The sequence below is a fragment of the Ctenopharyngodon idella genome, chromosome 19 (assembly GCF_019924925.1).
Source record: "Ctenopharyngodon idella isolate HZGC_01 chromosome 19, HZGC01, whole genome shotgun sequence".
NCBI classification, from domain to species: Eukaryota; Metazoa; Chordata; class Actinopteri; order Cypriniformes; family Xenocyprididae; genus Ctenopharyngodon; species Ctenopharyngodon idella.
Window position 1 is genome coordinate 5,382,982 of NC_067238.1, and position 72,089 is coordinate 5,455,070.

Consider the following 72,089-nt stretch of genomic DNA (forward strand, 5'->3'; position numbering starts at 1 on the left):
AATGGATGGTAGAACTCTTATGTCCACTGACAGATCTTGCAATGTGGCGAATGTGGCTGGGGGGTCCTACTACCACTTTGGAATCGAAAATGCTCTCATAGCTGAACTAACATCTTTAGGACATTTAGCGAATGTGACTGATACTCTCACACTTCGAATTAACATTGATGGATTGCCCTTATTCCGTAGCTCTAGCATGAGTCTATGGCCTATTCTGGGTAGGATTAAGGAAATTCCAGGGTGTAGTGTGTTTGTAATTGGAGTGTACTCAGGTGTGTCCAAACCCACAAATGTGCAAGAATATTTACAAGAATTCATTGTAGATATGAAAGCCGTTTCTCAGAGTGGTATTGTGTACAATGGTGTACATTTCAGGGTACCATTACCAGATGCTTTTATTTGTGATGCACCCGCTCGTGCCTTTCTTAAATGCTCCAAAGGACATACAGGCTATTATGGGTGTGAGAGGTGCAGTCAAAAAGGCCAGTACATTAATGGGAAGGTGGTTTATCCTGAAATATCAGCAGAGCTCAGGACAGATGAGCAATTTCGTAGGCAAGGCTATCAACAGCACCAACTGTCAGCATCCCCCCTAAATGATCTGGGTATAGGTTTAGTTACCAGTTTTGTGTTAGATTATATGCACCTTGTGTGCTTGGGGGCAATGCGCAAGTTAATATTTCTATGGTTGAAAGGGCCGCTGAAATGCAGGCAATCTATGAAGTTTTTTGTTGTAATGTCAGCATATTTGGTTTCTATCAGGCAATATTTACCTAGCAATTTTGCAAGGAAACCACGATCCTTGTTTGAATTCAGCACATGGAAAGCTACAGAGCTTCGGCAATTTTTACTTTACACTGGCCCTGTTGTTCTCCTCAATAATATACCCAGTAGAATGTACAGAAACTTTTTACTTCTGTCTGTATCTATGAGAATTCTTCTGAGTCCTGCCTTATGTTCTCCTGACAATTGTGACTATGCTGAGGAGATTTTGAAACTCTTTGTAACAGATTTTGCTGCAATTTATGGCACTGAATTTGTCAGCTATAACATGCATTCATTGATCCACCTAGCTCAAGATGCACGAAAATTCGGCCCATTGGATAGTGTTTCAGCTTTTCCCTTTGAGACATTTTTAGGTAAACTGAAAAAACTTGTCCGTCGGCCTCAAAACCCTGTCCAACAACTCGTCAGGCGGATCCATGAGAAACAGAAAGTGGCAAGCCAAAAGACCACATCAGTTTTCAGCCCACTTAAACAGCTCCACTATTCTGGACCAATGATTAATTCAATTGCAACATGGGAACAATACAGGCGTTACAATGATGGACAGACACTGATCTCCTCCTCTCGTGGCGATGACTGTTTTTCTGTAGAGAGAAGGATTCTTATTGTGCGGAACATTTTGTCACATTCTGGAACTGTTAAAGTCCTGTGTAATTTCTTTGAAACTGCCAAATCCTTTTTCACCTATCCAATGGACTCATCACATCTTGGAATCCTTTTTGTTTTCAATTTATCTGAACACTTGCAGCTGTTACCTGTGGAGGAGTTAAAAACAAAAATGGTGTTGTTGCCACTTAAGGCTGGATACGTGGCATTACCACTCCTGCACTAGTGCGGTGTGTTTTTTTTTATTTATTTATTTTTTTTTTTTTTATTTTGTTTGTTTTAGTTACGAATTTATGTATTTTTATGTATGTATTTTGTTTTTCTTTAAGCATGTTACCTTTCGCGATAGTTGAATTTATAAATGGTGGAGGATTGGCAGTTATACCGACCAAATGGTTTATCGGGCCTGAGGAGGATAAATGCTACTGGCCACCAGCAAGGATGAACATGGCAAAGGCGGTCATAGAGCAACAGGACCCTCACACTGACTGGGCGACATACAAGTTGACTGTCAAGAGAAAAATCGGTAATGTGTCCATGTATATGATATTATCTGACATGATGAGTTCACTGTTGATTCTGTTTAAATTTGCTCTGAATGAAACTAATTGCCACTCTGTCTCCTACAGCAACATATGAAATTGCCCGCACAAAATTAGTCGAGTATGAACAGAACACAGATGTACCAACCGAGTCCGATTCTACAGAGAATATGGGAAGGGGGAAGCGCAGAAAGAGGTGAGGCTATTTGAATTACTACTACTAAATGGATGAAAAATGGATGGTGAAAAATTTCCCAATGACACAGGAAGGACATGTTTTGTGGGAGTTTTGTTAAGTGTATTTGGCTCAAAGCTGTCAAAACGAGGGAGGTCGACAACAGATATACGATTAACAAATAAATAATATTAAATGTAATCAGTTAATAAAAGTAACAATCACATGTAATACAAAAGAGATGTATACAAATGTGATGTGTGCATGCCTGAAGGGAGCATGGGGTGTTGGAACAGATGTTAAGGATCAATGTGAGGGTCTCTCTGGTATCTAGAGTGTAGTCATACTGTATATAGATCATACATGGAAATTCTCTGGTGGAAATATGTACGAACCCTGTGTATAGTGTCACCTGTTGTCCAAAATGTATATATTTTTTAACCAACTGTTTTTAAAATACTTAAACTCATTGATTGTGCTTGTATATTATACATTTCTAGGCGAGTGATTTTGTCCAGTGAGGATGAGGATGATGACAATTGGTCCGGCAGCCCCATCAGGCCTACACCTCCATCCACCCTGAGGTCATCACCTCCACTGTAAAAAAAAAAAAAAATTGTACAACAAAAAAATTCTTAGTACTAATTTCCCCTAGTTTTTTATTGTTGACTTAACTTTTGTAAATAACAGTTAAACAAACTGAAAATAAGTTGTCTGTGACACAAACAACAAAAACGTTTAGTTGAGTCAACTTGACATTATTTGTTTTCTGGAGAAAACTATTCTGTAGCAAATCTTTTGTAGTTGAGCCAATTCAACATTTTGTGTCTATTGGATACAGAAGTACTTAAGAATTTAAATTATATATATATATATATATAAGATTTTTTTTGTTGTACAAGATTTTTACAGTGTGGATTTTTGCTGAACCAACACAACAAAATTAGTCATTTCAAAGTTTTTTGTTTTTTTTTTACAGCGCACCGGCTCCATCCACTCTCAGATCTGTGCTGACACTTCCGCCGGCTCCATCCACCCTCAGATCTGTGCTGACACCTCCACCGGCTCCATCCACCCTCAGATCTGTGCTATCACCTCCACGGCCTCCATCCAACCTCAGGTCTTCGCCTCCATCTGCTAGGCCTACACTTCCACCCCCTCTTCCACCCGATGTTTCAACCCATCACCACGTCACCAGAAACCCCTCAAAGACAAATCAGGGACATCATGTTTGTTCGCATCTTAACACTTCTTGAGGAGATGAAAGAGACACAAAAAATCCAAGGGAGGATGCTACAAATGCTTGTACAACAGCGTGGCAACATTAGCACCACCGTCTCTTCTACCCCAGAGGGTTTTCCCCTAAAGACAGTTAGGGATGTGGAAATCATGGAAGAAAAACTGGCAAACCCAAACTTCATGTCCGAACTGGTATGTATGTTAAGTCTAGGGTAGTGCAACTCAATTCAATTTTATTGGGGGGCTGGCAGTGAATTTGATCTGAAACTTCCCAGGTGTGCTCACACCCATGCTTCTGGAAGTTCTTTCATGTTTAGTGGTTTACTTCAGTGAGCAATATACTGTAGATAATTTTGCTTTGTATTGCCTTTGTTCCCCCTCAGGTTGCAGCTGTGACTGACATGGGGGGGCAACTGTTGACGAGGCCACAAGAAGGATGATGACCTTCCTCCTAGACCATGGCCTATCCAGGCAGTACAACTTTGTGGGCCGAAACGGGAAGAGAGAGTTCAAGGCCTTAAAACTGTATGAAGTAATATATGGTAGGTGTGCATGTGGATAATGTTTTAAGTTGTACCGATACTAGAAAGGTGGCACAATACCCCAACGTTATAAACATTATTTATTGTGTATGGAGCGTTTGTTGAGCAGTGTGTTCGCACATGTCTCTCAGTTGCCTAACTTGTGTGTTTAAGAGTATGTGTGTAGTTCTAATAATGGGCAATTCCAGCGTTATGGACGTGACATTTGGAGTCAAAACTTGAAATATAAACGCTCAAAGAATGCATTTAATAGCAACATATTAAACCGTCTATTTACAGTGGGTACGGAAAGTATTCAGACCCCCTTAAATTTTTCACTCTTTGTTATATTGCAGCCATTTGCTAAAACCATTTAAGTTCATTTTTTTTCCTCATTAATGTACACACAGCACCCCATATTGACAGAAAAACACAGAATTGTTGACATTTTTGCAGATTTATTAAAAAAGAAAAACTGAAATATCACATGGTCCTAAGTATTCAGACCCTTTGCTCAGTATTTAGCAGAAGCACCCTTTTGATCTAATACAGCCATGAGTCTTTTTGGGAAAGATGCAACAAGTTTTTCACACCTGGATTTGGGGATCCTCTGCCATTCCTCCTTGCAGATCCTCTCCAGTTCTGTCAGGTTGGATGGTAAACGTTGGTGGACAGCCATTTTTAGGTCTCTCCAGAGATGCTCAATTGGGTTTAAGTCAGGGCTCTGACTGGGCCATTCAAGAACAGTCACGGAGTTGTTGTGAAGCCACTCCTTCATTATTTTAGCTGTGTGCTTAGGGTCATTGTATTGTTGGAAGGTAAACCTTCGGCCCAGTCTGAGGTCCTGAGCACTCTGGAGAAGGTTTTCATCCAGGATATCCCTGTACTTGGCCGCATTCATCTTTCCCTTGATTGCAACCGGTCGTCCTGTCCCTGCAGCTGAAAAACACCCCCACAGCATGATGCTGCCACCACCATGCTTCACTGTTGGGACTGTATTGGACAGGTGATGAGCAATGCCTGGTTTTCTCCACACATACCGCTTAGAATTAAGGCCAAAAAGTTCTATCTTTGTCTCATCAGACCATAGACTCTTATTTCTCACCATCTTGGAGTCCTCCATGCGGGCTTTCATGTGTCTTGCACTGAGGAGAGGCTTCCGTCGGGCCACTCTGCCATAAAGCCCCGACTGGTGAAGGGCTGCAGTGATGGTTCACTTTCTACAACTTTCTCCCATCTCCCGACTGCATCTCTGGAGCTCAGCCACAGTGATCTTTGGGTTCTTCTTTACCTCTCTCACCAAGGCTCTTCTCCCCCCATAGCCCAGTTTGGCCGGACGGCCAGCTCTAGGAAGGGTTCTGGTCATCCCAAACGTCTTTCATTTAAGGATTATGGAGGCCACTGTGCTCTTAGGAACCTTAAGTGCAGCAGAAATTTTTTTTGTAACCTTGGCCAGATCTGTGCCTTGCCACAATTCTGTCTCTGAGCTCTTCAGGCAGTTCCTTTGACCTCATGATTCTCATTTGCTCTGACATGCACTGTGAGCTGTAAGGTCTTATATAAACAGGTGTGTGGCTTTCCTAATCAAGTCCAATCAGTATAATCAAACACAGCTGGACTCAAATGAAGGTGTAGAACCATCTCAAGGATGATCAGAAGAAATGGACAGCACCTGAGTTAAATATATGAGTGTCACAGCAAAGGGTCTGAATACTTAGGACCATGTGATATTTTTAGTTTTTCTTTTTTAACAAATCTGCAAAAATGTCAACAATTCTGTGTTTTTCTGTCAATATGGGGTGCTGTGTGTACATTAATGAGGAAAAAAAATGAACTTATAATAGGTAAAAACGCGACATCCGAGGGAAGTGTCCTATGAGACACAATGATCTTCTATAAGTTGTACTGTATCATATAGGCCTACCTTTTGATGTTCATATTTCGTTCTGTAACTTGCAAGAGGAAGAGAAGATCGGTTCATGTGCGCCTGATCCGCTTGATCTGAGGCACTGCAGTAGCTAATCTGTCACGCGCCGTAGGTATAGGCTATTAAAGAGCGACATCTATTGTTTAAATTTTGTTATAAAATCGACTGAATTTGAAAGTTGAACCTTTTTCATATTAAAACTAACAAAGCACAAAGAGTGTTGCGACTATTGGATATGTTCTGATATACGGTAAGCCTGAAACAGACCACAGCAATAAAGAAGCAAAGTCATAGGATTTAATATGAAGCGCCCGTAACGGTCACGTCCGTAACGCTTATTATGGTTGTTCAGAGCAACGTACTGAAATGATCCTAATAAGCATAAACATAATTTAGCTTTGCATATAAAGTTTCAAGTTATTTGCATTTATAATTGTTATATGACATAAACTTAATCGTTAAAACGTTACGGACGTGACAGAGCACTGCAGCGTCCTGCCCTCTTTATTCCCGCCCTTATAAATTCAACAGGCAGTGCTGTTATGACAAAATGAGTGTATTTATTTCTCAGGCATGCCTCTGTCTTTCTACACAATGCTTACTGTTAAAATAAAGTTTTAAAAAAGGGGGGTCTTTGATCCCTTTTTGAAAGCATGAAATATGGTTGGTTGAAAATTTAATTTAAGCATTGTTGCTTACCTCATATATTGTGGATAAACATGGCAATTTTCTTAAAATTTCTGTTAGAGCACATTAATATAGTATAATACAGACCTAAATGGACGATTTGAAAAGGGTTTTGTTCTTTTGGTAAACTTTTTTTTTTTTTTTTTTTTTTTTTTTTCATGGTAAAGATGACCTTTGCATGGAATTGCCCAATAATCTTAATTTATATAGCACTTTTCTTTACATAGTTGTCTTTACAATCCTGGCTGAGAGTTGTGTTGGCACATATAAAGTAAGTGACCGTTATATTTGTTTTTTGCAGGAGGCTTAAAGAAGAACGCCATGACCAGCCAAATCACCCGTAAAGAGGCAGAGAAGGCAGTCTCCAAGTGGCTCATTGGTGCTAGGGACCGGGGGGGGTAATAGACAGGCCCGACAGGCAACCCCTCAACATGGACTACAGGCTTCGGGTTAATTTGAGGTGGAAAGTAGCTAATCCTTAATGAGAGTTTTCTTAATGTTTTTGCTTAATTTTACTTAAATAAAAAGGTAATTAATTGTATTACTGGTCTTGTTGTTATTGTAGCTTGTTTAACCCAAGGTGTTTGGGTCTGTGGGACCTGTTTTAAAGGTTGCTAAAATAATATGCTATTTATTATTTCTTCTAACACAAACTCATTGGCCTTGGCTCATTTTCGGTGAAGAACATAAAAAAAATAACTTCTTTTCAATGACTGCACACAGTACACACACACACACACACACACACACAACTATTACGTATGAGGTGTTCGGGTCTACTGGACCTGAGTGTAATAATTGTAGGTGCTATGAAACTTAACTGTGTCCTCCTCCTAACTGGGCCTGCTGTGTGTGTGTGTATCCAAGTGTCTATGCATCTCTGTGTGTGTATGTGTGCGTGTCCGAGCGTAGGTGTCTGTGTGCGGGAATGTTGTCTTTCTGCACCTGCTATTCCAACACAAAGTTACAAAATTGTTACATTTCACCTATTCTGATTAAGTTCTTAAGAAATAATCACTAATAATGGTAAAATCTTTTCTATTTTTTTTTTTAATTGAATTTCCTTGGTTTCTTACAAAAAACAAAAACGATCATAAATGCAATCTCACAGGGGTAAATGGCGTATATGAACCATGATGTGTATATATCATTGGTAATTGAGCTAAAGTAAACATCTGTTAAGTATTTTTTATATGAATTGTTATGGCTGTATTGATTTAAAAGCCTAATAATGTGGTGGGTCCACCAGACCCGGTAATATTGGCTGTGTAAAAAAATATGAACACGGGTTAAAGAACTGTATGGGCTGACTGTAAAATAAGTCCCAAAAATGAATTTGTTAGCCCATAATAATAATGGTTATTATGGGTAGAATAGCAGGGGCCCATGATCAGCCCACATGGGGCCCAGGTAGTGTGGGCCCCAGATGGGAGAAACCTGGGTTGCCCGTGTGGGTTTTAGCTAGGGCCCATGTGAAGCCCAACTTCAGCCCATCTGGGCTTGCCCACATGGGGCCACCATGGAACCCCCGGACAAAATTAACTGGGCCCCATCTGGGCAGCTCAGATGGGGCCCACTCACCAGCCCATATCCAACCCTTATGGGCCCCACATGGGTGTGTTGGCAGGGTTAATTTCAATAATAACGTTAAAAACTCACCTCGAACAGACGCTGAAATCCATTACCTTCATCAGCGTGATTGGAGAGGGGAAACCCCGCGCGTTACCGGGACGACAGACCGCGCATGCGCAATAACAGAAAAGTTAAGCGGTCGAACTTAGAAATCAAAATATTACGTTTTCTCAACGTAATTGTTTATATTCAGTGGACAAAGTAGTATTCAACATGCAGTTAAATAGCTTTTATAAGTAAACTCAACACTGTGCTCAAAAATGTGTCCACTTGACTTACAATTTTAAACTGAGCCAACATTTTGCAAGTTTTTTACAGTGTGTGTTACAATGTGCCCCTATGGGAACTATGGGAACTATGCTATTCTATTCTATACTTTTATGAATTCTATTAATAAACCATGAGAAAATAAAGAATAATAAAGACAGAGTCAATGTTCAGAAATTATTTATTATTATTATGTTTTGAACTATGCTGTAGCTGTGTTTTGCGGTGTGTTTGTTGTCAAACGCAAAAATTAGTTTATTTTTAATTATTAAAAAATGCCATTATTTCATATGAAAAGGTTAATAATGGTATTTTATTGACAAAATATTTTAGTTTGTCTTGTATTTTTTTTTTTATTAGATCAGATAACATTATAAGCTGTTGTATGGTCATGTTACAATGTGCCCCTCCTATGGGGCATGTTGTCACATTTCACTTCCAGTCTTTCGGGGGAAATCAAGAAAAAAGTATACACTGTATTAATGAAATAAAATCACATATTTGTACTGGACATGTGTGAATACACTGGAATGTATTGTTTCAACTGTCAGTGAGATTGACCCAACGACTAACCCAATGGCTGGGAAAACACAAAAACTACCCAATCATGGAAAAATATAACCCCCCAAAATTACACAACAAGCCCAATACAGCGTTTGGGTACAACAAGCCCAACACAGCGTTTGGGTACAAAACATAACCTAGCGTAGGCTGCATTACAAGTCGGTTTGTGGCTTGATCATTTAGAATATTCCATCCAGATCCTTCTGCTTGAAGACCAGATACAGTGCCCTCCACTAATATTGGCACCCTTGGTAAATATGAGCAAAGGTGGCTGTGAAAATAAATCTGCATTGTTTATCCTTTTGATCTTTCATTAAAAAAAAAAAAAAAATCACACAATTCTAACCTTTCATTTAAGTAAAACAATTGAAAATGGGGGGGAAATCTCATTATGAAATAAATGTTTTTCTCTTTGTTCATGTTGGCCACAATTACTGCACAATTATTGTCTTTTTTCCCAAGGTAACAGCTCTGTGTCTTCTTCTATAATGCCTGATGAGTTTGGAGAACACCTGACAAAAAATCAGAGACCATTCCTTCATACAGAATCTCTTCAGATCTTTAAGATTCCCAGCTCCATGTTGGTGCTTCTTCTCTTCAATTCACCCCACTCATATTCTATAGGGTTTAGGTCAGGGAAATGGGTCGGCCATGGCAGAAGCTTCATTTTGTGCTCAGTGACACATTTTTGTGTTGATTTTGATGTTTGTTTTGGATCAATGTCCTGATGGAAGATCCAACCACGGCCCATTATTTTTTTATCTGATAGTATTTGATAGAATCCATGATGCCATGTACCTAAAGCAGTTTTTTTTACCTCCAACAAATAGGCCCTTAGCATTAAAGATCCAGCAGCATATTCAACTGTGGACATGGGGTACTTTTTATCCCCGTTTGCACCAAACCCATCTGGTGGGTTTGCTGCCAAAAAGTTTTTTTTTTTTTTTAGTTTCCTCTGACCATAGAACCAGGTCCCTTTTGAAGTTACAGTTGTGTCTGACAACTCGTTTCTTGAAACCCTCCCAAACAACTTTTGGTGATGTAGGTGCTGTTTGGAATTTTTTTTTAGGCTTTCTGACCCCAAGACTCAAATAATTTCTGCAATTCTCCAGCTGTGATCCTTGGAGAGTCTTTGGCCACTCAAACTCTCCTCCTTACTGTGCATTAGGACACTAGACACATGTCCTCTTCCAGGCAGATTTGTAACATCTTTAGTTGATTGGAACCTCTTAATTATTGCCCTGATGGTGGAAATGGGGATTTTCAATGCATTAGCTTTTTTCTTATAGCCATTTTCTATTTTGTGAAGCTCAAAAATCTTTTGCTGCACATCAGAACTATATTCCTTGGTTTTTCTCTTTGTGATGAATGATTAAGGGAATTTGGCCTTTGTGTTTACAAAGGAGTACAGGTGTTTGTACTCCTGTGGAACAGGAAGTCATGGCTGGACAATTTCATGCTCCATCAAAATAAAGTGCTAACAGATGTTAAGTAGTCAGCCTGCTAATATTCTAATGGCTGGTAGTTGACATGTAGTTGCAAAGTTACTTATACTGTAGTTAATAGAATGTCTAAAGTGGACTATGGAAATAAAATGTTACCAAAAACAAAAAAATATGTAATCTCCTATACTTACAATAATGGAAAGTAGCCTACCTGATCAGAGTATTGTTACAACATTAACAGCATTTTGACACTGTTCTTGTAAGAGCCTTTCAAATAAAGCAAGGTTTTATATTACAGGAGTGACTGACTGCTCAATTTTTCATTACTCTCATATTACCACTCATTAGCATTGTAACTGTCTTAGCCTTGTGCATTATTAGTGTGTTTGAGTGTGTGTGGCGTATGGTGATAGTCTCATCTTGGATGAATGCCTAAGTGTCTGCAGGCGACTGGAGAGTTTCCTGCCACTATGACATTTAGGTTCTATTAAACTGTAGGACCGCAAGACATACAAATATACTGCAGGTGGTCAGAAAATGGTGCCATGCATTCTCTAAAATTTTAGGAATTTAAAAGTGTTACTTTTTCCCATCTTCAGACCCAAGGGCCCATAGTCCCCCTGTGGCGGTGCTCCCATTATGATATTCAGATAAGTGGTTGACAAGTATGAATTTTGCAGTGGTCATGTCTTCGTTACTCCTAATCTTAAATATGTCTTGCAAAGTACCAATAGATAATAAAAATAACTGATTACTATAATTATTTCCCATGAGACTGACTAGGTTGTAAAAGTAACTTGTATTTGCACCATTTCACAGTAAAATGGGGTTAAAGAGCAAAGACAAATGACAGTTATATCAGATTTTAATTTAACACATTTAAACACACTAATTCAAACTAAACTCTCAAATAGTATGTCTATGAGGACATAAATTGAACACAAATTGCATTGATTCTGGATAATAACCCAGGTGTAAAACACGGAAGTTGGAGGAGAAAGATCAGAGCAGTGAGGCAAAGAAAGATTGAACACAATATAAGTACATAGTAAAACACTCTTACTGCTTTTTTAGGACTTAAATTAATTACAGCTGGGGATCTAATGTGGCAAATCTGAGGCATAACTAGTGCTGTATTTGTGAAATGACAGTGTTTGTGAAATGATTACTGTCACTGCTTGACATCCAGCTCAAATTAAGGTCAATATCTAGTGTAATGGAATTTTTTAATTGGGTATTTTGTTCTCTAAGCTAATGAGAATAGTGTTGTTTGTCACAGTAGTGGCTGTAATTATGTGCACGACTAAGGAGATAATTTAACAACATAGCCATTCAGTAAACAGGAGAACACAGTAGATATAGCAGTATCGGGCCCAAAATTGTGCTTGTGTACTTGGAACTCATTAAAATGTTCCAAAACCAACAACGTTACCACGCAGTGTGTACAGTACAGTGATTGTGACAAAGAAACACTGACATCAGAGCAAACAAAGCAGAATGGATATATCAGAGAAGGATGTTTATGAAGTAATTGTACTGAATTAATAGAATGTTAAACAAATTAAATATCTCCGCCTGTATAGCTGCTGAGCACAAGCTGATAAGCGAAATACATTGAGTGGATTAAGCGTGCAGCAGTACAGACCTGCGAGCTTGTTGAGCACATCCCTTTTTCACAGACATGGCTGGAAAGTTTGTAGTAGGGTTGGATATTTCAAAAGCAAATAAAGTAAAACAAGGCACATATTACTAACATTAACTGATAGTAAAGAAAGAGAGAGAGAGAGAGAGAGAGAGAGCACTTCTGTTGCTTGCTCTTGACTCCCGATCGTTCACTCAGCACATATGCGTCATCTGAATTAAAACGAAATCGTATATGTAAGTAAAAACTTTTAAACTGTTATGTGATGTATGTATAATGAGTAGTTCTACTACAAAGACCCGGTAGGCAGGTAAACATTTGATAATTTATTTATTTTATGGAAGAATTAAATAACTATATATAAATTTGTGTCCAGCTATAGTCCTAACACAAAGTTCTTTGGCGTAGGCCCCATCCTTAGTCCAGGTCTTGAGGTAAGCTGGCAGTTCCTGCCTGAAGATGAAGTCAGGGGTGGAGCTAAACCCTGGACAGGAGGAAAGGGCCAACCTGGTGGTGGTGGCGGGGAGGATAGAAGTGAATTTCGGCCATGTCACCTACGAGCAGCAAATGAGAGAGTAAGGTCAGACTTATATATTTGTTGTGTCAGATCATAATTGGCTCGATCTAATAATATCTTAATGAATGATGTGGCATTAGACTCTTCCTGGTAGAACCTACGCTGAAGTTTTCACTTCCCTACATTATTACAGGACAGAAAGTTTACTGTGTGCAAATATCCGAAACGCACGCCCAGAAAGCCGCATCTAGGCAGTGCTTCTTCGTGGTCAAAAGTGACCAAAGCCTTAAAACGTTAATCCAACAACTTTTGTTCCAAGCCATTTCAAATTTTATAAATCTTTAAAAATTTAAATACTCAAAATATTTAAAATTTGGTGCTGTCACAATCACCAGTGAGAGTGCCCGTCATTGCCACCAGAGGGCACTCCACCCTGGACTACACATATCATTTGGACTCCATTTCCCATCTACCCTCATACCTTGGACTGATCACCCTGCACCTGCTACCCATTATACGATCATTCACTCACACATAAAAGACACTTGCACCCACACCTCCATGCGAAGTCTTGTTTAGCCCCATCTGACATTTCTGAGTGTTTCCCCTGGATTCCGTATTCTTGTGTTTGACCTTGGACTGTTACTCGTTCTGATTCTCTACTGCCTGCCTTGACCCTTGCCTGTTCCTGGATTGTGTATGTTTGCTGCCTGCCCTGATCTCTGCCTGCCTTGGGACTCTGATTGTATGCTGTCTACCCTGATCACTGCCTGTCACTGTTTCTGCCACTGGCTCATCCTTGCTATTATTGTGTCTGTGAACCCAACTTCAATAAAAGCTGCAGATGGATCCTCACTCCGTTGACCCAATCCTTACAGGTGCCAGAAAGGCTGAATAATTGGACACTCCCAGATACAGTGAATAAAAGTACCTCTGTCCTTTTGACATTTCCAACAAACATTATTATTTTTTAGACCCATTCTATTAGGTCTAAGAGATATCAGATAGAACCTGTGTATGATTTTGTACTGTGTAAATTGCCCTCTGGCTTCTCTTACGTATTTACCTGTATTTGATAAAATTCTTTTCCACTCTTCGTCCCCAATTACAGCCCCAATGTCCTTTTCCCATACTGTCTTTAAATTTGTCCAGTCATTGCTGAGCACATGGTTGGTCATCCTGTAGAATACAGAGGCTTTTTGTAGGGAAAGAGATGTGGATCCAACTCGGGCCGGCCGTTATACAGCGCCGTCTGCCCCATCATCTGACCTAGTTTTGTAATTAGAGTTGTCTAATTAGTAATTTCCTTCACCTGTTTCCTGTTAATCACCTTGTTGAGATCCTTTGTTTGCTTCATGCATTTATACCGTGTTCTCCCTCAATGTTAAGATGTGTTTATGTGAGTTTCCTGTCTGTTCTACTGAGTTTGTACATTAAATATTATTGTTCTCCTTCACCATCGTGCTTCTCACTACACTACATTACGTGAAAATATTAGTATTTATTTATTATGCACTCATAATCTACACTTTGCCTCGGCAACACAAGATCCGTTGATATTACATCCCTCAAGAAGAAAAGTTAACAGGCACAAGGCTAAAACACCCGAAAGCGCACAGCTGTACGCGTCAAGACATTTCTGAATGAACACAGCCAGCCCCCTCAAGAGCTGACTGTGCATGCCCCACACCCAAATAGTAATGTACACTGATCGCGTGTCACCTCCCGTGTTCCTGTGGGAAGAATGAGCCAACATGTCCTCAATAAGATCTTGGGGCTCACGTGTCGATCTGGCTGATGAACAAGAGACAGGTCCGGCCCTTTCTCTTGCTCTTACACCAGATCGAGAGGTCCTTCAGTCCGCTTCTGAAGCGTGCTTTGGCGCTTCTTCAGACCGTGCTGAGGACGCTGGTTCTCTTGTAGATATGGATCTCGAGTGCACTGCCTCTGAGCGCAACTCTCATGACGATAGATCTTACGATGAGTTACTGGAGGTAATCACTCGTGCTGTGGACAGTCTTCAGTTAGACTGGCCACAGGAACAAGTCACTCCCAGACGATTCAAGTTAGATGACCAAAGGGAAACATCAGAAAGACAATCCCTTCCTTTCTTTCCAGATTTACATGACAAATTATCTAATTCTTGGAATAAGCCCTATTCTTCCCATGTCCTTTTGCCCACGATGTTGGTTTATTCGACTATCGTAGGTTTGAAGGCACAGGGTTACACGGTGATGCCCCAGGTTGAAGAGACACTCGCGAGCTATCTCTCCCTTGGCAGCGCATCATCACTTAAAAAGCTGTGCTTCCCTCTAGACCATGCAGAATCACATCCACACTGTTAGGGAAAGCTTTTCAGGCGGCGGGTCAGGCTGGTGCTGCCCTGCACACCATGGCGGTCTTGCAGGTGTATCAAGCTGACCTGCTTAAAGCGCTGGGCACAAGCAGAGGAAATGTCAGTGAGGAGTTTTTTTCTGAGCTGCGCCGTGCCACAGATTTGTCTCTGCGCGCGACCAAGCAAACGGCCACTGCTATCGGCCGTTCTATGAGTGCTATGGTTGCTACAGAGAGACATCTGTGGCTAAACCTCACTGGCATCATGGAGAAAGATAAAAATTTTCTCCTTGATGCTCCCGTGTCACCCCCAGGTCTATTTGGCGATTCAGTTAATTCTGTAGATTCAGGAAGGCTAAAAAAAGCACGAGGAAGCCTTTGATAACTTTTTCCCTCACCGTGCCCAAGGGTCGGGGTTGTCGGCCACCCAGCCCCAACCAGGTCCAGCTTCTCAAAAATGTGAAGCTCAGAAACAGAGCGTGGCGAGTCACGCTCCCCCTTGTAAGGACTGGGGACCGGTGCACCGCGCTCCACCAACTGTCTGAAGATTTTTGGGGCCCTGGAGAAGTTTTGACATGCCCTGACATTTGTGCTTTTTTCAGTTGTTCATAAACATATTAATGGAAAAAGTGTCATTACACTGTATTCAGCACGAACTTGACTACCATAATATGTGAGCAACATGTATGTACATGTTTGTATTTTTGAAGGAATAACGTTTATGCGTGGTTATTGAAAAAACAAAAAACTTAAGTCACTGAAATAAGGCCACAAAACTAATATTATATATGTGTTCACAAGACTTCCAAGACACAATGTATTGGAGGTTGTAGACTAGAGTTTTTGCTTCAAAATGATGTAAAAATGATCCTGACTACTCGTTCATATAAAACAATATATTGATTTAAATTTTGTAAGACACTTTTTGTCAAGAAACACAGTATGTGTGGAGGCGTGAATCTTCATGAATAATGCTGTGATTCACAACTGAGAAGACAAAGACCCGCATAATGAACTGCATAATGACCCGCATAATGAGCCCTTTCAGTCAGGTAGGCTATGTGAAAAAACCCTCTGATAATAGGATCATATCAGCTGTATTAACGTAAATAAAATGTCCAAAAAAACATGATTTTTGTGATCTCACGCATGCACATATTATTGCACGTGAAGAAAATTTTGTATAGGCCTATTATAGTTTAAATTACAGTACCAGTCAAAAGATTGGACGCATTACTATTATAATGTTTTTAAAAGAAGTCTCAAGTCTCTAACCAAATAATGGTTTTCTATTTTAATATACTTTAAAATATAATGTATTTCTGTGATGCAAAGCGCCTGAACATTCATGTTACCTCTATGGCATTCCATATATAGGCTATTATATTCGTTATATTATATAGCTTAAATGTTAGTGTGCAGTTGACAAACTATACATCATTAGAAAGATCTAAGACTCAAGCTTCACATTTTGACCTCTGTTTTACTCTTATAGTGACCGTAATTTGTTAATAGCCTATGCGCCAGGAGTTATGAATATGAAAAACGGAGTCGTTACCTTTGACAAAACAACATCCATCAGGGTTTTTAGCTTAAAAGCATGCACATTTGGAGAAATATTGATGGATTCTCAGAATTACAGAGGAGTAATATTTATTCAGTATTTAATGTCATTACTTTGAGCGCTGGATACTGTGTTTTCAATTCATACTTGCAGCCGGAGGGAGCTCCGTGCACATTTAGTCCACAAATGACTCGTTAGAAGAACAGGCATACCATGTGACATTCCAGGAACTAACAGAGGCTTCCAGAGATCGCTAACCATGGCTATAACATGCAGATAGACACTTTTGAAGATAATAAATACACGATTGCGACGATGTATACATGTATTGCCTCAGAATTTGCGTCTGAATAGCGCTCTCTCCGTGGGCGTGGCCGCATTAGCGGATAATGAGCTGACTCACGGACGTCTGACATGTCTCTCTTTTCATTCAGATTACATAAACAGAGAATTTTTGTTTTCGATTTGACTTACACTATTTAAAACCTGACATTTCAACGTTTCTTTAGACATAAGTCTCATTTTTTTGTGATTAGTATTCACTAAGTTACAGTTCATTTTCTGAGAACTATCAGATTGGACTTCGTTCAGAGGAAGGCGAAAGATCACGCATCATGTTGGTTTTCTTTATTTTGCAAAAAGCACAACATTTTGTTTTTACTATGAGTGTACACAAATAAAAGAAGATATTTCACAGATTAAAATGGTGTATAACTGTTAATTGTATGTGCAAAATTGACGGAGTATTTTGAGTCTCTTTCATACTGATAAGAAAAAAAGCAAGGTGGTATCGCCGGTGCGACCAGCCAACCTCTGAATGTTAAACTACATAGATGACTGGCTAATATAGGCCAGTCTCAAGAGCTTGCGTTATGACATTGGGATATCGTCCTAGCTCATCTTCAAACTCTGGGGCTGAGACTCAACGGCAAGAAAAGTGTTCTTTCGCCAGCCCAGAGAACTATGTATCTAGGGGTCATATGGGACTCAGTCACAATGCGGGCACGGTTGTCTCCCACATGTCGAGTCCATCTTGAACACTCTGAGCAATGTCAGGCTAGGTCAGGAGATTACTCTCCGTCATTTTCAAATAATTCTCGGCCTTATGGCAGCTGCGGCAGCTGCTGTGATACCTTTGGGCCTTCTGCACATGAGACCGTTTCAGTTGTGGCTCAAAGCCAGGGGATTTCATCCAAGGGCCAATCCCCAGAGGCGAATCAAGATTATGGGTCTGGAGAGGCCGTCAGCTCAATTGGCACTACAATTGCCTCAAATTGATGGCTGTATTTCTGGCCTTGAAACACTTCCTCCAGCAGTTAACCTATTAACCTTAACGAGGACGCCGACGCACTGAAGCTTCTTTGTTTAAATTAGCTCAAATACTGTTAGATGTAATGTAATTACCTTGACAAACTATACATCATTAAAAAGATCTAAGACTCAAGCTTCAAGTTTTAATCTCTGTTTTACTCTCAATATCGTATAGTGACCGCAATTTGTTAATATGCGTCAGGAGTTATGAATATGAAAAACGGAGTTGTTACCTTTTCATTGAAATATGAGCGTCAGCCACATCCATTGAGAAAAAACTCTTGTGAGGTCATCATGAAAACACTTGACAAAACAACATCCCTCAGGGCTTTTAGCTTAAAAGCATGCACATTTGGAGAAATATTGATGGATTCTCATATGTTTGTCAAATTTCTATACAGAGGAGTAATATTTATTAAATTTTTACCCAAAATGCGCCGTTGTATTCATTATGAGTGCTGAATACTCTGATGTACTGTGTTTTCAATTCATACTTACAGCCGGAGGGCACTCTGTGCACATTTTGTCCACAAATGACAGAAGGCTTTCAGAGATTGCTATAACATTTTTGTTGTCGAAGAGACGCTTATTTGCACAAAAAGACTTTACGGTGCTACATTATGCGGTTAACCTTTTTGCCAACTTTAATCTTATTTATCTGACTGTTTATAAGAGGTTACAAGTTTTTTTTTTTTTTTTTCTGCTTTGTTCTTTCAGAGTTTTATGTCATTTTCTATTATTTCTTTGAATGCCAGGGGTTTAAGAGAAAACGTTAAGCGTAAGGCTTTGTTTTTGTTTACTAAGCGGTTTAATAGTGATTTTGTATTCTTTCAAGAACCTCACTCTATTGCCTCTGATGTTAATTTTTGGAGATCACAATGAGGTAGTGATATCTGGCTGTCCCATGGAACAGAACACTCAGCAGGGGTCTCTTGCTTGAAAAATAATTATAGAGATGAGGTTTTGCATTCGGACTGTGATAAAAATGCCCACTTCATATGCTTAGTTTTAAAATGTTTTAGAGGAATTTTTATAGTAGTTAATATCTATGGATATAATTGTAAATCTGATAATGAACAGTTATCATCACTCTGGAGTTGGGAAACTTAAAATACTCAGTCATTTTTTGTCATAGAAGACAGAAGTAATAAATCAATTGAAACTATAGAATGTCTTCTTTTATTTGTGTACACTCAGAGTAAAAACAAAATGTTATGCTTTTTGCAAAAATAAAGAAAACTAACATGATGCGTGATCTGTCGTCTCCCTCTGAAGGAAGTCCATTCTGATAGTCCTCAGAAAATGAACTGTAACTTAGTGAATACTAATCATAAAAAAAATGAGACATATGTCTAAAGAAATGTTGAAAAGGTTGTCAGGTTTTAAATCATGTAAGTCAAATCGAAAAAACAAATATTCCCTGTTTATGTAATCTGTATTGTAATGCGTAACGAGTAGCGCTCACTTCACAGTTCTAGATTACTGGAATTCTTGGACCAGGAATCAGAAGACAGGGGTTGACTCACTAAAGCAAAAGCAGTAAAAAATAACAATAGGAAAACGGTAAAATGTAAATACTACTCGAACTACGGGAATGCTGGTAATCAAGGAAAAAGGTAAGTGTATTGTTCTGATTTTTTTTTCTTTTTTTTTCTTTTAAATTAATTGTTATCATTTGAAATTGAAATGATAATAGAAAACAAACAAAACTCAAATAAAAAACAATAGCACAATATTTCAAAACAATAGTAAGCACAAAAAAAAAAAAAAAAAAAAGATATTAGAGTTCAAAGCCAGTTCAGCTCTAGATAAATCTGATCAGCTGCACTTTCTCTCGATCGCGATTTTCTCTCCACAAATAAATGTAGATATTCTCAAAAAATAATCGTATGCACTTAAATGAATAGAATGAGATACACAAATATATGTTAGGAGTTTCACAAAAATTAATTGAATTCACAAATAAATAAAATGAGATTTGCTAATAAAAAACATATTCACAAATATGTTTTTATGTCACAAGCACAACTCTGCCTGCATTTATTTGTGAATCACCACCTGTGCATTTTTGGATCGCTGCACGCATTTGTGGATCTCTTCCTGCGCATTTGTTAATTACCTCACGCATTTGCGGATTCTGAAACAATTCTAGCGTCACTACTGCAGACAAATCCACAAATAGGTCGACTCCACCCACCGACTACTCAAGCCAATCAGATAACGGCCACGTTGCGCTGACCAATCGCAGCACACTTTCGCTACAACCAATCACGTCTTGCTTTACAATCAGGGGCGGTCTCCTCCTGCATTGGCTTAGAAAGGAAGTGTAGGGTTCTTAAACAATGGTACAGTAAAAAGAGGTTTAAAATTTAAATTTCGTTAGACCATTAGACTGTGTGTCAAGCCAAGCCAAACTATTATATTTTATGCCCCATTTAAAAATGCCAGAGAAACAGTGCTCTGTTATGGGAACAACAACGGTATATTGGATACAGATCATACAGATGCGTTGTGGAAGCGTCACATTATTCAAGATTGAACAGAAAGCCTCAATAATTAGCTATTAACTTATCTAACTGGATTTAACCTTGTGATAAACATGCGTGTTTGCAAAATAGATTAAACTGTCATCACATAACAACAGCATTTCCCAGTTTATCAATCAAACATCGACGGATATGAGCAGCAAACCAGCTATTAAACATTAACAGGCCCTTAAATAATATTTTAAACATTAATTAAACGTTTTAACGTTACCATTGTTTGTAGAGAATATATAGACAGGTTATTGAATTACATAGCCTATAGATTATGTATTTCATTTCAAAATGTAAAATGTCCAGAGTCAAACACTTGATTACACAAATATTTCAGATGAATCAGACTTGATAGTTTTTTTTTTATTGTAAAAGTTATTTACAGCATCTAAAATAAATACAAAAAATGTATTTTTTCAGCATTGCAACCTCTTTATTTGCATTATCCAAAACCATAGCTGCAGTGATGCCGAGGCTCGTAGCCTACTGGTACCTGTGGTATATAGCTACTGTAGAACGGGACATCCTTTTACTGCCACTGACTCGTTGTTTCTCACCGTGCCGCTTGTAGACATTATAGCTGCATCTACATGGACACTAATAATGTAATCCGTTTGTATATGATTATAATGCCTTCTATTTGCTGCATCGCGCCGTGCCGCGCCACTCGCGTCAGGTAGACGTGTTATAGCTGGGGATCTGTGAATGATCATAATTTGTGCATAGCCTTTATCCCGATTCACTGATCCTGATGGTAATATAAAGAATATATTCCAAAAATCTTTTGTGTAGCGGACCCCGTCCGAATGATGGCTGAAACTTTACTGATGAGTTTCATGAAGTTTTATTGTACATTAGCTACCATGAAATGTCCGTTTTTAACTCCAGATAATCACTGTAAGAGCTTATGCCTTTTCAGGGTTGCTTAACAAACTGGTAAACTTTCTATCCGTAAGAAAACTCTGATGAACCGTAATAATGTGCACGACACGTTCTCTTGTTCATTACTGTAGTGATCAGTAACACTCAGACCATACCCGTCAAAATAAGAGCCCCCTTTTTTGTAAGACGGATAATGCAGACCTTATATTACACCCACAAAAATATGTACAAAACAAATTAAAAGATTAATCACAATAAAGTCTGTTACATTTTGTAAACAGGGTGTTTTTATCACACAAACAGCACTTCAGCTCAATTCGAACGATGCGCCCATGGTGGAATAGTACGGAGCTCCTTTCAGAGTCAGTTCCCGCCCCCATTGTAAAGCAAAATGTGATTGGTTGTAGCGAGAGTGTGCTACCCTTAGTTTTGAGCCACCACTGTGAGGGTCTCATGTACAGCAGGCCAAAAGGTATCCCGTTGGACACAGCTGCCATCAGACCCAACAGTCTTTAAAATTGTTTTATAGTAAGTGACTGGCCTAGCTTTAGCTTGTTTACAGCTATGAGAATTGAATCTACTCAAGTGCAGTTCCTCGGTGCAGCGGCCTCTACGGAACAACTCTCAAATGAGAGGAGGCATAATCACTCAATCTGAAACTGCTAAGGTGGCTAAAACTACCATGAAAGCCATAGATATCCTAATTAGAATTAGGAAGAGTGATGCTAACCAGGTAACAATGTCAGGTGGCCCCATGAGCCAGTGCTAGACATTTACTATTTCTGAAGTCAAAGTGCTCGTCTCTTTGATCACAACAGCCCTCCAAACCTTATAGGAGAGGAGACAAACTACTCTACCCTGAGGTGGCTCAAGGCTACCTGATGAGAGCCAGCCCAAAACAGTGAGGCAGCCTCAAAACCACTCCCAACCTTGGAAAACATGGGGTCTACCACCCTTACAAGCCTGAAAGAGCATTCTCACAATCGAAACCAATAGCAGACCATCAGAATCATAATTTACTCATTATCAGCCCAGCCACAGTCCTGATGTAAGAAGTGCCTGGAGTTAAAGAAGAACGGAGAGGGTAGTTCTGATCACCCTCAGAGTGATGAGATCCATCGACAATGCTGACACCTCCCTTAGATCCTTCTTTCTAGAGTCTCGCCTTCTCTGTGTCCTGCTCCTCCATGGAGGGGGGAAAATGAGAAATGAGATGGTTAAGAAACCCTCTCATTTCCACAGGGTGGCAACCTACCACCATGGAAAATGTGAGGTCTACCACCCTTTCAAGCCTGAAAGGTCATTTTTCTCTTAGCAAAATATGGGTTCTTCCATGCCCCCTCAACCTCAGTATGAGGTCAGGAAGGAATGGAAGGCTCACTGGAGCTGTAGGATTATGGCCAGAGAAAAAACTATCGTAACTCTTTTTTATCACACACGGTCATATTCCTAACGCATTCCATAATCTCCAACAGCTCAGCATACGCACATGCAGATGACAACGCATCTCCCAGCAGCTCACTCCCACGAGCCGTCGAATCGCGTGACAAGTCACACCCCTCTCAAACTGTTTGGCGAGCTCCATCTGAGAGCCCCATGATCTGAGTCTCCGCTCTGCCTCAGCACAAGCGGGACCTGAACCACCAGGCCCAGACACTGAACTCTCTTCCCTCGAGAAGAGAGCCAGACGAGAACGGAGCGTTCTCAATGGAAAACGCTCACAATTTGCACAGGCAGCTCCCTCGAGAACTTCCCGTGCGTGCTCTTCCCCCAGACAGAGTACGGACAGCTTGTGTGTGTCATCTGGTGTCAGATATCTAGGACACGGACCCATATACTTAGTAAGCCTTCTAGATTTCTCTGTGCATTTCATTGCCAGTCGATAGTGCTTCACACATAACAGTCCCAGTAGATGAAAAGAGGATGACGTTATCTAGGCGCCCTTTATATACTTTCGGGTATATTGCCGGTCAAGTCAAGTCACCTTTATTTATATAGCACTTTTTACAATGCAGATTGTGTCAAAGCAGCTTTACAGTGATAACTGATATATAATTTTTGGCTGCACAGAAGCTCTTAAAGAAAATGGTGTCATTGTCCAGCTTAAGTAAATTCAGTATTGATTCATTCCGTTGTAAGAATCAATAGTTATTAATATAGTTCATTTATCTACATCAGCACTGGAGTAAACAGTGATGTCATCATCCAGCTCAGTTCAGTTCACATACAATGGTGTCGATGCAGGCAGATCAAAACATTGTTGAATATCAAATGCCAAGTGTCACCAACTAAGCAAGCCAAAGGTGATGACAGCAAGGAACCCAAACTCCAACAGGTGACATCAGGTGGCAAACAGGTGTTAAAATGGAGAAAAAAACAGTAAGCGCAACTTAAAGAAAGACGGAACTGGACAAATCGAATTATTTCGGGACCTTTTTGCCCTACGTACTCAACAAGTCGTTTAGACATTTGCAACAGTTTGTTTTTTTACACATACAGATCCGTTTTGCAATTCTTTAAACTGTTGTTTTCGCTTGCAAATCACTGTTCACAGGCTTGCAATGTTTTTGGCCGTATTTCGGCAAAAAAAAAAAAAAAAGGCAGAAGAATACAGATCATATTTATTTTGCCTTTGCATGAAGCTGCACTTTCACAATTCATGAATTGCACTTACAAATAACAGTAAAATGCGGAATTTTTTTTTTTTTTTCTTACGCTTGAAACGCAATTTACACCTTTACAAATCTTCTCTTGCATATGCAACTTTAATTAGGGCCCGAGCACCGATGGTGTAAGGACCCTACTGGAATTGCTCAGTTTATTATTATTATTATTGTTATTATTATTATTAGGGCCCGAGCACCGATGGTGTGAGGACCCTATTGGAATTGTTCCATTTCTTATTAGGGCCGAAGCCACTAAGGCGCAGGGCCCTATTGTTTTTCTAAGGACTATTATTATTATTAGGGCCCAAGCCCTGTAAAAGGTGAAGGCCCTATTGTTTACTTTAGGATTATTAGGGCCCAAGCCGAAGGCGAAGGCCCTATTGTTTTCTTTAGGATTATTATTAGGGCCCAAGCCCTGTAAAGGGCGAAGGCCCTATTGTTCCCCTAAGGATTATTAGGGCCCAAGCCCTGTAAAGGGCGATGGCCCTATTGTTTTCTTTAGGATTATTTCTTTTTTTTTTTTTTTTTTTTTTCGACTATTCGAGCACTTCTGGGGGCCTTACCATTCTCGGAAACTCTTGAAACTTTGCATACACATCGGAATCCGCGGCCATCAGGGCCGGGCAGAAGCTGGTACCCGGGCGTGGCAAGGGGGCTCGACAGCTGTGTGTTCGTTGTACGAGGCTATTGTGACTATTGTGAGTCAAAGTTATAGCGCCACCAACTGGCAGCAGGAAGTGTGTCACTTTCAAAATGCTTTGAGATCACCCTCTTATTTTTACCCAATTTGCTTCAAACTTCATCAGAATAATGTCAAGACACAGTGAATGTAGACATTTGAAAAGAATTGTGATTACTCAAACACTGTTGCCAGGGCAACGCATCAAATTTTAATATTCGTTTTGGATGCTTTTGAGACTCTTAGCATGCTTCAAATTGCATGAAACTCGATACACACGTCAGAGATGTCAGCCAGTAGACATGGGCAAAACCCTAGAAACAGGCGGGGAGGAGGGGTTCTACAGCGCCACCTTTTGACAAAAGTGGGGGGAGTAGTTTTAACTACAGTCACCAAACTTGGTACACATACAGTGGGGCAAAGAAGTATTTGATACACTGCCGAAGTTTTCCCACTTACAAAGAATGGAGAGATCTGTAATTTTCATTGTAGGTACACCTCAACTGTGAGAGACAGAATCTAAGAAAAAAATCCAGAAAATCACATTGTATGATTTTTAAATAATTAATTTCCATTTTATTGCATGAAATAAGTATTTGATACAATAGAAAAATGAACTTAATATTTGGTACAGAAACCTTTGTTTACAATTACAGAGGTCAGACGTTTCCTGTAGTTCTTGACCAGGTTTGCACACACTGCAGCAGGGATTTTGGCCCACTCCTCCATACAGGTCTTCTCCAGTTCTTTCAGGTTTTGGGGCTGTCGCTGGTCTACACAGAGTTTCAGCTCCCTCCATAGATTTTCTGTTGGGTTCAGGTCTGGAGACTGGCTAGGCCACTCCAGGACCTTGAAATGCTTCTTACGGAGCCACACTTCTTAGTTGCCCTGGCTGTGTGTTTGGTGTCATTGTCATGATCGAAGACCAGCCACGCATCAATGCTCTTACTGAGGGAAGGAGGTTGTTGCCCAAAATCTCGCGATACATGGCCCCATCCATCCTCCATTCAATACGGTGCAGTCGTCCTGTCCCCTTTGCAGAAACGCACTCCCAAAGCATGATGTTTCCACCCCCATGCTTCACGGTTGGGATGGTGTTCTTGGGATTGTACTCATCCTTTTTCTTCCTCCAAACACAGCGAGTGGAGTTTATACCAAAAAGTTCTATTTTGGTCTCATCTGACCACATGACCTTCTCCCATGCCTCCTCTGGATCATCCAGATGGTCTTTGGCAAACTTCAGACGAGCCTGGACATGTGCTGGCTTGAGCAGGGTGACCTTGCGCACGCTGCAGGATTTTAATCCATGACGGTGTAGTGTGTTACTAATGGTAACCGTTGAGACTGTGGTCCCAGCTCTCTTCAGGTCATTGACCAGGTCCTCCCGTGTAGTTCTAGGCTGATCCCTCACCTTTCTCAGGATCATTGATACTCCACGAGGTGAGATCTGGCATGGGGCCCCAGTCCGAGGGAGATTGACAGTCATCTTGAATTTCTTCCATTTTCTAATAATTGCGCCAACAGTTTTTGCTTTCTCACCAAGCTGTTTGCCTATTGTCCTGTAGAATTCTTGCTGGTTGGTAGGTGATCAAATACTTATTTCATGCAATAAAATGGAAACTCATTATTTAAGAATCATACAATGTGATTTTCTGGATTTTTTTTTTAGATTCTGTCTCTCACAGTTGAGGTGTACCAACGATGAAAATTACAGATCTCTCCATTTTTTTGTAAGTGGGAAAACTTGAAAAATCGGCAGTGTATCAAATACTTCTTTGCCCCACTGTATTGTTCTCATTAAGCCGGACAACTTTCTAATTTACAGTCATTAGCTCTGATCAACAGAAAGTCAGCTATTTTGGTTTGAATGTAAATTTTTTGAAAAAACAGGCTATCAATTTTATACTACTACTCCTACAGTCTTTATACAATTTACACCAAACTTTTTTAACTTGGTGCTAAGAGATTGAAGTTGTTAAATTGCAAATGGATGTTGGATATCTCAAACAGTTTGGCCGTGGCGAGGCAACAAATTTATGGCGAGAAAAGGGAAACAGGAAGTGCATACATGAATTGATTTTGATGAAACTTCGGCTGTGTGTTCGTTGTACAAGGCTGATCACGTGGATGTGACTATTGTGAGTCAAAGTTATAGTGCCACCAACTGGCAGCAGGAAGTGTGTCACTTTCAACATACTTTTAGATCACCCTCTTATTTTTACCCGATTTGCTTCAAAGGATTTTTTTTTTTTTTTACCTAAGTTTTTGGGGTTTTTGGGGCCCTTAACGTGCTCAAAAACTCTTAAAATTTTACACACGGGTCAGAATCTGCGGCCATCAGGGCCGGGCAGAAGCTGGTACCCGGGCGTTGCAGGGGGGCTCGACAGCGCCCCCTTGAACGAAGTCCGAAAACTTGGTCCATATATCAAACACGCTTGCACATACAGGTGCTGGTCATATAATTAGAATATCATCAAAAAGTTGATTTATTTCACTAATTCCATTCAAAAAGTGAAACTTGTATATTATATTCATTCATTACACACAGACTGATATATTTCAAATGTTTATTTATTTTAATTTTGATTATTATAACTGACAACTAAGGAAAATTCCAAATTCAGTATCTCAGAAAATTAGAATATTACTTAAGACCAATACAAAGAAAGGATTTTTAGAAATCTTGGCCAACTGAAAAGTATGAACATGAAAAGTATGAGCATGTACAGCACTCAATACTTAGTTGGGGCTCCTTTTGCCTGAATTACTGCAGCAATGCGGTGTGGCATGGAGTCGATCAGTCTGTGGCACTGCTCAGGTGTTATAAGAGCCCAGGTTGCTCTGATAGTGGCCTTCAGCTCTTCTGCATTGTTGAGTCTGGCATATCGCATCTTCCTCTTCACAATACCCCATAGATTTTCTATGGGGTTAAGGTCAGGCGAGTTTGCTGGCCAATTAAGAACAGGGATACCATGGTCCTTAAACCAGGTACTGGTAGCTTTGGCACTGTGTGCAGGTGCCAAGTCCTGTTGGAAAATGAAATCTGCATCTCCATAAAGTTGGTCAGCAGCAGGAAGCATGAAGTGCTCTAAAACTAACTGGTATACGGCTGCGTTGACCTTGGACCTCAGAAAACACAGTGGACCAACACCTGCAGATGACATGGCACCCCAAACCATCACTGACTGTGGAAACTTTACACTGGACCTCAAGCAACGTGGATTGTGTGCCTCTCCTCTCTTCCTCCAGACTCTGGGACCCTGATTTCCAAAGGAAATGCAAAATTTACTTTCATCAGAGAACATAACTTTGGACCACTCAGCAGCAGTCCAGTCCTTTTTGTCTTTAGCCCAGGCGAGACGCTTCTGATGCTGTCTGTTGTTCAAGAGAGGCTTGACACAAGGAATGCGACAGCTGAAAGCCATGTCTTGCATACGTCTGTGCGTAGTGGTTCTTGAAGCACTGACTCCAGCTGCAGTCCACTCTTTGTGAATCTCCCCCACATTTTTGAATGGGTTTTGTTTCACAATCCTCTCCAGGGTGCGGTTATCCCTATTGCTTGTACACTTTTTTCTACCACATCTTTTCCTTCCCTTCGCCTCTCTATTAAGGTGCTTGGACACAGAGCTCTGTGAACAGCCAGCCTCTTTTGCAATGACCTTTTGTGTCTTGCCCTCCTTGTGCAAGGTGTCAGTGGTCGTCTTTTGGACAACTGTCAAGTCAGCAGTCTTCCCCATGATTGTGTAGCCTACAGAACTAGACTGAGAGACCATTTAAAGGCCTTTGCAGGTGTTTTGAGTTAATTAGCTGATTAGAGTGTGGCACCAGGTGTCTTCAATATTGAACCTTTTCACAATATTCTAATTTTCTGAGATACTGAATTTGGGATTTTCCTTAGTTGTCAGTTATAATCATCAAAATTAAAATAAATAAACATTTGAAATATATCAGTCTGTGTGTAATGAATGAATATAATATACAAGTTTCACTTTTTGAATGGAATTAGTGAAATAAATCAACTTTTTGATGATATTCTAATTATATGACCAGCACCTGTATTGCAAAATTGCAGTGTTTCTTCTCCTTATTAAGATAATTCCACAGCAGTCATTTTTCTAAACATCTTCTATTTTTTGATCCATATTTTAGCATTATCTGTTTCATTTTGGGATTGGAAAGATGAGCAGAGCAAGAGGAAACAGCAGAAGTGATGGAGGGCAAGCTGGTACAGAAAACTATTGATTTTCCTGTACCAACCTGGCTAGATGACAATTGTTTCAATTGCTTACATACATTTGTCCAATCTGTAGTCACATTTTCAAAACTCCAAACACAATTAGCACAACATCCATCTGTTGTGATGGATGCAGTCAATTACAGTTTTTTTTTTTTCCAACTGCTAACATACTTTTGTCCAATCTGTAGTCACATTTTCAAAACTCTAAACACATTTAGCAGAACATCCATCTGTTGTGGCCATACCTCTAACACAATTTATGTCGTTTTCACACAAAATGCAGTCAATTAACATGTTTCTAAAATACTTACATTTTCTTTTCATATAAGCTTACCCAATACCAAAATCATAGATCTTTCTCATCTTATTTGCAAATGCTTAAACACAGCAAGTCAGAAATGAAGACCCAATGTTCCAATCATTAAATATAGTATAAAACCTCTACTTTTGCAACAACAGCAGCTCAAAAGTATTGAAAAAATATATCAAACAAATACTGATACAACTGATACGTGTTAGATTAAAATTTCAATCTTAGGTAGAATATTTGTAGTCTCAGTCATCAGTTTAGAAACAGGCGCCTCAACTCCTGTGATGTGTGGCATATTTCTATTCCTGTGTTTCTATTTTTTTCTACTGTACATTCTATAAAGTAATGACTCATTCACTTTTAAATAGTATGTTGCCAAGAACGCACACTTTCAACACTCAACCAAAAATGTAAAATGGCTTACTTGAAAGGACACTGAATTTTAAAAACGATGGATTTCATATTTTGAAACATGACAAGTATTGCAGTTTTCAGCTGTTAGTATTTTGACAGACTATATGTTCATGTTGGATAGAAAACTAGTGCTAGTGTTTTGACAGAACAACTCGATTTTGAATCAGGTTTGCTGTGTTTTGATAGAGTTAGTATATGTTGAAAAAGGTTTTAGCATTTTAAAATGTAGATTTTTGTTTATTTAACAAAATATGGTTTTGGGCAGAAAATTAACTATTTGGCTAATTGTGTGATGTAAGTGTGTTGCTGTATTAAGAGTTTAGAAAAAGTATTTTAAGTATCGGTAAGCGCTTGTTAGCAATTGTAAAAAACTGTAACTAAAAATGTTTCTAAAATGCTTAAATTTTCTTTTCACACAAGCCTAACCAATACCAAAATCATAGATCTTTCTGGTCTTATTTACAAATGCTTAAACACAGCATGTCAGAAATGAAGACCCAATTGTCAAGGTGTGTTGAGGCAGGCAGACAAAGACGAACAGATCAGTATCAATACACCCCAGGTTTAATGAATATAATCCAAACGGGCAGACAGGCAGGAATAACACACCCAAACATAACGGTGATCAGACAAAGACTGAGTGAACGGGAGGAACTTAAGTAGCAAACATAGACAAGGGTAATTAATAGGACACAGCTGATACAAATAAACTAATGGTGAGGAGAGGGAAAACAAAGCTGTTTAGTTTCATTATTATGGACTTTTAGTTTGTTGTCACAAACTAAGTCAAGTCAAGTCACTGCTTTATGTCAAGCAATTCAAGTCAAGTTGTAGCATGGGTCGAGTCACTGGCAAGTCATACAAATGTTTGATGATTTAACTGAATTTATATATTAAAATAAGTTAAAACTACAGTAGTTATGGACTATGAGAGTTTTATTTGCAACAAAAAAAAAAAAATTCAATATGCATTTCTACTGAAAAGGTCCACATACAGCAGAGTTGTTAACACAATAAAAATCTAAAGAACAAATAAAAATTAAAACTACATAGCCTAAAATGTAAATGTAACTGAAATTAGGCCAATATAAAAGCATGAAACGTATTTAGGTACAGCCGTTTCAATATGCCTCAAACAGAAGACCATAAAAAAGCAGAAGTGTTAAACAATTCAAGTATAATGGTTTCTATGCCACCAAATGGCATTCTTCAAACAGGCATCCCCTTTATGGGACACGAACACAACCTTAAGTTAGATCCTTCCTTTTCAAAAGGAAGAATCACAAGAAAAAAGAATAACAAGAAAAAACATTAATAATTGAATCACATGAACCTTGCACCTGTTTATCAGATGGATTGACTATTGTTCATTATTAATGTGTGTGTGTGTGTGTGTGTGTGAGTGAGGTGATTTTTAGTGAGTGTGATTTATTAATATTTGTGAGTGAGTGAATGTATGCGTGTGTATGAGTGAAAAGTGTATTGTTTGCATGTGTATGGTTGTGTTCGCAAATTTGATTGTTTTTTTCTTTTTATTTGTGTGTGAGAGATAGAGAGAGAGAGAGAGAGAGAGGTGATTTGATTGAGTGTAATTCATTAATATTTGTGAGTGAATGTGTGTGCGCATGTATGAGTGAAAAGTGTATTGTTTGTTTACATGTGCATGGTTGTGCTTGCAACTTTGAGTTTTGTTTTTTGTTTGTTTGTGTATGCGTGGTTGTGTTCGCAAGTCTGTATGATTTTTTTTCTTTGTGTGTATGTGTATACAATATATTTATGTGCATCCCCATAAACTATCCATAGGCTTTTCTCTCAAAGTCTAACACTGAAGACCATTTATTAGACACATGCATATACTAAGTGCTATTGCAAAAAAAAAAAAAAAAAAAAAAAAAGCTGACATTTCCTTATAAACAGTGAATAACCATTTAAAATGCAATGGACTTTTTTGCACTTGCAAAAAAATAAATTTGACAGAACTTTGTTACTCAATTGTGAGCGATGTGGTCGCATTATCACCCCACCATGGCTGAATACACATTCGACAGGTGCACTTGATGCAGGGATGGCCATAACTCTTACCGCTACCTTGAACAAAGAGGGAAGGGTGTGCCTGTTCATGGCCCAAAACTGCAAGGAGTTCTGTCCGTCACAAATATCCAAACAGTGGTTCAGCTGAATAAGGGGACTGGAACATGAATCTCTCCTCGGCTTCTTGTGGTAAGCTGTGAACAGTCCAGACTGATGCTCTGGCTCTGCCACCGTTATTTGATCCTCCTGCTCATGGGTGGGGGAAGGGACCGGGGTAGCCCTGTATGCCTCCTTGAGAATCAAGTCTGATTAAGCAAAAGCAAAAATAGGAATCACAAAATGTATGTGTGTTGAATACTGAGAACAAACAGTACCAACATGACACAGGTTTTGGCTAATTTAAAATAAGAACCCATGTAATGACAATATATTATATACTATTTTTTTATGTTACAGCCTAGTCCTGACATGTTGATGTAAAATTGTATAACATACCTTTAATCATGGCAGACAAAGCCTCCTTGATATTTTCAGGGACCAAGACATCATGGGTCAACCACATGGTACCAAATGAAGGATCCAGCAGAGCAGCTTTTAGGTATAGAGAGTCAGAGAAGGGCAATAATGGCCCATCACGCTCTCCATCTGCCATCTTTACATTAACAAAGATCCCTCTGAATCTTCTTTTGAGGGATGTTTGCAAGCTACAGATCAAACCGCCCAAGTAGCACACTTTCTCCTTTTGATTTTCCAGGTGGTGATTAAGAGAAAGGACACAGGGAACCACAGCACTTATGGTCACATTTTTTTCTCCTTGTGTAAGATCTGTGGCTTCTGCAAAGGGTTGAAGGACTTGTACAAGTTCCTGTATCTGATTCCACTCTCTAGCTGTGAATATTGTTTCTTTGTGCCCACATTTTCAAGAAATGTACATAAGTCTGAGGTGGCCACAGCTGAGCACTGCTTTCAGTTGCCTCAGTGTGGAATTCCAGCACGTGGTAACAGAGACAGGGATTCCATGCTGTCCAAAGTCCTTCTCAAAGTTCTCCTTGAAAGAGGTACTTGTGTGGAGTAAGGAACTCATTCTGGAGGTTTTAGCAAGGGCCGCACTGATTAATTTTGTCTCTTTAAGGCCATCTCCTATGACCAACTGGAGAGTGTGAGCAAAACACTGGAGCCTTGTCTGGGATTTGGTGCTAAAAGATTTTTCAACCATCTCTTGCTCCTTATCTGTGAGGTCATTCCAAATGTCAGAATCATCAAGGTCATCTTCTCCATCTACTTGTCCTTGAAAACGTGCTGAATGTTTTTCTCATGTTTGCCGCGTTATCACAGATGATGTGTTCAACCTTTCTCCTGATCTGGAGCTCTTCACATATCTGCTCAAATTCCTCACAAATCCTCTCTCCAGTATGAGAACCTTTGAAGCGGTTGTATGCAAGCAACTGTGATTTTAACTGCAGACTGTGATCTTCAGTACTGAGCCAGTGTGCTGTGACTCCTAGAAAGCCTCTCATCCTACGATCTGACCATATATCTACTGTCACTGATACATTATCTGCCTTTGCTAGGTCATTTTTTAACTTCAACTGTCTTTCTGCCACTAGATCATCTTTGAAGTAATAGTTCTTCGACTAACAGGGGAGTATTTGTTGTCCATTACTGATAAAAAGTGAAGAAAACTTTCATGCTCAAAAATAGATAAAAGCATGTTGCAGTTTATAAATAGGTCTGACAGTATTGAGTGTGTAATGGCTCTCTGCTGGGGATGGTTGCAGCTGTAGTGTGATATCCTTGATTCAATGAATTGGGAGATTGGAGGCTGATCTGACTTAAATATGGCCTTGGTGTTGAGGTATTCTTCATATCTAAACAGAGGGAAGAAAAACAAAAATGACTTAGGCATAGTTCATTTATTCATTGCATAGTTTATCATTACATTAAAAGCTGCAATTTGAATCACCACATTGTGTTTTAATCATTTAACAGGTATACTAGGTGAATCAGTTGGCTTGCTGTAGGGAACTTGATGTTTAGTGCATCCTGTGACATGTTCGTAAGGGGGCAGGCTGAGTGTGCTTACTTTAAAGCCATTAAAGAGTCATGCTATTAATTAAATGATTTCTTGTTTCATTCGGCTTCCTCAGAAATTTCGTCTCATGGCACCACTGATCATAAACTTGTGAAAATTAACAGAAACATGACAAGTAATGCAGTTTTTGTAATGTCAGTCAACTGTTGTTTTTTTGTATTTTGACAGTCATTGTGCTATGATTGACTATATGTTCATGTTGGATAGAAAACTAGTGCTAGTGTTTTGACAGAATGACTTAATTTTGAATCAGGTTTGCTGTGTTTTGATAGAGTTAGTTTATGAAGAAAAGGGTTTTTAGCATTTTGAAATATAGAGTTTGTATTCATTTAACAAAATATGGTTTTGGGCAGAAAATGTACTATTTGGCTAATTGTGTGATGTGGGTGTGTTGCTGTGTTAAGAGTTTAGAAAAAGTACTTTTCTAAAGTATTGGTAAACGCTTGTTAGCAGTTGTAAAAAAAAAAAAAAAAAAAAAAAAAAAAAAAAAAAACTGTAAGAAATGCCACACAGACTTTCTGGTTTACATTAAGTTCACTTGTCATTTTCTATAATTCTGATAAAATCATGATCCTTAACGCTGATGTAGTTATCCAGCACTGACTGCCTGTGGGCAGCATGAGCCCTTCTTTAAAAGAGTGAATGCAGAGTTAGTATTAATTAACTAAATATAAGCTCTCAAAAGCTTGACAATTCCTAGTAATTATGTTATGGAATTATATTATGATAGGAGGATAAACTGATGTTCCTTGTTTACTATCTGGAGTACATTGTTAAAGGAATAATGAAATTTCTGTCATTGTTTACTTCAACTCATGCTCATAAAAAAAAATAAAAAAAATCATGAGACACATGAGAAGCAGTGACGTTTGGTAACATTATAGTCCACATGACATTTCTAGAACATTTCAAAGAACATTTCAAAGTAGCTTCATCAACACTGGTCATGTGTACTACAATATGTAAACCAGATAATTAACAGAAATGGCAATAGCAACCCTATGCTTAATATATGGTTGTACAGGCTTTGATTAAAATAACTGCAATCAGGTTCTTCCATGACCTTCATGGCCACAGGGTTCAGAGCAACAGGCCTATACAATGTATTGCTGTGTATATTTTGCATATAAAGTACATTGTTTATTCACATGTACTATATACTATATGCTTATATTGACATACATATTTCAATCACAACTCTTGAAATAGTTTTAACATGTTAATGAATATGGCAATGTTAATGTATTTGGTCTTGGTGGACTAGATCTTCTACACTGCTGCTACTGCTGCTGCTGCAGACAAGGAATGGACTTTCTACTGCCAGTAGATACACAGACATGCTGCAGTGAGCATGTAAGATATGCTGCTGCTGCATGAATAGACATACATAAATCTTGTAGCAGATCTAGGCAGGTGGAGCTGGGGGAGGTGGAGGATTTCAGACGAACTCTATTATGTGCTGCAGGATTAGCCTACAGCAAACACTTAACTAGACTATTTAAATGTTATATTAAGACTTAAGACCTACAGTACCAAACGGATCTAATATAATGTTACACACATCAGATGTTAACCAAATGTTCACTTAATACGAAACAGATAATGCTGCTGAGGGGAAGCGCCAGTCGTTCAGAAGCGAGCAGAAAAAAATGTTTATGTTCAAAGGAAAAGTACTTCTCTCAGAAAACGTACAAATAAATATACTTTAGATGTTTAATTGCAGTTTGGAGCATTGGGATCGCTAGATGAGGGCTTAAAGAACACATTTTTGTGAAAACCTCAAATTCGACATTTTTTACTTGTTTTGCCTGTAGCTCGAAATTAGCCTGTGCACATTTCCGACTCATTTTGCCAGCACAGGTCACATATAAACAATATGTAAATATAATAGATAGACAAAATGTAAAAAAAACAATGTATACAGAATAGGGCTGCCCTCGACTAAAGATTTTTCTGGTCAACTAGTAGTCGTTCATTTTAAGCAATTAGTAAACTAATTGCATATTTATTAATAAACCATATAAATCACAATAAAGAGCCTTTAATGCCTACATAGCCTAATCAGCGTTCAAGTGCACGCATAAAGATTGCCACAGCGCACCGGCAGAAGTAATGATCATGAAAGTGTCAGGGAAAAACAGCAAGGAGATTGCTTTAACATTTTAATAATTAATTGATAAACTAGTATTTTCTGTATTTTCTGCAGTTTCGGCGTGCTCAAGTTCACTGAGAGAGATGGCAGAAAGCACACCCCGTTTGCTTTCATTATTTTACAAAAGCACAACATTTTGTTGTAATTGTGAGTGTACACAAATAAAAATAGACTCTTCACAGATTCAAAAGATGTATTACTCTTATCTGTATGACCAAAAATGACGGATTATTTGAAGAGTTTGGTTCCAAAACGCGATAAACGCCATTTTCAAAAAAACTGAGTTTCCGCCAAAATCAGTATTGTATCTGGTTGGTATTGAAAAGTAATTTATTAATTTTGCGCAAAATGCGATATCCGTCGTGTTATTCTGTCATGTTTTCTCCCTTTCTTTCCAAAACGCGACAAACGCCAGTCTCCTTTCTCTGCAGAATGCGATATATCCGCTCAACCAATCACAGCGCACCATTCCACGCACTGTAAACAGTAATGGCGGCGCTCCAAATACACCCGGCATCCTAGATTAAGAACATGAGGCACTCGAGTCGGGAGGAAAAATGCCGGCTGTTGCTTGTTCCACGACAGCATCAAACTTCTGTCACGGTCCCCAAAACTGAATTATTTTCTGAATCAGTTTTTAAAAGCCGTTTTTAATACCAATGTACTCTGTAAATGTGTTTATTTTAACCGTGCGGTGGTGCCAGATACTCTTTAATCGGTAATGACAAACAGAGACATAATTAATTTATAACATTAACAAGATGACTCGTTGAATTCATTTTGGGAGCGACGACTGAATGTATTTTTAGTAAAATGCCTGTATATAAGATTAGTATTGGCGAAGTGCAGAAGCTGTCATATATGTGAATCAACTTACTTTGTTGTGTATTTTCAATATGAAAAATAACTTTTATATTGATGGATTAATTGCATTTTGAAAAAAAACATGTCATGGATTTATTGCATTTTGAGGAAAAAATATAATAAACCTTTTAAAATCAAAATGTAGATTTGAATTTCTAATGTTTTTATAACCAAAAGATGCTATGTGAAAGTTTGAAACAGAAAATAGTGGTTTTCATCTTGCCAATTTCTTGGTAAAGAAAACACCTTTTTACTCAAATTAATCAAAATGGAGTTATAGCGTTTTGGAACCAAACTCTTCATTTTAAGTGCAAGTGATCGCACTGGCGCCTCCATGTTAGCTGTCATGCAGTAAGTGTGCTACTATTCAGCTTTCACACCCAGATGGGGAAAAAAAAAAGTGCACTAAATTACACTTCATTTCAGTACTCTTAGTACACTTCCATAATGTACTTAAAGTGCTCTATTCTGGTCCAGATCTAGGAGGAAATACCCTAGGACACCATCCGTCGTCTCATTAGGAGCATGCCCCGACGTTGTCAGGCATGCATACAAGCACGTGGGGGCCATACAAGCTACTGAGTACCATTTTGAGCTGCTGCAATGAAATTTCAGCAAAATGGACTAGCCTGCTGCATCATTTTTTCACTTTGATTTTTGGGGTTAGTCCTCTGTAGGTTGATAATTTTCATTTTCTATCAAACGATGTGGCATCCTTTCATTCCTAACACATTACCCAGTCCATATCAGTATAGACATCCAGCATGATATTTTTCCCCATTGAGATCTGATGTGTTTTCAAAGTGTTCCTTTTATTTTTTGAGCAGTGAATGTCAGATCAGTGGTTCTACCAGAAAGACTTGGGAGACAAGATAATGTAACAGTGTTATTTATTAACAATCAGCAAGCAAAATATTATAAGATAAAGTTCTTTGGCGTAGGCCCTGTTCGTAGCACACATCCTGAGGGTTGCGGACTCTACATTTCCTGCCTGGAGATAAAGATACATTTTAAAATAAGGGGAAAATCCAAAGATTTTAATAAAGGCCTTCTGAAGCGAAGCGATGCATTTTTGTAAAAAAAAAAAAAAAAAAAATCCACATTTAACAAGTTACGAAGTAAAATATCTAGTTTCCGCGAAACCGCCTTCCGTATTCAACGTACGAAGAAAGTGTAAAACTCTTGCCGTTCAAAAAGCTTACGCTATGTCCTACGCCTTCCCTATTCAACTTAAGGAAAAAGCTTAGCTGACGCAACGCTAGTTTACACTTTCTTCGTAACTTGAATACGGAAGGTGGTCTGGCAGAAGCTAGATATTTTACTTCATAACTTGTTAAATGTGGATTTTTTTTTTTTTTACACAAATGCATCGCTTCACTTTAGAAGGCCTTTATTAACCCCTCGGAGCCGTGTGGAGTACACGTTAATGATAGATGGATGTGGATGGAAGCACTTTCTTCAGCTCATACTCGTGGGTCCCCTTCACTGCCATAATAAAGCTTGGATGCGTCAGGATATTTATTAAAATATCCCTGAGAGTGTTTATCAGAAAGAAGAAAGTCCATTTAGCCTTCTTTAAGCGCAAAATAAGACAGTTGATAGTTTCTGTTGCAACAGCAAGTTCTTCTAAGCTATCTGGTATGAAGAGGAGTTGAGATGAGTCAGGAAGATTATTTATTAAACAATCTTTAGTGGTAGAAGTGTTCTACCATATTTGTAACAAGAAGTTTGTTTTGCACCCTTGGCTAAATGGAGTATACATGAGACTAGATAATGATCTGAGATGTTGCTCTGCTGCAGTATTACAATGCCATCAACATTGATTCCATGTGTCAATATTAAATCTACAGTATGATTATGACAATGAGTGGGTCCTGACACATGTTGTCTAACTCCAATAGAGTTTAAAATGTCTATAAATGCTATTTCCAATGCGTCTCTTTCATTATCTACATGGATATTAAAATCTCCAACAAATAAGGCTTTATCTGCAGCCAGCACTAACTCTCATAGAAAATCAGCAAATTCTTTGATAAAGTCTGCTAGTGCACTGGTGGTCTGTATAGACAGTACAAATGTCAAACAGGATTTATCACTTACACTGTATAATGTTACATAAAGCTGTTAGGGAAACAGGACCCAGAGGCAAAAGAGTGCGATGAACACAGTTTTAATCATCCTTCAAAAAAGAAACATAGGCAGTCTGCCAAGTGCGGAGACGCACACACACTCGCAGCTGGTATCAAAAAAACAAACAGTCTATAATGACAACTAAGGGGAGCCGGCAGAGCTGTCTCAGGCCAGGGTATCTTCAGGCTGGAGATGGGAAAACTTACGGCCGGCAGATGGAGAGACCAGGCAGAGGGAACCGAAGATACAGATGGTGAGATCCAGAGAAGGCGTCTGGGACTGGGACTGGGACTGGGACCAAGACTGAGGCACATAGAATATAACAGGTCAAAAAGGTTTCTTAAGACAGAGAGGAGCAAACGCCAGCAAGGGAAAGCAATAATCTGACACTGAAGCGTGGCTAGCAGCAGAGCAAAGAAGGGAAAACGCAAAGAAACGCAACAGGTGCGTGAACCATCAACGCGAACGCTGAGAAGAAATGAGCTGCAGGTGAAAATAACTAAAAGAAATGATAGGAAGAAAAAAGAAAATAAGGAGCAATTAAACCTGGTTCATGACAAAAGCACTATCACTTCAAAAGAATTATACTTGAAACAAGACCTATATAGTAATACTGAAGTAATACTAAAAATAACGAATATATTACTATTAATTCTAACAACACCTCCCCCTTTGCCTTTTGGACGTGACTCATGTTTATAACAGTAATATTGGGAGGTAGACTCATTTAATGTAATGTAATCATCTGGTTTTAACCAGGTTTCTGTCAAACAGAGCATATCTACTAGGTTATGATCTGTGATTATATCATTTACAGAAAGTGCTTTTGTAGAAAAGGATCTAATATTCAGCAAATTACGTTTTATCAGTTGTTTATCTGTATTATATCTGTTTTTCATTTGTTGGACATTAATCAAATTATTTTCAAATGGGTTTGGGAGTTTTTTGTATTTACTAGTTCAGGGAACAGACACAGTCTCTATATTATGATGTCTAGGTGAGTCTCTGTGTGCTAAGATTTCTGATTTCTGTGACGTGAGGCGGCTAGCAGACGGTCGGTTTAGCCAGTCTGTCTGCTTCCTGACCTGGGGCCCAGTTAGTCAAGTACCAACTCTATGTGCCATATTACTAAAGAGAAGAGTGGCACAACCCCAGCAGGGATGAATACCATCTCTCCAAAAACCTGTCCAATTTATCTATAAAACCTATGGACTCCACAAATATTGTCACCCTTGGTAATTATGAGCAAAACTGACTGTGAAAATTTGTTTTTGCAATTTCTCTTCTTAGTCTTTTTATTAAAAATATTCTCAAAAATCTAACCTTCACTTAAAGTCAAATAGTTGAAGAAAAAAATTGTCACTTCAGCAACCCCGGAACACAGTACTTTCACCTAAAGAAATTCTTTTATGCTCAATAAACACCCTCAGGGGATGTGTGCACTGCAAATCACAATTCTCCCCGCCACAGTGGTGGAGAATGTGGCATATTTTTTTTGGATGAATAAGGGCAGATTTTTTATCTTGATGACACCTCTGTGTACCTTTCTGCAGAACCCGCACTCTCTCTCATAATGGAAGAAATTATCAGCCAGCTTACTGATGTCAGCATCCACCAAATGCAGTTCATGGAACAGCTCTCTGGCCGATAAGAACGCATGGAGCTTGCACTCGAGCAATTAAGGCTGGGAACCGCAGGCCGCGTTCCCCTTTCAGAACCCTGTGTCCAGGCCCAGCAGCTGCTCACAAAGTCAACCGAGCATGATGATGTTGAGGCTTACTTGCACACATCTGAAGTAATAGCTGCTCGAGAAGGATGGAAGGAGGACGAATGGGCCTGCATCTTAGCGCCTCTTCTCACCGGGGAAGCACAATGAGCCTACTATTCACTCCAGGCCCCTGAAAATGAGTCATATGCAGATTTAAAACAGGAAATTCTGGCAAGAGTGGGGCTTTCCCTGGTGTGTGCTGCCCAACATTTCCATGAATGGATGTATGACTTGCAGGCACCAGCACGAGTTCAAGCCGCCCAGCTATCAAAATTAGCTCAACTTTGGCTTCTCTCTGGGAATCCCACAGCTGGCCAGGTAGCTGAAAGTGTGGTGGTGGACTGCCTACTGCGTGCATTACCCCGAGTTCATCGGAAAGCGGTCAGTATGAGGAATCCCGCAACCCTTGCAGACCTCATAGAGGCAGTGGAGCTCGTGGAGGCAGCCCAAGCTCGGGACTCTGGAGTCATCACTGGAGGGCATCTCAAGACCAATAAGCAGGCCGGCAGCTTCGGGACCACGGGATGAACCCATGCCCACGGACCCAAACCCACCCAAGACCAAGGTATGGCTAGCAGGCTGCATTGTCCATGAGCTATACCACTGGAGGCGCCCAAATGGCAAGTGCATGTCGGAATGAATGCTGGTGAAACCAATTCTGGATTCGGGCCGCTCAGTGAGCTTGGTACAACCTCAAATCATCAAGCCCTGGCAAGACAGCAAGTCATCTATCCCCATCACCTGCGTACATGGGGACACTCGTTATGTGCCTGCCCAAACTGTCACCATTTCTGCTGGATCGAAGTCCTAGTCAGTGGAAGTAGGAGTGGCAAAGGACCTCCCTGTACCCATGCTGCTTGGAAGGGATTGGCCAGGGTTTGACCACCTGTTAGCAGCCACCATACAACCTGCTAGTCGGAACGGGAGCCACTGAAAACAAAAGACCCACCATCGGAATGCTAGCCAACCAGTCCTGCAGGCCACCGAGAGCAAGAGAGATGGTGAGTCACAAAACTCGCCCCCTAACTTGTATGCTGATTTCCTCCAACAGATCACTGAAGGGGGCTTGTTTGGACAGGAACAGCGAGAGGACAATAGGCTACGGAATTGTTGGTCACAGGTCAGGGAGGTGGAGGGAGAAGCTCGACATCCAGCACCACATCCCTACCCACACTTCATAGTGAAAAATGGCCTGCTTTACTGGGTCGCCCAATGGTGGGGGGAGGAGAAACACCTGTTGGTAGTGCCGAAGTCCATGACTAAAATCATGTTGGAGCTGGCCCACTCACACCCGATGGCAGGGCACCTGGGGGTGAAGAACACAATTCAGCGCATTCGAGATCGGTTCCATTGGCCTGGCCTGGATGGTTCTGCCAAAGCTGCCCAACTTGTCAAAGAACATCAGCACAACAATCTCCCCCCAGCCCACTTATCCCATTATCTAGTATTGAGGTGTCTTTTGAGCGCATCGGGATGGACTTGGTGGGACCGCTGCCGAAATCTGCCCGAGGCCACAAGCACATACTTGTCATTGTGGATTATGTGACCCGATATCCAGACGCAGTACCCCATCGGAAGGCTACATCGAAAACCATTGGCAAGGAACTGTTTCTTCTGTTCAGCTGGGTTGGCATTCCTGCCGAGATCCTGACCAGGGCACCCCGTTTATGTACAAGCTCATGGCAGACCTGTGCCAGTTGCTGCAATTCAAACAGCTCCGTACTTCAGTCTACCACCCCCAAACGGATGGACTAGTTGAGCATTTCAACCAAACTCTAAAGCAGATGTTACGGCGGGTGGAAGCTGAGGACAGACGGGACTGGGACCTCATGATCCCGTACATGCTTTTTGGTATCCGTGAAGTTCCTCAAGCCTTCGCAGGATTTACACCCTTTGAGTTGTTGTTTGGGCGGCAACCACGAGGACTCCTCAACATAGCCTGGGATGCATGGGAACGCCAGCCCTCCCCACACCAAACAGTGATAGAGCACGTACGAGATATGAGACAGAAGATTGACCGGGTCATGCCATTAATGCAAGAACATCTAGTCTCTGCCCAGCGTACCCAGCAACACCTCTATAACTGTCCAGCTTAAGCTTGAGAATTCCAGCCAGGAGATCAGGTCCTCGTCCTTGTTCCATGCACCACTTCTAAATTCCTGGCATCCTGGCAAAGGCCGTACACCATAAATGAGCAGGTTGGGCCAGTGATGTATAGAGTCTGCAAGCTGGGACGGAGGAGAGTCTACCATATCAACCTGCTGAAAAAATGGACAGCACCTCGAGAACGTCTGGACGCTTTTTTGCAAACTGAGGAACCAGTGGTTGATTTGGGACCACAATTGTCAGGCACTCAGAGAACAGAGCTTGAATCCCTGGTCGGACAGTTCCGAGATGTGTTTTCAGAGTTACCCGGGTGGACCAACTTAATCCAGCATGAAATCCGCTCTTCCCCTGGAACTATCATCCGGCAGTGGCCCTACAGAGTCCCAGAGGCTTGTCAGCAGGCTATTGAGGAAGAAGTCCAGCGGATGTTAAAATTGGAGGTCATTGAAGCATCAGGGAGCCCATGGTCCAGTCCTGTCATGATGGTCCCAAAGCCCGATGGAACCTACCATTTCTGCAATGATTTTTCGGAAACTCAATGATGTCTCCATCTTCGACAGTTACCCCATGCCCTTGGGGTAACTGTAGTGGGCCTAGAGGCTGGAGGTGGAACCAGAGGATCTTCTGGGCAGTGGAGCTGGTGGCCTGAAGATGCTGGGCAGATTTTTACAGCATGTAGGAGATGCAGAGACACTGAAGGACACCAGGGGAGGAGAGGCTGAGGAACTGGCTGTTTGAGAAGGTGGGAGAGGGAGGTTGGGTGGGCATTTTGGAGAGACAGGGGGTGCTGGAGATTCAGAGGGCGCTGGAGATCCAGAGAGCATAGGAGATTCGGGGGGTGCTGGAGACTCAGGGGGCTCTGAAGATACAGAGACACTGGATATTACCTCCCCAAACCAGTCAATTAAATTTACCTCAAAAATGTCCAATAAATCCTCCAAATAGCTCCCATCAACTTTATTCATCACATCCACAGTGGCGGGGTAGTGGGTAGGGCAGAATTTAAATAGAGAGATCAAACAAAGGGAGCTAATGAGATAATTAAAGGACAACAGGTGAATGAAATGACTAATTATGACAACTAAGGAAAAACTAGGTCACAGGACTGAACCAAAAACACAATGAAACAGATGAAGACAGACCATACATGTAACAACTGGATTGCAAGTTTGTCCAAACTCAAAACGTAACGTAGCTTTTGATCGCACTACACTGCTACTTGCTGGAAAAAGTAGTTGGCTACTGGAAAAGCTACACTGTTTTAAAAGCAACCGAGCTACTGTTAAGCTACTAAAAAAAATTAATTCATTTAGTAGCATCGCTACTTGTAGTTACCTACTCCCCAACACTGTTTGGCCCCACAGAGGAGGATGGTCTGATTCGCCAAACAAACTGTAAGGGTCAAAATTGGAGAATTGCAGGTGCCAGTTGGGTCTTGGGGTCAGAAAGTATCCAAACAAACATCCACAACTTGTTTGGGAAGGTTGCACCTTTGGTGACACCAAACAGCAGTCTCATGCACCTACAGAATGCCAGGCATTACTGGAACTTTCAGTGGGACTAAGTTTTATGGTCAGATGAGACCAAAATAAAGCTTTATGGAAAAAAAAACAAAAAAAAACAGAGGTGGGTTTGGTATAGCATAGAGAGAAAAATAGCCATGTAGAAAAGTACCTCACCCCCATTGTGAGGTATGGTGGTGGATCTTTAACACTCAGAGGTCGGCTGGTCACGCCGGCGATACCACCTCGTTTTTTTATTTTCTTGCCAGTGTGAAAGAGACTAAAAATACTCCGGCAATTTTGGACGTACAAATAAGAGTTAAATATCATTAAAAACTGTGGAATGTCTTCTTTTATTTGTATACACTCACAATGTTGTGTTTTTTGCAAAATAAAGAAAACAAACATGATGCGTGAGCCGCAGTCTCTCTCTGAATGAAGTCCAATCTGATACTCCCTCAGAAAATGAACTGTAACTTAGTGAATACTGATCACACAAAAATGAAACATTTGTCTAAAGAAACATTGAAATGTCAGGTTTTAAATCATGTAAGTCAAATCGAAAACTAATATTCTCTGTTTATGTAATCTGTTTGAAAAGAGAGTGATGTCAGCCGTTCACGATTCAGCCCATTATCTGCTAATGCGGCCATGCCCACGGACTGTGCGCACTATTCAAACCCAAATTCTGAGGCGATCAGTGCAACAGAGATTTAACGCCCACATCAGCTCGGAAAAATGCATCAAGCTTAGTAAGTTTCATGTACTTTCATCGTTTTGAGATGCAGTGAAAAATAATTCTAAAAGGATTTACCTCAGCGGAAGAGCTGGTTTCACTTTCATTTCGAGGATCAACTTTATCAAGCCAATGATTGTGAAAGGTAAGTTTCACAATCATTGGCCCCCCATAGGTGGTTTGCTGCTGGGGTTGATGACTGCACACTACTTGGTCTCCACCCCACATGACTTGCAGTCGCCGACGAACCTCCAGGTGTCGCTGCGGATCGTGGGCCACCAGGCAACCTCCAGGATCCTCAGAAGGGTCTTCAGCCGCCCATGGTGTCTCTCTGGGGTCTTTTGATGGAAGTGCTGTATCGTTTGCTGGATCAGGATACATACACAAAACCATCATGTTATATATATTGAGCGGTTAAAACACGTGTCTTATGTGACAGTGTCACAAAGTAATTGCAAAAACAAATTTTCACAGTTTTGCTCAATATTTGCCAATATTTGTGAGTCCAGTGTATGTTATTCTGTGGACACCACTTAGACATCCAGTCATGAGTGATGACAGTCTGCTCTGTATCTCATCACCTGGTAAGTGGGGAGGGGTCCAGAGCATATTACAGTGCCTAACATAGTACTTGCACACCCCTTTAATATTATTTTTAGTGATCTCCAGGTCAGACATCATTAGTGTCGACGTGAATAACAGTCATAGAGTATTTACATTTAGCAGTAGCCAGCACTTTTAAATTTGCTTTGATGACAGGTGCTCTGGCTCTCGGCAAATATTTGACTATGGTGGCTGATATCTCTGTTTTCACATTCCGTACAATAGAATTGCCAATAACTAGGGCACTTTCAACAGATTTCTCAGTGGGTGCGTCACTGAGTGGGGAGAACCTGTTTAATAGTTTGATTAGAACGAAAGAGTAGTGTTTGGTCCCGTGACCATGCTGTCTCACAGTCACCCAGCTGCCATGCTGCAGGGGCTCTGCAAGTAACAATAACAGGAGAAAATGCCATGACACGCCGTGTTTGTTAATTGAATCCTTACCACAGTTGTTCGTTGGACTCATAAAAGTTGGAGCGCAAGAACGAAAAGTGAAGGTCAGCATGAATGACAATTTAACTGCCTAGCAAAATTGTAAAGTGCTGTGCTAGTGATAATGATGATAAGCAATATTAGATAATATCATATATGTGGTGATGATTAAGTTATATTTAGCAATTTAAAAAACAAGGAATGATAGTAAAATAGAGATAAGGTGTAAACAAGGTGTACAGAGCTATAAACGCAAACCACTCAGCAGCGAGCCTTTGTGTAAAGAACAAGTTAAATTTAAATTGATTATCACTGAAAATCTTATCCCCCACTCTCTAATCTCATTTGAGTTTATGCAAATTCCAACTTAAACGCATTTAAAAACAAAAACAAAAAACTCCCTACCAAACAGGCTGTAGAGTAGCATCACAATGAAATCATCTGTTCCGCTCCAAGAACTCTTGGCAGAGCAAACACGCTGATGCACAATGCCAAAAATACCTTATCTTGATGGACACATTCATTATCACCTTCTAATTACAGGTGCATGTCCAGACGGATTGATTACCTGTGCAGGCGGGTGATGTGGAGGGTTAGTGTTACAGCTAGCAGGATGCAGGGGGTCGGGGACCTGTGGACAGGTGTGTGTGGGGTGGGGGTTCTTGGAGTTCTCTTTTCATTCCTCTACTGATTCATTGTATTATTCATAAAGCTCTAGAGGATCTATCCCACAAGCCTATGAATAACAACACACCTCCATATCAACTTCACTAACAGAATTTTTTTTCCCTTTTTTTTTTCACATGCAAGATGGTAGAGCCATGGTATTATTTGAAGTTTCCTACTGTATGTAAATAATATGGTGTATGATGAATAATCATTCAGTGCCATGGTTTATATGAAAGTGCCATGGTATTAACATCTGATACATCAGTGTATCATGGTTCTTACAATGGTATTTACTATTTAAAGTCAAAGTATACTTCATCGTCCCTTCAAGATTTGGTATGGGCGCACGTTACTACATTCACATGAACAATAAAAGGTACACACATTAAAACACCAACACAAACAAACAAATAAATACCAACAACAGTAACCAAACAATCAATTTGAACTACTACTGACAGTTTTTACTGATACGGACACAAATTAGTTATTATAACTTTTTCATTTACAATGTGGAACTCTGTAGCTTCTCCCAGAAGAAAGCAATTGGTACTGTGATTTTCTTGTCAAGACAATAAAAATAGAGTCTGCCAGTCCCGGTGCCATGCGCAGGCATTGGGGGGCCTGGCCCGCCCTGTGAGTCACTAGTGCCCGCCCTGGATAAGCTTGTCTCTGACTTTCTGGGAAGGGAGAGTGAGACGGAGGGTGGCTCTTTTGGAATCGTTACTGCTTGCCGTAGTCGCATGTGTGGAGCGGGCAGTTTGATACAGCTTTGTTTTTGGGTCGAATGGTTAAAACTTTACAGAAGGTACAACATCTAAAGGATTCAGCTTTGGTGGATGGAAACAACAGAAAGAAGAAAGGGCATGCTGGAGATAGATGTCATAGTATGTGGACTAACTGGGAAAAAACTGGAGAAGTAAAGGTTGGAATGGCGGGGAGGCACAGCTGTACTGTGAATGGGCCTGAGTGGGGAGATTGTGAGATAGAAGATAGTGATGATAGTGTGGAGTTGAATCAAGAGACAGTGTGGTCAAAAGGAAAGAGAGGGGGTGAGTTTGATGGAATCAATGCAAAAAAAAACAAACTAGGAGCTCTAATGAAACAAGCGGTAGGCAGGAGGAAAGAGCTCAGGAAACAATATCATACAAGATTGTGCTTAGGTTTGGGGAAGGCAATGGTTTATCATCAATGAATCCGATTAAACAAATAACAATATTGAAATTTTTTTTTTCTTCTACCCGCACCGCTTCAAAGAACGCATTGCAAAGAACATGCAACACAACTTCTCGTCCAGGCCCTGGTCATTTCTAGGCTTGATTACTGCAATGCTCTTCTGGCTGGACTGCCATCATGCACAATCAAACCTCTACAAATGATTCAGAATGCTGCAGCACGTCTTGTCTTTAATGAGCCCAAAATGGGCCATGTCACACCTCTCTTCATCTCTCTGCACTGGCTACCACTTGCTGCTCGCATTAAGTTCAAGACATTGACGCTTGCTTACAGACCTACTACAGGCTCAGCACCCTCCTACTTCCACTCACTCTTACGAGTCTACATCCCTACCAGAAGCCTGCGATCACTAAATGAGTGAAGGCTCGTGGTACCATCACAGAGAGGCACAAAATCGCTCTCCAGAACATTTTCGTTCACTGTTCCTTGCTAGTGGAATGATCTCCCCGCCTTCATCCGGAATGCAGAATCCCTGGCAATATTCTAAAGACAGTCGAAAACTCATCTTTTTCGAGAGCACTTAATCTCATCATAAAAAAAAAATAATAATAAAAATCTATGCTTTCACTTCCTTTAATCCCTCCCTATTCTAGCTTATGCTACTCTAAGCAATGGCTGAAACTTCTATTGTGAGCACTTCTACTTGCCTTGTCTATTTGCCTTTTCACGATGACTCGCTTGTTGTATTCCTCACATGTAAGTCACTTTGGATAAAAGTGTCTGCAAAATGAATAAATATAAATGTTAATGTTAATGTAAATGTAAATGTAAAACCAATTGGGAGAAATTTTTATGGCTAAGGTACTGAGAGATGGAAATCTACAGATTGTGTATAAAAGTGAGGAACAGAGAAAGAGCAAGGGAAATCAAGGAGATTACAGAAATATAAAGTGTTAAATGTGAGCAACATTGGGATAGGAAGTAACTGGAGTAAAGGAGTAATCTGGGGGGTGCCAATTAATGTAAATATGGAGGATCTTAAGTCAAATTTATGAGGGGGAAGGTTCAAAGAAGTTAGATGGTTGCAAACAGTCAGGGATGGAACAAGGAGTGATAGTGATGGCATTGTAATTTTTAATGGTGAGATACTCCTGACGAAAGTAACGCTAGGATACCTGAGCTATAATGTAAGAGAATACATTCCAAAACCAGTAAGATGTTATAACTGTCAAAGATTCAGGCATTTGGCCAAAGTATATAAAGGAAAGAAAAGATGTGCAAGATGTGGGGGGAATCATGGATATGAGGAATGTAACCGTAGTGCACACCCAAAGTGCTGCAATTGTGGGGGGAATCATAGTGTGGCAGTAATGAGCAGTAATGCAGTAATGAGGAGAGAGAGAGAAATTCAGCAAATAAAGACACAAAGTAAGATATGCAGAAGCAGTGAGAAGGATAAATCAAAAAGAAGGAATTGAGGGAAGACCCAGAATGACTAGACAAGCTATGGAAGTACAAGAAGAATCAGCTGAGAGGAAAATGCTGGTAGAAGTTAAAAAGTTGGTAACATTCATTGCAGGAGTGATAAATGCGACAATAGAAATCAAGTCAAAAACAGAGAAAATTCAGGTAATAGTAAAGGCTGCTGCACATCATCTTGATGTTAGTGGGATAACATGGGAGGAGGTGAGAAATGATTTGAATGCACAAGCAAGTCAAGATAATACTTAGAATGGGTAAATTATTATGACAATTATTTTGCAATGGAATGCTAGAAGCCTTTTGCCGACTGGACAGGAGTTTATTATATATAATATATAATTTATTATATATAATATAAATTTATTGAGGATTTACCTAATAAGCCTGATACTATATGTATTCAAGAAACATGGTTGAAAATAAATCTGGATTTTAAGATAGCAGGATATACATGTATTAGATGTGATAGGGAAGAAGGAATAGGAGGGGGATGTGTAACATTTATTAAAGAAGACATATCTTTCAGAGAAATAGAAAAAGGAAGTGATCAGGTGTACATAGGGGTGGCAGCATGGATTAAAGGAGTAGAACTGGTAATAGTTAATTATAATCCTTGTAAAAAACTGGACATTGGTAAAATGAGACAAATTTAAGAGATTAATGGACGGAGGGTGATTATATTTGGAGATATTAAAGGGTCATGAAACCCCAGAACACATTTTGTGAGATATGAACAGATATGTACAGGTTGCATGTCACTGAAAACTCTACTAGCACTCATAAAGTTTATCAACAAGTGGAAATTGGTTATTTTTGCATTTTTCAGAGCATTTTTGTACTTCCGTTTTGAAAAGCAAAGTCGAAGCTACATCACAAATCTGATGTAGGGTGTGCCTCAATCAGCTCCCTAGCTCCCGAGCTCGTGAATCAGTATATCGTGTACACAAATTCGGGCACTGGTAAGGACAGTAAGGGATGCTGGTTAATAACACATTGGGACACTTATGACTCTACTTCCGGCGATGTGACAGCGTCCTCATTGTACAATATCATTACTGGTATTATGAGCAACAGCAGAGCTGATATCTTTCTGACATTACTTGTAATGTTATTTAAAGTACATTATGATAAATTCTTTGCTTGTATGTATATATATATATATATATATATATATATATATATATACACATATATGTGCAACATTTCAGCCATAAATAAATTATAAATGTTAGCTAAATTATGTTCATTACCTGTCTAGCAATGTATGTTTATGCTGAAATATAATAAAATAATGGTTTGTATTTTAAGAAAAATCTATTGCGCGTCATTATGTGTAGTGAGTTGGCTCACATGATTTAAGTTTCGTGCTTCAGAACTTCTGTTAAGGGAGCATAGTGAGCATCGATGCTCCCTGGTTTTCACGGCGCATTGTGGGAGTTTTTAAGGAGCAAATGGTTCAGTGCCCTGGAAGGATTCTGCGATTGAGACAGCCCTTAAAATGGCCAATTCCCTGATCAGTTCTCTGACTACTGAACTAGGGAGCTGATTGAGACACACCCGTAGATTCAGGCCTCGGAGTGTGTAGATAGGCTTGCAGGGGCAAATCTACATCACCGGGTTCTTGTTACGGGTGTGCAGTGCTGGAGAGACGAGACTTCAACGGATGTCCACAATGCAGGGGTTTTAATGAAGAACACAGGAGATAGCACGCGTACACACACATTAACCAATAACATAACATTAAGAACGGACAAGGAGTGAAGGGAGTGAGTCCATTATAAAGGGAGTGCTGATGATGAAGTCCAGGTGCAGGAGATGAGTGATGATGGGGAGATGACGAGGGAAGTGAGTGCAGGTGTGGAGACAGGAGGATGATGGGAAATGGAGTCCGGGAGACAAGGGAACTGTGACAGTACCTCCCCCTCCCGGTAGGCGTGACCTCGCGCCGTAGATGGAAACAACCGGGGAGGGGGGGTGGGCGTCCTGGAGACCTCACGCCGGTGCAGGGGGAAGAGTGGACATGAACGGAGGTCTCCAGGACGGGTCCATCTGTCCAAGCCGCCATGGTGGGTCAGGGGCCATAGGCAGCCATGGAGGGTCAGGGGCCGTAGGCAGCCATGGAGGGTCAGGAGACGTGGCAGGCCATGGAGGGTCAGGAGACGTGGCAGGCCATGGAGCCCGCCCAGGAGTTCCCCACCCAGGGGTACTTGGGTGCACGGGAGGCAGAAAACTCAGGGAACTCAGGCTGTACGGAGGCAGAAAACTCAGAGGACTTGGGCTGCACGGAGGCAGGAAATTCAGGGGTCTTGGGTTGCATAGTGGCCCTTTCCTTCTTCCTCTTCCTTCTTTTAGGCCGTCCGGGCCCAGAAGAGGTTTGCGGGTCCGGCAGGACACAGGGGAAAAGTTCACTGGAGGGGTATGTGGAGGAAGATGGAGACTGACGAACTGGCCAGGTCGCCCGTGTTTCTGGGGGAACTGGACGAGATATGCACGTAACATCCTGAACCTCTTCGACAACAAACTCAGAACCATTTAAATACAAAATCAGATTAATAGTATTGTTTAAGGAAACATAATCGTCAGGTTCATCAAAACGGATTGTGCTCTCGTCCAGCCCCTCCAGAAAAAGGCTGTTCAAACAAGCGTCTGGCCAATTCGTCAGAAAAGCCAACTCAACAAACTCCTCCACATACCTTTCCAGCGAACGTCCGTCCTGCAGGAGCCCAATAAGGCGATCCGCGGCTGACATTGGTGTGGGAGGCACGGGAGGAGCAAGAACTTCGGAGACAAAGAATAACCCCATGCTTCTGTGGTAATCCAGTCGTTTTTAAGGTCCGTTCTTCTGTTACGGGTGTGCAGTGCTGGAGAGACGAGACTTCATGGATGATGGGAAATGGAGTCCGGGAGACAAGGGAACTGTGACAGTTCTGAGGCTTCTCTGCATTTATTCATTAGAAGGAGCTTGTTCAGTCCAATCCCTGCGCATAAGATTATAATTGCGGTATTATGCATGAGGAGGTATCACTTCTGCTGCTTCTGTCTCATTGCATATTGTTGTCATTCAGAGACATGTGTCGTATAGGTGCTTGTTTCCTCAGTGCTACAATACAAAACCGCGTTTCCCTGCAACGTGACCAGAGCTGAAGTTTTGGTGCACCCAGGTGAAAAAAAAGTATACTTGAGTGCATTAAAAAAATACTTAAATACAAGCAAGTACATATGTAGTACATTCTTTATTTTGGTGCTAAATAAAAGTGTCAAAGTTATACACCATAAATACACTATTTCAAAGTATATTTGTACTTCAGTAGTACTTCACTGCACTTGGAAAAGTATACTAAATACCACTACTACTTAAATTGATTTTTAGTGCAATGAAATAAAGTATACTACCACAAAAATATACAGAGGAGTTTTATTAGTGTATTTCTTAAAAGTGTGCTTTCAATGCTTTAAAATTAGTTCAATCTTAGTAGACTTTTATATAGTAATCCTAAGTTTAAATGACATTGATTTTCTTACAAATTTATTACTAATGTACTAGTTCTAAGTACATTTTCCTAACTGTGGTACTTAACTATACTTATACTTACTTAATATAAATGCACTAATTAGCACTAACACTTCAAATGATTTTAAGTGTAGTCAGAAAAAGTAAACCAAATATACAGTGCATTACTTAAAAGTGTGCTATGAATGCTTTACATAAAATTTTACTGGGTTTTTATTTATACTATCACTAAGTTCTATTTTAATGGATTTTCATGAAAAATACAGTAAAAATTCATTAATTACAAGTAAATTTGCAGGTGAAATAGGCCTAGTATTAAATGTATTAAAAATATACTTGAAATGCAAGTTGTTAATAATACATTTGTATTCCCAACATGCTTATTAGAAGTGCATTAAAAATATTTTGAATTGCATTTCAATATATTTCTAAAAAGTAAACTAGAAGTACTTTGGTAATAAATATTAGTTACACTTTTAAGAAATATGTTAAACACAAGCATAGTTTTAATATATTTCAAAAAAGTATTCTAGAAGTATGTTGGTAATAAATATATGCTTAGTTACACTTTTAACATATATTCTGAAAACAAGCACACTTTTAATATATTTCCAAACAGTATACTAGAAGTGTTCTGGTAATAAATATATACTTAGTTAAATTTTTAAAGAATATGCTAAATACAAGCATACTTTTAATAAATTTCTAAACAGTTTACTAGAAGTACATTGGTAATAAATATGCTTTGATACACTTTTAAAAAATATGCTAAACACAAGTATACTTTTAGTGAAGTTAATGTATTTACAGAAAACATATAGTTATGTTACTCTTACTTAAAGTATTTTTTATATGTACTTTAAGAAAATAGCAAAATGATTCAGATTTATGTGGGTTTAAATGTACTTAATAACCATGTGTAGGCCTACTGCAATATAGCCTATTTTAAATATTTATATATTTAGAATTTTAAGATTTACAATGTACCAACTTAATGTATTATAAACATTTGTCAACTATTATTAAGCATTGCCATAAGCATATTTAAAATTAATATGTTGTTCAGTTTTACTTATTTGTACTTGTAAAAGGTTATGCTACTTAAAAGGCTGTTGTCCATTACATATGTTAATTGTAATAGAGTACTGGCTACTGGAATTCCCACAAGGATTTCAGCATCATATTATTTGAAATGCAATCACAAATCAATTTTCCAAAGATGTTTAAAAAATCCCTATATATTTACTTGTGTTTAAATTTAATCAACACGTGTAACACATGTGACGAAACCTGATTGGTTCCAAGGTCGTTGAACAGCTCTGATTGGTTCTTATGATAATGAGCTGCAGCCTCTCACCTGAGAGAAGATGTTTACCAGATATGCTGTGCATACGTAGCCTATGTGCCTTGAATGTTAACAGAAGACTAAATTTAAACTGTTAAATTATATAGACTAGAGCGATCGTGTCACTTTAGAACACTTGGAAGAGACCACGCGATTCATCATTACTTTTTTTTTGCGATGACTTTTTGAAACGTGAACAGTTTTGGTGAATCATCTTTCATCGGAGGGATATGATATATTAAAATATCTCAGTTTTTCTTTTGTGTGGCTTTTAGAACCCCGTTATTTTGTGACTCCAGGTAAGATTTGTATTTAATTAACTTTACTTTTCTGTGCCAGTCGTATTTTTGATACAAAGTGTAACAGCGCGTCTTTTTCAATGCAGCTACATTCAATTTGACCAATCAGACGAAGATGCTGCACGCAGAAGTTACTGGTAAGTTTTTAGTTGCTGTTTGCATAAAGAAAATGTATGCTAGTTGCATAAATAAAATAAAAAAACTGAAATCTTAGTGCAGAGACAAGCGAAGAAGAGTGTGTTTTATTGTCGTATCACCTCTGTTATAGAGATTTTTTTTTAATCAGACCTAATAGAGGGTGATTCTTTCAATCTTGGAAAGAAAATATTAGCAATGTTCCCATTCCACACTGTAAAACATCAAAAATTGAGAAGTTTAAGGCAACAAACTTCAGCACATATTTGAGTTTTCTCAACTTGTTTTTGTAGGAAATTTGAGTTTTCTCAACTTGTTGTATAAACTGAATACAACAAGTTGAGAACTCAAAAATCTGCTGAAGTTTGTTGCCTTAAACTTTTAAGTTTTCTCAACTTTTGATTTTTTTTTTACAGTGCAGGTGTCTAATTTGTGCTTCCTTTGAGTCATTCATGTAAAAGTTTGTTTATTTTTTAATTGTTTCTGTTTTTGGTAAAGCTGCAGGGTACTTGTCGTAGTTGCCTTGGCATACAATATTTCGCAAACTTCTAATTTCTTTAAATCTTTGTAGAGAATGCATGTTAGCATAACCACAAAATACACAATCATGGGAATTACCCTAGGTTCAAATAAACCACAATTATCAATATACAACATACCCTGTAATACTCACGGGTTGCTTTATTGCTTCAAATATCAATATCAGTGACTTTGTGATTGAACTCTGCTCACTGTAAATGGTGTTGTTGGGCTTCTTCTAATCTTATGTTCAGTGTAACTCAGAGTGCTGCATAGTGACGACAGACAGGAGGATAAAAATGGACACTCATATGTCAAGCTTGATGAGGATATAGTCAAAAGGTTAACTGAGAAGTCAACAAAATTCTAATGAATATCAATGCAAATTATAAAACACTGTATATTCAATCATGGATGCAAAAATGTTATTCATTTGTTAATTTTATACAAATTATTTTTTCCCTTTAACAGATCCTGTGATAAAGCAGCCTTCAAATACTACAGTCTGAATTACAAGCCCTCAGTTGCAGAAAACAGAAAATGCAAGTTGTGCTCAAAGAAGTGACCGTCCTTGAAGATGAAGATGTGACATTTAAACTCTTTTGTTTCTTTGTTTGGTTCAGGCATTTGCATGCTTACATTTGTTTAAAAAAAAAAAACTATTCACTTCACTTCTTCTTTGTTTTTCAGTGACTTTTTCAGAAAATTGCATTGTAATTCTTATTCATTGATGTAAAATTCTGTACTTTTCAGTAATACAGGTATAACTGAAATGTTTTATTTATTTATTTGGATGTATTTTGGTCAAAAGATTAAATGCTGCTGTACTTTTTTAATGTACTGTAAGAATATTTGTAATGGTGTACACAATATGTAGTGCATTAAAGTTTTTAGATTTCAAAGTGTGTGTATGTGTGTGTATATATACAGATAAAAACAGCTTTATAATAAACCAAGTAGTGTTATGCTAATGCATTTGTAATGACCTTAAATTGCATTGGAAATGTACATAAAGTACATTAAAACAATACTTCAAATATACTATAACTGTAATAGCAGAAGTATTAAAAGTATATTTTAAATGTATTTAAAGAAATACACTTAAATTGCACTAAATGTACTTACAATGGGTCCATTTTAACACAATTTCAATGTATTTAATATATTGCAAATAGCTTAAAATTGAACTTAAGTTCATCTTGAAATACTTTTATTATACTTCAAGTTTTCAAAATAATACATTTAATATGCACTTAGTATAGTATAATTTTAATATATTAAGTGTGTCCAAAAAGCACAATTTAAATATATTTAGTGCAGTAAAATACACTTGTGTACTTAAATGTACTTAAAGTGCTCTATTTTCGTGCACTAATTTTGTACTTAATATACTAAAAGCACTTCTTTAGTACTTCTTAAGATAATCTTAAGAACATCTAAGTGTACTCAACTGTGCTATTTTGAGACACCATGAATTTGAACTAAAATGTGCTTTTAACATACTCTCTCTGTATTAAAAAAATGTATTTAGTTACCACTCGTAGTGTACTTGAACCCATCTATCTTACACTTTTAAATAAACTTATCAGACATAGAAAATAGACTTATGATGTATTTCAAATATAAGATTAATATATAATGAATATATACAAAATGTATTTATAATTTATTGCCTAAAACATTATGAATACATTTTGTATATATTATTTGTATATTTTAAATAATTCTTAAGTGTATTTCCTATGTTTGATGAGTACATTTAAAAGTGTATGAAAGGTGGGTTCAAGTGTACTACAAGTGGTAACTAATTTTTTTTTTTTTTAATACAGAAATAGTATGTTAAAAGCACATTTTAGTTCAAATTCATGGTGTCTCAAAATAGCACAGTTTAGTACACTTAGATGTTCTTAATCTTAAGAAGTACTAAAGAAGTGCTTTTAGTACATTAAGTACAAAATAAGTGCACGAAAATAGAGCACTTTAAGTACATTATGGAAGTGTACTAAGTGCAGAGCTCTCAAGTTTTATTAAAAGTTTGGAGTGAGATTACATCTATTAGGGGAGGAGCCACTTAAATATTTGCAGCAGCGGCCCCCTCTGCCCCACCAAATTCTCTCAAGTTTTTGCTAGCAGTTTAATTTTACCTACAGTGTTGTTCATAATTGACCAGCACAAATAGAAATTATGCTGCTTGTTGACTGAAGTGCCTGTTCTTTGGCCTGATGACCTTTATGTTTTATATGCCTGTTCACACCTGAGTTCTCCTGTCTGCAAACAGAGCACCAGTTGTAGGAGCTGCTGGTGCCTATGGTAATGAATGGCCATTTGGTTGACCACTCACTTTTTAAAGTACACCTGGTGGCTGCTCCACTTAATGCTTTCTTCTTCTTCCCTGTCTTGTCCACTGTCTCCTCTATGGTCTCTTCTACTTTCTCTCCAACTGTCACTCTAACTATCTTCTCCACCGTCTCTGCCTTCACCTCTTCCACTGTCTCCTCCTCTGATCTAGCAACCTTTTTAGGGGGCTGACCCTTTAGTGCCCAGAATGAAATAATACTCTTTTGCTTTTTCTCTGACATCTTTGAAACAGACAAATGCAATGATTAATGTATGCATTGCCAGTAAATTAAATATTACTGAAATGATAGCCAGAGAGCTCTGCTTTAAGAGATGTAGTCTTAACATTGCTGAAAAGAGTATTAATACAGTAGAATTTGAAATAAAATAATGAAATACATCTCTAGTACTTTCCTTAGTTTCAGATAGCCAAACTAAGCTAAAGCAGTTGGGAGAGTTTTTGACTGCATCAATAATAATTTAGCATGAATTTGGCTATATTCCCCAACATCAGCTCTCACTATTTTTGATCACAGGCAAGTGATTTTTTCTAGGAATTGTAAAATCAAAATGCTAAAAAAAAAATGAAGGGGTTGGGTGTAGTTTTGGTTTGAACATTGGGGGGTTTAGCGGGGTCACAGGGCATGCTCCCTCATGAGATTTATTTGTGCGCTTATTTGTTTATTTTTACAAAATGGTATTTTTTGTGGTTACATCCACATACAAAGTTGGTTAACATAGCTGCATGTATTTTATATTTAAGCATCTAAAATCTTAAGCATTTTGACAGAATTTTGCTTAAAGAACATTACTTAAACGGTTCTTATATTGAAAATGTTAATTTCCTGTCATCTGCTAGGTTTTTCCTAATATCTGCAATTATTAGCAGAACACATTTTACACATGGGGAAAATCAATTGTGCTCTTGTCTTAATTCTAACTTGTACTTGGCCTTTTGAAAAACTTTAGTTCTTGTAATTGTCTTGTAATATATTTATAGAATTTGTTACAATAAGGATATAATTACAGGTAAAAGCAGCCTGTACACATAGTAACTATAGCACAGTATGCCACAGTTGTAATATAAATCTTTGGTGAAAAATCTATTCCCTTAACAGATAATCTATTATAAGTTCTACAAGTTAGTCAATTTACCACAATAAATACGATAGGTAAATTCTAGTAAAGGAGGTCTTTCTATTTTATGTTGGTGCAGGATGATGTTTTCTTAGCGTCGCGATAGTAACGGCTCGCACAAATCTTATCACACTTTTGGAGCGCACTGGTGAACGCGCCCAGAGTATACAGCCATTCGCGCGCCACGCATGCACAATTAAATAAACTGGGCTTCGGTCATGTTGCGCAGATAATTGGTCCGTTCCGTTCGTACGGGAACTTGGTGCTTATAATAGTTCAACGCAATGTATAATAGCCTCCTCCATTAATTTTATATAGAGGGACAAGTTATCCCTTACTTCTCAGCGTGAGAAATACAAGGTGTGGCGTGTGAGCGTGTGAAATGGTTGAAATGCGTGTGTCTCACGGTGAATGCGTGAGACTTGAGAGCCCTGTAAGTGTACTAAAATAAAGTGTATTTTACTGCACTTTTTTTTTCACCTGGGCAGGCGGTTTGTTTTGCTGTTGTCCACCAGCACAAATGGAAAATATGTTCGCATGAGATTGCATTACAGCAGAGAATTCAAATGTCACAAAAGTGCTGTTCATTCTCTGTCTGCTCTGCCTTCGGACACGCGAGCCGTATGTATATTTCCCTCAGCATAGTAGCACATTAGTGTTGTTTGTATTTTGCCCGCGATGCGGTCAGAAGTGGAATTTGAATACGAACACATGAAAAATACGATTGTTACGATATACATGTGGAGCGCGCATAAGATCGGTTTCAGCGCGGAGCTCCGCGATGAGTTTAACAACACTCGCCACGTGGATCATAAATCGTATACAGAATAAAGTATCCATGTTTTTAAGTTTTTATAGACGTATTTCACAAATTTCCTCTCCTGCACCGAACATGAACCAGCACGGTGTATGCACACATATTTCATCATGTCTTCTTCAAATGAAATATATGTGTAAACTGGACACTGATACAGTGGTGTCTGAACGCGATGACACGATTATGCTGATACACAAAATAATGATTTAGACCGAAAACTTAAAGAAGAATGGACAAAAAAGCAACCATGTCTTTATTCTTTCTGTGTTAAACTACGTGTCGTTTATCATGAGACTGTAGTGGTCGTAAATGTAATGAAAATATTATTAGCCCTTTTAAATATTCTTGCGCATTTCTCCCTTGTGCTTGTGAGTTTGTCATTTTTCTCCGTGCTCATATATTAATATTCATTATTTGAGCTATGTACTTAATAAAGTACATAACTCAAATAATTTAACAGAAGATGGAATGAGAGAAAATCCTCAGGTATAACAGATAAGAGAGAGAGTACAGATAGTACAGTGGATGTTCTATTTACTATAGTAGATTTGAAGAGAGCTATGGGAAAATTTAGGGCAATAGCACCAGTAAAGGACAAAATATGCTATAAAATGTTAAAGCACCTAGATGTATTAGCTTTGGGTAAGTTAATAAGGTGTGGAAAGAAGAAACACTTCCTATCAACTGGAAATCATTCCTATTAGGAAGCTGGGAAAGGATGCAGTAGATCCTAGTAACTACAGACCAATAGCACTTACCTCTCATATTGGGAAAATGATGGAAAAAATGATCACTGAAAGACTAGCCCATTATGTATAAAGTAGAGGTATTATTTCAATGCATCAAAGCGGGTTTAGAAAAGGGAGAAATGCTATGGATCCTATAGTTTGTCTAGAAACAGAAATTAGAAGGCACGGGTTAGGAGATATTATTGGCAGTATTTATTCATATAGAAAAGGCGTATGATATGGTATGGAAGAAATGTGTAATGATTAAATTAAATAATTTAGGAATTACAGGAAGGATGTTTAACTGGATTAAAGACACTTTATTTGGTAGAGCTATTCAAGTTAGAATAGGTTCAGCATTGTCAGAAAGATACGTGGTGGAGAATAGAACTCCGCAAGGGAGCGTAGTAAGTCCCATTCTCTTTTCAATAATGATTAATGATATCTTTTCTCATATGCAAGATGACATTGGGCGATCGTTGTTGGCAGATGATGGAGCACTTTGGAAGAGAGGAAGGAATGCTGAATATGTTAAGCAAAGGATGCAAGAAGCTATAAATTTAGTGGAGGAAAGGTCATATTCATGGGGTTTTAAATTATCGGTTGAAAGGACAAAAACTGTATTGTTTACTAGGAAAAACATAAATGATATAGAAATTAAGATGAATGGACAGAGACTGGAACAGGTAAAATTGTTTAAGTTTTTGGGGATTTGGCTTGATACAAGATTAACATGGAAAGATCATATTAATAAAATAGTCAACAAATGCAAAAAAGTACTAAATGCAATGAGATGTTTGACTGGAACTGAATGGAGAGCAAGTAGAAGTTGGCTAAGAAACATTTTTGTAGTGTTGATTCGATCAGTATTAGACTATGGATCAAGTCAAGTCAAGTCATCTTCATTTATATATCTTCATTTATATAGCACTTTTCACAATACAGATTGTTTCAAAGCAGCTTCAAAGTGATAATAGGAAAATTAACGGACAGAGATTGTTTTGGCTTTACAGCAGCTCTAAGAAAAAGTTATTATCGAGTTAAAATAGGTTTTTGATTGAATCACTTCCGTTGTAAAAATAGTTAATTATTAAGGGGTTAATTAGGGCCCGGTTAAATGACACCTTTTTAACTGAAAACAGAAGACTTTTAATGTGTTTTTGCTGTTCATTTACATGTTTAGTCTATAGGTTTGGGCGTTTGAATGTGTATGTGTGCAGACGCTTAGTCTTTTTTACAAAGTGACATTGCCAAATTACTTGTCTGGCCCTTATAATAAAGAAAAATTTGTTGTTTCGGTGGATCTATGCGAACTGGAATCATTCTGATAACGTTTTATCTATACTTAGGGAAAGAAAAGGGAAGGAGGCCTTCGCAGGGTATAGTTTAGTTGACACTTCAGGGCTGCGTTTTCATAGTGTCTAGGTGCAGGTCTTTCATCTCATCTGGATACGGCCTGGATCTGGCAGACTACAGCAAACCTCGGGATAAACAGAGAGAGACTAATATTAGCGTAAACACCGTTCTTCTTATGATGTAGCAAGTACATCAGGTGTTATGGGAAGTGATCCCGGTTCTGGCTGACATAATTTATGCAACCTAACAATTTACATGATTTGAATTATAAAAGTAGATAATGTGTTATGTTTATGCCAGGCTAAAGAGATGTGTTTTTAGTCTAGATTTAAACTGACAGAGTGTGTCTGCTTCCAGAACAATGCTAGGAAGATTGTTCCAAAGTTTAGGTGCTAAAAAGGAAAAGGATCTAGCGCCTGCGGATCATTTTGATATTCTAGGTATTATCAACTGGTCTAAATTCTAAGATTGCAATAGACGCGAAGGACTATAATGCGTTAAGAGCTTACTCAGGTACTGGGGAGCTAAACCATTTAGTGCTTTGTAAGTAATTAGCAAGATTTTAAAATCTATACGATGTTTAACAGGGAGCCAATGCAGTGTTGACAGAACCGGGCTAATATGGTCATACTTCCTGGTTCTAGTAAGAACTCTAGCTGCTGCATTTTGGACCAGCTGTAGTTTGTTTATCAAGTGAGCAGGGCAACCACCCAGTAGAGCTTTACAGTAATCTAACCTTGAGGTCATGAACGCATGAACTAACTGTTCCGCATTTGTCATTGAGAGCATATGTCGTAGTTTATATATATATATATATATATTTTAAGATGGAAGAAAGCGGTTTTACAGATGCTAGAAAAGTGGCTTTCAAATGAAAGATTGGTATCAAAGAGCACTTCCAGGTTCTAACTGATGATGAAGACTTGACAGAACAGCCATCAAGTGTTAGACAGTATTCTAGGTTGTTACGTACAGAGGTTTTTGGTCCAATAATTAGAATCTCTGTTTTTACTGAATTTAGTAGTAGGAAATTACTAGTCATCCAATATATCCAAATTTATATCAGCTATGTATTCTGTTTCGTCAGGGTGCAAAGAAATATAGAGCTGAGTATCATCAGCATAACAGTGAAAACTAACGCCATGCTTCCTAATGATATCTCCCAAGGGTAGCATGTACAGAGTGAAATGCAACGGTCCTAGTACTGAGCCTTGCGGTACTCCATACTGAACTTGTGATCAATATGACATCTCTTCATTTACTGATACAAACTGATAACGGTCAGATAAGTATGATTGAACCATGCCAATGCAATTCCACTAATGGCAACATAATTTTCGAGTCTATTCAAAAGAATGTTGTGGTCGATAGTGTCAAAATCAGCCCTGAGATCTAGTAGAGAGATACAACCACGATTTGATGATAAGAGCAAATCATTTGTAACTCTAATGAGAGCCGTCTCAGTACTATGGTATGGTCTAAATCCTGACTGGATATCCTCACAGATACCATTTGTTTCTAAGAAGGAACATAGTTGCAATGATACTGCCTTTTCTAGTATTTTTGACAGAAAAGGTAGATTCGAGATCGGACTGATTCTAATGACTAATTCTAATGACTAATTCTCTAGGATCAAGTTGTGTTTTTTAATAAGAGGTTTGATAATAGCCAGCTTAAAAGTTTTCAGTACGTATCCTAGTGACAAAGATGAATTAATGATATTAAGAAGAGAATCTATGACCTCTGGAAGCATCTCTTTCAATAGCTTAGTCAGTATAGGGTCTAACATACATGTTGTTGATTTTGATAATTTAACAAGTTTAGAAAATTTGTTCTCTCCTATAGCAACAAATGAATGGAATTTTTCCTCAGGGATACTAAAATGGACTGTCTGACACGATACTGTAGTAGACGGTTGCATGGTTATAATTTTCTCTCTAATATTATCAATCTTGAAAGTAAAGAAGTTCATAAAGTCATTACTGCTGTGCTGTTTGGAAACATCAGAAGTTGAAGCTTTATTTCTCGTTAATTTAGCCACTCTATCAAATAAATACTTAGGGTTGTGTTTGTTTTCTTCTAAGAGATTTGAAAAATAAGCAGATCTAGCAGTTTTTAAGGCTTTTCTGTACGCAATCATGCTCTCCACAAAATGCGAAAAACCTCTAGTTTTGTTTTCTTCCAGTTGCGCTCCATTTTTCTGGCAGCTCTCTTGAGGGCCAGACTAATTTCCTTAATCTGCAAAGTGCAAAGAAGCAACTGAGTCTAGTGTGCTGGAAAAGAGAGAGTCAATTGTTTCTGTTGTAACATCGAGTTCTTCTAATCTATCTGGTATGCTAAGGAGATCAGGAAGCCAGGAGATCAGGAACTGATCAGGAAGAATATTTATAAAGCAATCTTTAGTGTTAGAAGTGATAGTTCTACCATATTTGTGGCAGAGAGACGGTTTTGCAGCCTTGGCTAAATGTAGTATACGCAAGACTAGATAATGATCTAAGATGTCGTCACTCTGCTGCAGAATTTCAATATCGATCAATATCGCCTCAATATCGATTCCATGTGACAATATTAGATCTAAAGTATGATTACGAAATGAGTGGGTCCTGACACGTGTTGTCTAACTCCAGTAGAGTTTAGAATGTCTGTAAATGCCATCTCAATGCATCTTTTTCATTATCTACATGGATATTAAAATCACCAACAATTAAGACTTTATCTGCAGCCAGTACTAACTCCGATAAAAAATCATCAAATTCTTTGATAAAGTCTGTATGGTGCCCTAGTGGCCTATATACAGTAGCCAGCACAAATGTCAAATGGGATTTGTCGCTTACATTACATAAAGCACCATCACTTCGAATTAATTATATTTAAAAGACTTTTGAGTAATACTGAAGATATTACTATAAATTACAGCAACTCTTTGCCCTTCAGTCGAGGCTTGTGTTGATAATAGTAATCTTGAGGCATAAATTCATTTAAAGTAATGTAATCATCTGATTTTAGTCAGGTTTCTGTCAAACACAGCACATCTAGATTATTGTCTGTTATAATATCATTTACAATAAGTGCTTTTGAAGAAAGAGATCTAATATTCAGTAAACCAAGCTTTATCGTTTGTTTATCAGTATTATATCTGTTCCCATTCAGTCGGTCACGTTCGACGTACGTCGGACAGACCGACGAATAGGAATCTCGCTAGAGAGGCCAATCTGCTTCGAGTGTAACTAAACGAGCCAATGCACATTGGCATGCAATCATATGCTTTAGCTGCACTCGCAGCGCGGGTATTTAATGAGCAGCAGGTGCGTTGCATCTTCAGCTTTTCGCTTCTGAGCCGAACAGATGCGTCTTTGTTCTAGACGAGTCCAGCTCTTCATACTGCTCTTCTTCTCGGTGCGGGCAGACAGCACAGCAGCGGGGTCGAGTCCTCTCTTTCTTTTTATTATTTTTCTTTTTTGCTTTATTTGCGCTTTGAGCGCTGAATAGCTGTTCTCACAGCTGGTAAGAGCAGCGTCTTCAAAGAGAGCAGAGCACACGACAGGCTGCACACAATCCCTGTCTGTGTTGCCATGGCCGTTCCCCTGCGTGCTTCAGCACTTTTAAAGAGCAAGTCCCTGAAAGAGCTTACACAAGTAGAGCTTGCGTCTTTTTAAAGATGACATTCTACTTGTGTGTTTCTGGATGCGGTCGTTACCTGGCACCAAGGGATGGTCACGATCGGCAGGCTGAGGCAGCGTTCGTGGATGAGTCATTTACCCATTGTGGGAAGATGACCATCTTGGAGTTGCGATCGAGACTCCAGTTCCTGCAAAAGGGCGGAGTCCCAGTGCCGCTGCCTCATTCCAATCCTCCTCAGAGGGTTTCTTCGGGTAGCGGCACTGGTGATCTGAGGATTACAGTGAGCAGCCTTCCTTCGGGGAACCAACCCCCTAGGAACCCTCACTCCTCCTGCACTCCGCAGCCTCCCGAGCCGCGTCCCTGCGTTCCACCTCGCTGCCCCACTGCGGGTATGCCTACACTTCCTTTGATCCCGCTTGTCTCTGTGAGCCTGGTTAGTGCTCCCCAGTCCGTCTCGCTGGCTCATCCGGACCATCAGGCTCGGCTATGCGATTCAGTTCGCCCGGCGTCCCCCCAAGTTCAGGGACGTCCACTTCACTGTCGATGCCCATGTCTTGCGTGCGGAGATCACGGTCCTACTGGAGAAGGACGCGATAGAGCCGGTCCCTCCAGCTGATATGAGGTCAGGGTTCTACAGTCCCTACTTCATTGTACCCAAGAAAAGCGGTGGGTTACGACCGATCTTGGACCTGTGAGTTTTGAATCGGAGCCTCCACAAGCTACCGTTCAAAATGCTCATGCAGAAACGCATTTTCGACTGCATCCATCCCCAAGATTGGTTTACAGCGATCAACCTGAAGGACGCGTACTTTCATGTCTCGATTCTACCTCGACACAGGCCGTTCTTGCGCTTTGCGTTCGAGGGTCGAGCATATCAGTACAAGGTCCTACCCTTCGGGCTGGCCCTGTCTCCCCGTGTCTTCATGAAGGTCGTGGAGGGAGCCCTTGTTCCAATGAGAGAACAGGGTGTTCGCATCCTCAACTAACTCGACGACTGGCTTATTTTAGCGCAGTCTCGGGTTCAGTTGTGCGAAAACAAGGACATGGTGCTCAGTCACCTCAGCCAATTGGGCCTTCAGGTCAACTGGGAAAAGAGCAAACTCTGCCCTGTGCAGAGGATCTCTTTTCTCGGTATGGAGTACGCCTCACAGAGGAACGTGCTCAGTCGGTGTTGAACTGCCTGAATACGTTCAAAGACAGGACAGCGGTCCCACTGAAATTCTTTCAGAGGCTCCTAGGGCATATGGCAGCCGCAGCGGCAGTAACCCCACTCGGTTTGTTTCATATGAGACCGCTTCAGCACTGGCTTCATGGCCGAGTCCCGAGATGGGCATGGCAATGCGATACGTTCCGAGTGGCAATCACTCCGGAATGCCACCAAACCTTCAGCCCGTGGTCAGGCCCCTTGTTTCTTCGGGTAGGAGTTCCTCTAGAACAGGTGTCCCGGCATGCTGTGGTGTTCACAGATGCCTCTGCCGCCGGCTGGGGTGCCACGTACAACGGGCATGCAGTATCAGGGGTTTGGACGGGCCCCCAACTGCATTGGCACATCAACTGCCTCGAGTTGCTAGCAGTACGCCTTGCCCTGAGCCGCCTGAAAGAGCCGTTACGGGGCAAGCATGTGCTGGTCCGTAAAGACAACACTGCGACTGTTGCGTACATCAACTGGCAAGGTGGTCTACGCTCTCGTCGCATGTCGCAACTCGCCCGCCATCTCCTCCTTTGGAGTCAGAAACATCTGAGGTCGCTTTGCGCCATTCGTGTTCCTGGTGTGCTCAACCGTGTCGCCGACGAGCTCTCACGAGCTGCGCTGCCAGGAGAGTGGCGACTCCACCCCCAGGCGGTCCAGCTGATTTGGAGGGAGTTCGGAAAGGCTCAGGTAGACCTGTTTGCCTCGCTAGAAACCTCTCACTGCTAGCTGTTTTACTCCCTGTCCTAGGGAACACTCGGGACAGATGCACTGGCACACAGCTGGCCCCGGGGCCTTCGCAAATATGCGTTTCCCCCAGTGAGCCTACTTGCACAGACCTTGTGCAAAGTCAGGGAGGACGAGGAGCAGGTCCTGCTAGTTGCGCCCTATTGGCCCAACCGGACCTGGTTCCCGGAACTCTCGCTCCTCGCGACAGCCCCTCCCTGGCGCATTCCTCCGAGGAAAGACCTTCTTTCTCAGAGACGGGGCACTCTTTGGCACCCCTGTCCAGACCTCTGGAAACTCCATGTCTGGTCCCTGGACAGGACGCGGAGGTTCTAGGTGACTTACCCCCCGAGGTACTTAACACCATCACTTCGGCACGTGCACCGTCTACGAGACGTGCTTACGCCTTGAAGTGGAACCTGTTCGTCGAGTGGTGCTCTTCTCACCGGGAAGACCCCAGAAGATGTTTGATCAGAGTCGTGCTTTCATTCTTGCAGCAAGGGTTGGAGCGTAGGCTGTCCCCCTCCACCCTCAAAGTTCACACTGCAGCAATTTCCGCATACCACGACCACATCGATGGCAAGTCTGTTGGTAAGCACGACCTGGTCATCAAGTTCTTTAGGGGGGCGAGACGATTAAATCCTCCTCCACCCCCCTCCTTAACCTCTTGGGACCTTGCTCTGGTGCTTCGAGCTCTCCAGAATGCTCTCTTTGAGCCCTTGCAGTCCGCAGACTTAAAGATTCTGTCTATGGAGACTTTACTGCTGGTTGCGTTGGCCTCCATCAAGAGGGTAGGGGACCTGCCGGCATTTTCGGTCGACGAATCGTGCCTAGAGTTTGGGCCGGGCGACAGCCACGTGGTACTGAGACCCCGGCCTGGCTATGTGCCCAAGGTGCCTACCACTCCCTTCAGGGACCAGGTAGTGAGCCTGCAAGCGCTGCCCCCGGAGGAGGCAGACCCAGCCCTGGCTTTGCTCTGTCCAGTTCGCGCCTTGCGACTGTACATAGACAGAACTCAAAGCTTCAGGACCTCAGACCAGCTCTTTGCCTGTTACAGAGGCCAGCAGAAGGGAAAGGCTGTCTCCAAGCAGAGGATAGCCCACTGGATAGTGGACGCCATCGCCTTGGCTTACCAAGCTCAAGGCGTGCCCTGCCCGCTCAGGTTGCATGCTCACTCTACGAGAGGTGTTGCATTCTCCTGGGTGCTGGCTCGTGGCGCCTCGCTGACAGACATTTGTAGAGCTGCGGGCTGGGCGACACCTAACACGTTCGCTAGATTCTATAGCCTTCGTGTCGAGCCGGTCTCCTCCCGTGTTCTCACCTCAGGTCAGAGGCACAGAGAGAGCCCCGGCTAAGTGTCGGCTTGCTGCGCTTACATGCGCTTATTACTCCAGAGAGTCCCTACAAGGCAAACCCTGTTGAGTCCTTCGATCTCCCTTCGGCAGCCAATGTGGCGGAGCGTCTGGCGCCAGGCCTATACTCCATTGTATCCTTGAGAACCGGATTTAGGCTGGGTTCCATATGTGTGACCCTACAGGTTTCCCATATGTGTAGCTCCACGGTTGCTCCTAACGAAGCCCGTGTCTTTCCCTCTGGGAGAACCCACCTCTCATCAGGTTGGAGTCACCCCAGTACTTCCATATGTAGTACAGCCCTACGGGGTTAGTCCATATGTACTCTCCACATAACTTTTTCGGGGAAGGATGTGGATTCCACAGCGTTCCTTTCCCAGTGAAAGGGTACACTTTCCCAGCGTTAAAAAGATCGCTTTATAAATAATCTTCCTGATCAGTTTCATCACCTTAGCATACCAGATAGCTTAGAAGACCTCGATGTTGCAACAGAAACTATTGCCTCTGTCTTTTCCAGCACATTAGACTCAGTTGCTCCTTTGCGCTTAAAAAAGATTAAGGAAATTAATCCAATGCCGTGGTACAATGAGCACACTCAGGCCCTAAAGGTAGCAGCCAGAAAAATGGAGCGCAGCTGGAAGAAAACAAAACTAGAAGTTTTTCGCATTTCGTGGAGAGAGAGAATGATTGAGTACAGAAAGGCCTTAAAAACTACTAGATCTGCCTATTTTTCAAAACTTTTAGAAGAAAATAAGCACAACCCTAGGTATTTATTTGATAGAGTGGCTAAATTAACGAGAAATAAAGCTTCAACTTCTGATGTTTCCAAAGAGCACAGCAGTAATGACTTTATGAACTTCTTTACTTGCAAGATTGACAATATTAGAGAGAAAATTATAACCATGCAACCATCTACTACAGTATCACATCAGACAGTGCATTGTAGTGTCCCTGAGGAAAAATTCAATTCATTTACTGCTTTAGGAGAGGAAGAATTGTCTAACTTGTTAAATCATCAAAATCAACAACATGCATGTTAGACCTTATACCGACTAAGCTATTGAAAGAGATGCTTCCAGAGGTCATAGATCCTCTTCTTAATATTGTTAATTCGTCTTTATCACTAGGATACGTACCAAAAACTTTTAAGCTGGCTATTATTAAACCTCTTATTAAAAAACCACAACTTGATCCTAGAGAATTAGTCAATTACAGGCCGATCTCAAATCTCCTGAAAAATACTAGAAAAGGCAGTATCATCACAACTATGTTCCTTTTTAGAAAGAAATAGTATCTGTGAGGATTTCCAGTCAGGATTTAGACCATACCATAGTACTGAGACTGCTCTCATTAGAGTTACTAATGATTTGCTCTTATCATCAGATCACGGTTGTATCTCTCTATTAGTGTTATTGGATCTTAGTGCTGCATTTGACACTATTGATCACAATATTCTTTTAAATAGACTCGAAAATTATGTTGGCATTAGTGGAATTGCATTGTCATGGTTCAAATTATACTTATCTGACCGTTATCAGTTTGTAGTAGTAAACGAAGAGATGTCATATTGATCACAAGTTCAATATGAAGTACCGCAAGGCTCAGTACTTAGGACCGTTGCTTTTCACTCTGCACATGCTACCCTTGGGATATATCATAAGGAAGCATGGCGTTAGTTTTCACTGTTATGCTGATGATATTCAGCTCTATATTTCTTCGTGCCCTGACGAAACTTACCAATTCACAAAATTAACGGAATGCATAGCTGATATAAAAAACTGGATGACCAGTAATTTCCTACTACTAAATTCAGAAAAAACAGAGATTCTAATTTTTGGACCAAAAACTTCTTCAGGTAATAACCTAGAATACTGTCTAACTCTTGATGGCTGCTCTGTTAAGTCTTCATCGTCAGTTAGGAATCTGGGTGTGCTCTTTGATACCAATCTTTCATTTGAAGGCCATGTTTCTAGCATCTGTAAAACCGCATCTTCCATCTTAAAAATATATCTAAACTACGACATATGCTCTCAATGAAAAATGCAGAACAGTTAGTTCATGCGTTCATGACCTCAAGGCTAGATTACTGTAATGCTCTACTGGGTGGTTGTTCCGCTCGCCTGATAAATAAACTACAGCTTGTACAAAATGCAGCAGCTAGAGTTCTTACTAGAACTAGGAAGTATGACCATATTAGCTCAGTTCTGTCAACACTGCATTGGCTTCCTGTTAAACATTGTATAGATTTTAAAATCTTACTAATTACTTACAAAGCACTAAATGGTTTAGCTCCCCAGTACCTGAGCGAGCTCTTAATGCATTATAGTCCTTCACGTCTATTGCGATCTCAGAATTCAGGCCAGCTGATAATACCTAAAATATCAAAATCAACCGCAGGCGGTAGATCCTTCTCCTATTTGGCACCTAAACTCTGGAACAATCTTCTTAGCATTGTTCGGGAAGCAGACACACTCTGTCAGTTTAAATCTAGACTAAAAACGCATCTCTTTAACCTGGCATACACATAACACATTATCAATTTATATTTTCAAATCCATTAAAGGATTATTAGGCTGCATAAATTAGGTCAGCCGAAACCACCAGATGTACTCGTTACATCAGAAGAAGAATGGCATCTACGCTAATATTAGTCTTTCTGTTTATCCTGAGGTTTACCGTAGTCAACCGGATCCGGGCCGTATCCAGGTGAGATCGAGGACCTGTGCCTTGACATGACCACAACGCAGCCCTGAAGTATCAGCAGAGATTGAGTCGACTAGATCATCCATTGTAAAGGCCTCATCGACACGACAGCCAGTGGCACAGCTCCTCAACAAACCGTCCATACCGGTGTGATGAATACGATCCTCAACTGGATGGAACTGGAATAAATACTTTGAATGTTGCGATCCTATCGGACTTATGATAGCTACCTGAATCGTAACAAAGCACTGATCGCCAGAGGAGAACTGGCCCCCCGACTAAGTCTGGTTTCTCCCAAGGTTTTTTCTCCATTTTAACACCTATTTGCCACCTGTTTGCCACATGATGTCACCTGTTGGAGTTTGGATTCCTTGCCCCTGTCGCCTTTGGCTTGCTTAGTTGGGGACACTTGACATTTGACTTGACATTTGATATTCAACAGTGCTTTGATCTGCCTGCATTGACACCATTCTTTAAGAGCTGCTGTGCAGCCAAAATTATATACCAGTTATCGCTGTAAAGCTGCTTTGACACAATCTGCATTGTAAAAAGCGCTATATAAATAAAGGTGACTTGACTTATAAAACTACTCCAGTCACAGCACTTCATATGGAAATGGGAGAAATACCTTTAATTAAAAGGCTACAATTAAGGAGGAAACAAATCATGATGGGACAATCTTCAAGGTCAATTAGTAAATAGGAATCCAGCAAAAAAAGTACTTATTCCAAGTTGGGAATCTGAAAAGGACAAAATGACTTTTTTTTTGTTTGTTTTTTTTTTTTTTTGGATGGGATAGTATGGAAGTTACTAAAGAGATCGGATTGAATAATAAAGGATTTAATGAAGTAGTACCATTAGCAGTAGCCCCACCATAGTTATTTCCTTTAGTGTTGGTCGATTTGGATTTACTTGACAGTAGGAGGGATTATAGGAATATTGGTAATTTGTCTGGAATAATAGAAGATAGAATTATGACAATATATAGTGATTATACTGCAATTTTCACAGATGGCTCCAAGAATTTAGATGGTTTTGGTGATTTTATACCATAATTAGAAATTTTAATGAAGAGAAGAACTACAGA